This window comes from Berghia stephanieae, chromosome 15 (assembly GCF_034508935.2).
Source record: "Berghia stephanieae isolate SIO BIC M18660-M18661 chromosome 15, UCSD_Bste_1.3, whole genome shotgun sequence".
NCBI lineage: Eukaryota > Metazoa > Mollusca > Gastropoda > Nudibranchia > Aeolidiidae > Berghia > Berghia stephanieae.
Genome location: NC_088374.1, coordinates 20,969,898 through 21,041,986, shown reverse-complemented (window position 1 = coordinate 21,041,986; position 72,089 = coordinate 20,969,898). Strand labels below are relative to the sequence as shown.

General features: G+C 35.4%; 2 protein-coding genes and 2 long non-coding RNA genes across 7 annotated transcripts in view; 1 reads left to right on the top strand and 3 right to left on the bottom strand.

Annotated features, from left to right (window-relative positions):
• LOC144960447 (uncharacterized) overlaps positions 1-12,281 on the bottom strand; it is a 14,598-nt gene extending 2,317 nt beyond the window's left edge. Inside the window, exons 1-2 of one of the 3 annotated variants that reach the window (XM_078893532.1) lie at positions 12,216-12,281; positions 1-1,567 (exon numbers count right to left, since the gene is read on the bottom strand). The exon at positions 1-1,567 is cut by the window's left edge and continues 272 nt beyond it. In XM_078893532.1, the coding sequence (XP_078749658.1) occupies positions 446-1,543 (1,098 nt within the window). In that variant the 5' untranslated portion in view covers positions 1,544-1,567; positions 12,216-12,281 and the 3' untranslated portion in view covers positions 1-445. Of the gene's footprint in view, positions 1,568-11,707; positions 11,841-12,215 lie in introns of those variants that run through there. The other 2 variants (XM_078893533.1, XM_078893531.1) reach the window with 2 other exon arrangements.
• Positions 12,282-31,790: 19,509 nt separating this feature from the next.
• On the bottom strand, positions 31,791-35,325 carry LOC144960581 (uncharacterized). Its single transcript, XR_013642878.1, has 2 exons — positions 35,225-35,325; positions 31,791-33,330 (listed from the first exon to the last, which is right to left on the bottom strand). It is a non-coding gene; the product is annotated as an uncharacterized LOC144960581 (long non-coding RNA).
• Positions 35,326-55,684: 20,359 nt separating this feature from the next.
• On the top strand, positions 55,685-60,824 carry LOC144960298 (uncharacterized). Its single transcript, XR_013642831.1, has 2 exons — positions 55,685-55,930; positions 57,017-60,824. It is a non-coding gene; the product is annotated as an uncharacterized LOC144960298 (long non-coding RNA).
• A 5,417-nt stretch (positions 60,825-66,241) lies between these two features.
• LOC144960294 (uncharacterized) overlaps positions 66,242-72,089 on the bottom strand; it is a 16,701-nt gene continuing 10,853 nt past the window's right edge. For both annotated transcript variants that reach the window (XM_078893336.1, XM_078893338.1), the window contains exons 9-11: positions 69,936-70,241; positions 68,207-68,327; positions 66,242-66,996 (exon numbers count right to left, since the gene is read on the bottom strand). In XM_078893336.1, coding sequence (XP_078749462.1) covers positions 66,903-66,996; positions 68,207-68,327; positions 69,936-70,241 — 521 coding nt within the window. In that variant the 3' untranslated portion in view covers positions 66,242-66,902. The remainder of the gene's footprint in view (positions 66,997-68,206; positions 68,328-69,935; positions 70,242-72,089) is intronic.

Below are 72,089 nucleotides of genomic sequence, written 5' to 3'. Positions count from 1 at the left end.
AATATGTGACCCTCCGTCTCAAAACGGTATTATGTCAGAATGATTCAGAGCCCCAAAAAGTGAATTTAGAGATAGATTGATGAGAAATTGGAGCTTAGAAGTTTTTGCAATGCAAGAAATAGTCTTTATACTCCACCAGAACGTACAGAAATTAAACCCAAGTTGGATATTTGTGGCTATGAATTCATTTCCCTTACCGATGGATCCCGAAATAATACCGCTTCGATACGATGGGTCACATATAGGAAATAAAACTAATTTTATAATTAAGACCATTACAATATATTATATATTAAGACTTAAGACTTATTGTAAATAAACACATTCCGATTTGGCAGAATTTTCTTTCATAATAATAGGAGACCAAGATATCATAACTGAAAATGATTAAGTCGTATCAATCAAAGTCCAATCAAAATTGAAATAGAGAGATTCAATGCCAGGGTTATTCAGAAGAAAAACAATTCCAGAAACGTCGATGGAACTTAAAAACTTCATTGAAAGTTGTTTTAAATTTTGTACTCGTGTTGTAATATATAAAAAGGTTCGTGGTTATGTTTATACCTTGGAATATTAAAGCAGTTTGTACCAAGAATTCGTAAATATACCCAATGATTTGCCTTGAATTTATATAAAGAAACTCTTCATACGTCTGTATGGCCACGTTAAATATCAAAGTTGGCAGATAGCAAATGACAAACAGCACTGAGACAAGCAGGACAACTCTTGTAGCTTTCGTCTCCTTGTTTGTAGAAGAGTCCGTCTTCTCCTTGCTCTGAGAGTTCTTCCCCTTTGATGATGAAGAGGCGCTACTGCGTCTCCATTTTAAACTTTTCATCAGAGTTGTGGCAATTATTATAGAACAAATACAAACAATTGAATATACGGCCACTCTAAGCCACATGTCCAAAGGAAGCAGTATATCAAAGATCCTTTTGACGTCATCTGTATAAGCAATAACGAGCATAGTCGTATTTCCAAAAACATTGCGCCATTCTAAAGAGTACGCGGAATATGACGCAAGTTGATTGCCGGCCCCGCAGAGAACCAAGATACATAAAATAAGTTTAACTCTACCAGGTATTAATAAAAATTTGACTTTAACTGGCAAAGCTACGCAAAGGCATCGTTCTATAGCCATGAAGCCTGTCACAAACATGCTGATTGCCGTGAACATCAAATTTGGGGTAAAAACCACCAGTTCAGTGACGTCATAAAGATTAATAAAAATATCTCTAAACAGTCTCTTTATTGCATTGATTGTCGAAATTCCGTAAAGTAAAAGAGTCACACAGCATCCGAAATCGGAAATAGACAAAACGAAAAACGAAATATTAATAGACTCCTTAAATCCCATTTTAGTAAAAATGATCATATTCATGGAATTCGTCACACATCCAATGGTTCCCGCTATTATTTCAAATATATACGAAAATGTTTTGAAGCAGAGGAAGAATATAACAAGGTGTTTATTCAGTGGTGTGTCGTGATTTTCTTCATTTCTGATGGAAACCGAATAGTTTAAAGTGTTTCTTGCATCCATTTCGACAACTTGAATTTCCTACCCCTAAAACAAAGAAATGGTAAAGGGGGATGATTAAGACATTAGTTGTTTTCCTTCAGAGATATTTGACCCTTGGAGCCAGAGATCATCCCGGTTTCAATGGCGTGAATCGGATAATAACATTTGCTTGCTAGCATTTGGATAATACGCTAGTCTTTCGCAATATACTTTCCGCCAAATCTAACAGAGTTAGCTACCCAATCACTGCTGGGCGGACATGGAGGTTTGACCACATTTAGTAAATTTTGCGCTATATAAAAGCTCAATTGTGACCCATCGTCTCAAAACAGTATTATGTCGGATCGGAACGAACCAGATGCTTAGAAAGCCGGATTTAATTTTAAACTGATCAAAAAATATAAATTGTTAGCATTAGCACCCTAAAATATGGTGTCCATTCTCCTCAATAAAACATACAAATTCAACACAAGTCTGATATGTCTGGCTATAGATTCAACTTTCAACATCTGAATCAACCCGACTTAATACCGTTTTGAAGCGAAAGGTCACAAACTGTAAAGGGGAAAGATTATCTTTCATTCAAAATTTGATCAAATCAGAAAAGAAAAGATCTTCCACAACTTTGGACGATGTTGCATTTTTTACCCTCTCCTTACCAACTGGGGGGAGGGGATGTGGCCGAGTGGTTAAGGCATTGTACTGTGACCCGGAATGACCAGGGTTTAAGCCCCGCTTCAGGCACTTTCGTTTTTTTCCTTGAGCAACTTTATTAACCCCCAATTTGCTCACTTGGACAACATGGGTTGTTGACATCAGACATCTACGGTATCTTATGATGTCGTGGCGGAAAAGGCATAATTATTTTTTACCAACCATAGGAAAATCGTCACATTCGTTACGATCAAACCAGCACTTTTATCATTCAGATTTCTTTTATAACTCATACAATTTAAAGAAAAAAGTTTTATTATAAAAAGCTATAAAAACGTGACAAGATGTTGTAGAGTTCATTTTGCTGATAATCAATATTATGCTTAAAGTGTATTAGTTTCTTTCAGTTTGAGTAAGAAAAACTGTTTTTTTTGTGTTAGGTGGGTGTGAAATGTTGAGAATAATTCTGAAAATGGCTGGTAAGGAAAGGGTTAAGGGAAAGAAAAAAAATCAGAGGCAGCAGGCAAAAACCTGAAAATTAAAAAAATATATATATTGCTGAGAAAACGAAACATAAACTTGCACGTAAATCAATAATTTAGAATCAGTTGTGTTCCTTCAGAACCATTTGGCCCACAGTGACGGAGATTATCCCGGTTCCAATATCGTGAAACGAATAATAACATTTGCTTGCTATCACTTGGATAAGACGCTAGTCTATTGCAAAATACTTTCAGCCAAATCTAACAGAATTAGATACCCATTCACTGCTGGGTGGACAGGGAATTTAGATAAAATATTGAATGCACCCCGGATCGTTCAGTGGTCCTTTGTGTGTGAGGCGATTGCTCGATCGGGACCTTCGTGTAATGATATGAGTCAGTTCATGGCATGATCAGTCGGAAGGTGAAAATTCTGATATGTATTTTTTTTGCATTTCCTGAAAGAATGCTTTTTTTCAGAGCATTTTCATCTTTATTTGAAGTAAATCAGGTGATTTTTCATGAAGTTATGGTCAGATGTATGGGAAAGGTATCCAGCAACTTTTCTCAAATTTTATGCTACTTCAACTTGACCAGCTGTAAAAATATTTAGAAGTGAAATTGAACTTTGGTATTTCCCGAAGATGTACAAAAAAGGTTGATTTAATCAATTATGACAAGAACTCATTATTGATCTTAAAAAAATGACCTTCTAACTAAACTTGGCAACATCTCAGTTCAAACCTTTTCACTAACCGACTGATTATGTCATTCAATATAACATGGTACCATTTTATTCTGGTTTAAACAACGCTGTTAACTGCCATTATAGCATCCTGCTACGGGTTTGGATTTATTAAATAAGTTATTTTTTATCGATAGTGATAATTTTAGAAAATGTTTGGTTCGTCATCAAAACGTATCAGAAAGTTCCTTCTGAGAAATTCTCTATTTTCGTCACACTACTCGGTGTTGAGCATGATCAAAAGACTGTCGAATAAATACATTCATTACCAAACGATATTGAAGTACTTTGAAACAGTCCAAATCCAACGGATTTTAACACTATTTTACCTTTACAAAACCAATGTTTTGATTGAGTTTTCTCTGAGATTCAGTTTGCATAATATAATATTCTCTTTTGTTGATTCGAGAACGCTGACCATAATGTTATTAGTAGTCGTCGGATTCCGTCTGTTCTTTTCTTGATTCTATTTCACATTTTAGCCTATGAAGGTATGAAGAATTTAATTTTGAATTAAAAAATCAGATTCCAAAACATAAAATAAAGACAAAAAGTTCATTTTTATCTACATTTTCTCAGTATCGACATATTTAGATTAAGCGTCGAGATTGCCAATAAGTGCTTGTTAAGCCCTTCAGTAGTGATATCAATTTTCGCCCATCCTTAGCGCCTGGTACCCACAAGTGCCCATATTTTTGTGTTTTCATTTCGTTGAACTATAGAATTTTCACCCTTTTTATGGAATAAACACATAGATAACCACGCCTCTCGGACATTCGTCATAATGTAAACAATGGCAGTGATTGGTAAACATTGCAAACTAACACAGGTTTTACTATCGATGGCACCCGTCTAAATAAAATAACCACTGTTCTGCTGCTTGATCAACAGAACCAACATTGAAAACTACGTGGAAACTTTAACGTTTATAACATGATCGAGAAAATCGTGTGATAACCAGTCACCCATTTGGGGGTGTATAAAAACAATAACAACGATCAAAGGGAGGTCGATTTCATTCACGTCATAGTTTATAAAGAACCAACTGTGTGTGTCCGAACACATGTGAAGGTGTGTCCCAAATTCAACGTTTTGATCTACTGGTCAAATGCGGAGCAACGATGAAAATCAGGATAAATTTAAGGTACAGTTAATAGATGTTGAACGTTGAGATGTTTCTTGTAAATGTGTTGCAGTTGTGATAGACAGTTTGTATTGTTGTCTTTGGGGTCAGTCATTAGCCATCGTTAACTTATAGCATGACACTGACCGTAGCCAAGGTTAACTTATATCCTGACACTAACCGTAGACATCGTTAACTTATAGCCTGACACTGACCATAGCCATCGTTGAATTATAGCATAACTCTGACCGTAGCCATCGTTAGCATATCTGCCGTCGTAAGGAAAAAGACCGTATATGCATCAGACGGCTTTTTGCATGAGAGCCAAAAACATTTCACGTACGTACTGGCTTGGTTCGTAAAGATTTGGCGATATATTTTTCATAAAAATGCACAATAATGAATTATCGATTCATCTATACAATAAAATATTTTAAACATTTGATTACTCTAGCTAAAATGCCCAAAGCAGACTTTTTCGTTTTAATTTGACAGAGATTCCGTGCCGTGGACTGATGGAAAAAGACCGTATAAGACAATTCTGTGTTTTAACTTAAGTATGGGCCGGGACTTTGTTGTTCTCTGGCAAATAAACCCTAAGGTTTTTGGAGCAATAATATAAAATGATTGGCGTGTTCAGTGGAAACGATATTACTACAGATATTAGAAGAAAAGTTGAGTATAGTAGCAGAAGGAATTCAGACATATTCTTTCGCGGCATCTTTTCATTGAAGAATTTACCAATTAATATTAAAATACTGTTAAACAGGGCATAAATTCAGTCTTATCGCGCAAACAGTAAATGACTAATTATTAAAATTGAAAACATGCTTAATTGTTATCAAAATAATAGATATAAATAAGATATGATCAGGAGGCAAGGGGGTTGTTGGTGGGTAAAAAGATACGAATATACAATAAATGTTTACTGTTCTTTAGAGGCAAATCGTAAAACTGAACATATCCTTCAATAATACTGAAATAAATAACAATGTGAATTTGAACGAAAGCTTCGATTTGATAAACGAAAACAGATAATGTGGACGTTTCAGATTTACCTTTTATAAAAAAAAACAGGATAAATGAAACTCTACCGACGAATGAGATAATATAGCTTGTAGTGTTTCATTCCACCATTTTTCTTGATAAAGAAACGATCACATTATCTGTTTTCGGTTAACAAATTGAAGCTTGTATTCAATTTCACGTTGCTATTTATTTCTTTGAGGTTCGAACAGCAACATTTACATTACTCAATAACATGTTAACATTAACACTTCTAGTCCAATCATAATCATCATTGTGGTTTAAAATGCGACAATAAATCATTGCTACGTGAATTCTCAGATTTATCTAGAAAGGTTTTGTTTTCTAAATATCAATTGCAAATTTTTTGAGAAAATCTGTCATATTTCTGTTATATTTTTGATTTATTTATGCAGGTTCTATCAGCTTGCCCCGGCATGATCTAAAACGCTTTTCTTACAGACATTTCACACTTAGATAATGAAATTCGTTGTGAGAGCTTTGTAGTGCAACATCCCAGATCCCCTCAGAAAATCAGTCTCCATCATATCCCCATGTCCTGCTTTATTTATTGTGTAGAAACTGTCGAGAAATTCATTTCTGATATCTTAAATGTCTAACTCCAGAATTATGAACTTCAAATTTTAAATTGTGCATGAGCTTTATATAGCGCAATATTCACTAAATGTGCTCAAAGTGCTTTACAAGGGGTCCCTGTTCAACAACAACATTTAAATGTAGGACGGGACATGCCGCCTGTTAGGCGATATTACAATTTTTCAGACAAAGACAACGCTATAACGGCCAGGTACTCATTTTACACCTGAGTACGGTGAGAGAATGGGAGTAAAGAGCCTTTTCCAAAGACTCAACTATGCGCCGAGCGCGAGGCTCGAACCCAGGACCTTCCAATCCGAAAGCGAGTGTCATACCACAAGATCACATAGCCGCACATGCCTTTTTTTAAATATTCAAAGTCACATAATTGTTCATCCCATTCATTTGTGTTTCAACTGCAGCATGTACAGAGACGGCAGTCTTGAAAGTTTGCCCCGGTTATGAAATCAAACATTGAGAATAGCAAATCTTTCATTAGAGACTACAAGTTGCTGTTTTAATTTGTACCTTTCGTGGTAAAACAAATTACTTTTATTAAATCTACACTGAACATTTCATTTCCACTTTCTACATTAGATTGGAATTTATTATGAGCTATTGTGTATCTCACACTCGTATTTAAAAATAAAGATGCAAAACTCGCATCCTTCATTCCTTAATTTTGTCACAGCCATCTATATTTTCGTTTTTACGTATTGATTTGTTGTAGAGGCTGAAAGACTTCCGATTACTCAGTTGTCTCATAATCCAAACAAACACGGTTTAATGAAAATTTGGAGGGAATTTACGGAAAAAAAAATTCATGCATATACGGCAGGCTATCTCAGAAACTATGATACTTACGACAATTAAACCTAGTATAAAAGAAAGGCCTTTTTTATTGTCAACATTATGTAAAAAAGTGAATTTCGCAAATTTCTGCAAATACGATCTTTTTCGTTAAGAGGGCAGTTATAGCTTGACACTGACCGTAGCCATCGTTAACTTATAGCCTGACACTGACCAAAAAATGGCTTTAAAAGACAAGTCTTTAGCCACAAAAGAAAACAAATCGTGAGTTGTATTCAATAGTTCAACCAATTAAATAACTTGTGTCCTTGAAATCTACTAACGATAACTCATCAGAAGCTACACAAACCTAAAAAAAATAATGACGTCAAACTATAAGTCTTTGGAGGGTTCTAGTTTCTGGCTATAAGTAAACGCTACGATGTGGCGGATGCGTTTTTTTTTGCATTGAAACAAAGTCATGTTCCTCCAAATAAAGCATAACGGCTTAGTGTATTCTGATGGCCGATGTTTAAAAAAAATTATTGTGTTTTTGTAAGAGGGGAAGCAGGTATTAATCAACCATAAAAACTTAGTGTATTCTTATGACCGATGTTTAAAAAAAATAATTATTGTGTTACTGTAAGAGGGAAGGGGAAGCAGGTAACGATACGGCTACAGTCTCTCGCCAAATGAGTGATGGTTTTTATAGCTTTTCTTCGACTGCGATGCAAAAATGACAAGATGACCAAATAAAACCTCCGAAAACGTAAGACATGTATTCATACGCACCAAAAGACTATTTGAGATGGCCAATCAGAAGTCTTTCCAACCTCTATTTACGACAATAAAATGAGTGAAAATTTCTGCTATTATTGAATATACGATTCTTTCATTCTTTGCATTTATTAAATGAGTTATTTTTATCGTGCCCAATAACACAACAAGCTAGCGAGTATGGTTTATTGCAGGAAAAAAATAAAATGAGTTTAATAAATACCAAAAAAAAAAAATGAAGATTATTGGATATTTTGGTATGAATACTTCTATTCACCATAATTTGTATATTTCTCCATCTCTTGAATAACAATTTGATCCAAAACCAAAAACGTTGGATTTGTATTCCTGCACACCAAAAATAATTATGTATATGCGGAAGCGAGGACGAGAGACGCATGCGCACAACCAACATGTTCTCTCTCTAATAACTTTTCCGCCGGTGACGTCACAGACTATGGGTGACGTCCAATCAAGGGACGCTACTCTTCCGCTAATCTTATTCCCTATAATGAAATCTGATTTTGACGGAACTGTTGTATTTTGAGACAAGCAAATTGAATCCGTTTATCAATGTGGCTCAGACGATGGCTGCCCGTCAAGGCAGTTCTATCAGATAGAATGAAGTTGACCTCACTTGGGTCTTTGTTATTGCTTTTTGCCATCAGAGTTTATGAATAATTATCACTAAACTGAATTAACCAGATTATAGAATAGAAATTGACATCACTCAGGTCTTTGTTATTGTTTTTTTTGCCACCCACGTTTATGAGTAATTCTCACTAAACCGTATTAACCTGACTATAAAAGTTCATGGATACACATAGTTTTGTGTGTTGGTCCGTTATACTTCCTGATGACAATGTTGTGATCTTCTTAGCCAAACGCATACTTTTTATATGTAACCTCGAACGAATTTTGATATTGTGGTGAATACGATCTAGTGAGAGATACTCATAAACATGGATGGCAAAAAAAAAAAACAGTAACAAAAACCTGAGTGACTTTGAAGTTCATTCTATCTATAGACGCTGAGCGCTTGACTACGAAACTCACAACATTGCCATCCGGAAGTAAAACGGACCAACGCACAAAAACTATTGTAACCTTGAACTTCTATACTCCGGTTAATACAGTTTAGTGAGAATTACTCAGCTCCTTTTTAAGGATTTTACATAGGGCAATATCCACTAAACGTGCTCAACACCCTTTACAGACACGACGCTGTTAACGCCTAGGTACTCATTTTACACCTGAGTACAGTAAAGAGCCTTTTCCAATGATTCAACTATGCGCCGAGCGAGGCTCGAACTCAGGACCTTCCGATCTGAAAGCGAGTGTCATGCCACATATCCATACAAGATTAGAGAAACATTATGAAAATATGACTTAAGTACTTTTATCACTGGGGCCTTCCATTTATTTGAAGGGTGATTTTCCAAAACTCGTTACGCCAATTTTTCAACTTTTTGAGATTTTCTATTCTTGAGAGAGAAACTGAAACGTAAGTTTAATTTATTTTAAGGGGCAATTTGGGTTTAATTATTAGGAAAATCCTTCAAAAAATTGATTTTGAAAGTTTGGCGGAAAACGATATTTTATTATCTTAAAAATATTATTATTGAAGTCCAACTTCTCAAAATGGACAATGAAGGCACGAAAAACACAATCGAAAGGGGAAGAGGTAGTAAGAAACGTGTGAAAAACGGAAAGTTATTTTGCTATTTTCTCAATATGACATTTTTCTAAGGGTATGGGATACTGTGTGTCAAACGTTTATCAGAATCTATTTAATGAAATTGTCTGAAAATTTCCACAGCATTCACAGTGATGATGTATTATGGCATCGTAGAGAGATTATTTCAATAAGGTATTATAATCCAAATTATAATTTTTTTAACATCAATTTTGTCATAACATTTTGATTTTCAACGTTGTAATTTTCTTATAAAAAATCCATAAGATAAATCTGTAAAATTTCTCTATGGTGCCACACTATGCTACAATGTTAATAAGATGGAAGAATATGGAGGTCATTCCTTCATTAGTTTTTGTGGAACGTTTGCCACAAGAATTGTTATATCATTTTATTCTAGACCCCCAAATGGGTCGCAAACGGTTATCAAGGACAATTTATATATTTCACCAAAAATGTTGTTTAACCTATAATGACGAATGATGAAAAAGCCCAATATAGATAATTAATTATCTTCAGATAAAACCAACCGCCCTTAACCCTCTCCTTACCAACTACAGGAAAATCGTCACATTCGTTACGATGCAACCAACAACTTTCTCATCTGATTATTCTTGTTTCTCATAAACTTTGAAGAAAATTTGTTTATCATAGCCATAAAAACTTGACGCTGTATTGTTGAGTTTATTTTGCTGAACAATATTATGCATAGAATGTACTTGTTAATCTTTCTGTTTGAGTAGGAAAAAAACTATTATTGTGTTGGGTGGGTGTGAAGTTTTGGGGAAAATTCTGAAACTGGCCGGTAAGGAGAGGGTTAAGCATCAACTGTCACAAGGATTTAATTAAATTTATGTGAATTTGAAGTCTAACTATGATAAAATAATAGACCGAATGAGAAATTTAAGGGGAAATAATCATCAATATCTTACAATGGGAAAAAACGCATTTAGGGAGTTTTGGAAAACCATTCTTCATTTGTTTTCAATATGTCGGAATGTTTGTTTAACACATAATTGGATTCAACAGTCTGATGTCACGTCCGCCCAGCAACCAGCAGCTTGGTTCTAACCCTCTACTTACCGACTATAGGAAAATCGTCACATTCGTTACGATACAACCGACATTTTTAAAATTCAAATTTCTTTTGTAAATCATAAAATTTAAAGAAAATGGACAGTGTGTTGTTGAGAAATGTTTGCTAAAGAAATTATGTATCGCAATAATTTTACTGCTATTATGTCTGAGTGATAAAACATCTATTGTGTGTTAGTTGGCTGTGCAGTTTTTTGAGGAAATTCTTGAAATTGGCTGGTAAGGAAAGGGCTAAACAAAGAAAATCGATAATTTTTATTCTTCATGCTGGCGGCGCCGAGCTCTTACGATATTCGATTACGGCAGCGAAAGGCAATGTTCAATGAATAAAATATTGCTCGATGTGCATGGCTAGAACTTTTTCACATGTCATGTGATCAGAATGTATAAAAAGTCAAAACATGATCAGATTTATAATGCTTTTCATTCTCCTCTGGATGCACTTTTATGCTCGTCGGAGAAGTATTTCAAAAGAGGGTCCGGCATTGTTTCGATAGTTTAGAACCAGTTACTAAGTTACTATCCGTAAATACGAGGGAAGTGACGTCACGACTGTTAAGGGGGAGGGGGGGGGGAGCGACACTAAAGGGTCATTTTCTTTTATTTGATGAAATATCCTAAACTTCTATGCACTGTCATATTGTATATGTTTGGGAAGGATGATTGCATATAAAATATTTTTCGAAAAAAGTTGCCCGGTGCTATGGAAACGACGCCATATTGGAAAATAAACAACAAATCTTAAAAGTCAAAGGCGTTTTAGTTTATCAACCGATGGCCATAATATTTTGGCCAGAGGTAGATAACAAAGAAAATAAAGAGGTTTTTGAAGCCAGATTTTTATTTTTTAATTAGAAAATTAAAACATTTAGTTAAAAGTTATTACTCGATTATTCCCCTTGAAAAAAGGTATATAATTTCAAATTACTCATAAATTTATTTTATTTCAAGAATCCGGCTTCTAGAGGACCTGGGTATCTGTATGACACTTATTTGTAGAAAGTTTGAAGAAGATTGGATGGAAACTGAGGGAGGAGCTAGAGTTTTAGTGACGAAAATTGCAGTTTTGAGATAAACGCATTTAAAAGTCAAGGTAAACGAGTTTAGGAAAACTCTACTCTCGCGCTCTGATTGGATTGTGACGCCATGACATAATTAAGAACAAAGTGATTGGTTGTTGAAGAGAGAGGAGAGTTTTTACTTTTCATTGATATGTTTTTGCCTTTACTAAGTTATAAAGACTATTTGATATTCTTTCATGAAATCAACTAAATATGGGCAGGATTTAACCATACTATGGGTCACAAAATACGTTATTTTGAGTCGAAAAAAAATGAAGATGAAGTTTTCATGCAATTTTTATGCAGACAAATGGTCACATGACAACATCCCACCAAAATCTAATTTTAGCAAACCGGGTCAAAATTCATCATTTTTAATGTCGCTTCCCCCCCCCCCCCCTTAAAGCCTATTAGCAGTTACGAATTAAATAGTCTCCATCTCGTCATTAAAATCCTGACAAGATGATAGCAATCAATTTTCTGCTGCATGGATTACAAATTATAAGGTTCAATGACATAATGGCCATGATTGGAGTTCATTTGAACTAATTATAAGTTCGGAAAACGGATTATGGGAAATATAATTGTATCCATTTATTGGGTAAATGGTTGCTGATCTAGAATGACAAGATTGTACGGTTGAGGAACCTTTATTAAAGATGATAATGAACATTGATCTAGTTGGTAGACAAACTCCCTCTAGAAAAGGTCATCACGAAGCTACGGAATTCTACACGTCTAAAATGATCATAAAATTATATATTTAAATGAAATTATAGAGCTTGATATCATTATTACGCTGTTATTACGGTAAACAAGTGATTGCTTAAGGCATGAAATTACAAATTCTAGATATGAATGGAATGATTCTAAGTCTAATTATATAGCCTCGTTAACTTAATTCCAGTTTGGTAATTGTACATTGAATGTAGATAGGCATTTTATCAAGATTACCAGTAATCATGTGTTATGAATTTTGAATTACAAAATTAATTTGTTTTAGAGTAATTTAGAGTTCAAAACGGCTTGAAATTTAACAGGAAATAATGTGGAGTATATTGTATCAGTATCCCTATAATTAAAGTAACAATGTATTTCTATACACGCATAAAAAGATTAGTTTTATATCATCGTTGAGAGTATGAATGAAAAATGATAAACATCACTGGTCATAGCTGTCACCATATTGTAGAAAGAGCTTAAGTCTCAATGTGATATTAGCTTTAGGCGACCATGAGTTGTTTTTTTTTTTTTTTTTTTTTTTCAAACCTGTTACTATCCTATCTTGTGTTGACAACACCTCTCAGTCGTCATATGAATATTACTCACCATGGTTGTAAAAAACCCATGGCAGACCGCAAAATGTCACTTGCTATTATTCGCACAATAGAGGATTGATTGTGTGAAAAACGTTCGGGGCCGGAAAATAGCAAGGCATAGTGCAGGTTACTGTACTGTGTAAGTCCGTAAACGGGTGACCAAAAACATTGCATAAAGAAGGCAAATTTATGCAATATCAGTCTGATCAACAACAAAAAAAAAAAAAAAAAAAAGATCAATAAAATCATAGTACAGAGAAGGCAAATCTGTTACTTTATGTCCCAATAAAAGTATAACACAGAGAAGGCCCAAACCGTGTTATACAGGCCGGATCAGAATAAACCAAATATAACACAGGAGACCAAACACTGTGTTATAAAATATCAAAAGCTGTTAGGTCCGGTGACGAATTAAAAAGCGACGTATGTCGTAATATCACATCGCAATAAAAGAGTGTGATAATAAAAATGTGCCCGTTAACAATTGGATTCAGTAGTCTGATGTCACGCAGCCCAGCAACGGCGGCCATCTTGGTTCTAAACAAAGAAAATCATTACTTTTTATTCTTCATGCTGGCTAGAACTTTTCATTCCCTTTTCATATGCCTTTTGATCAGAATGTGTAAAAGTCAAAACATGATCAAATTTATGTGTTTTTTTTCCTCTGGAAACGTTTTTATGCTCGCTGGAGAAATATTTCATACGGGCGTCCGCCATTGTTCCGATAGTTTAGAGCCAGTGTTACTAAGTTACATGCGTCATTAGGAAGGAAGTGACGTTACGACTATTGAATACAATAGAGTCGGTCACATCTCTATCCAGATCCAAAAGGATAGTGATAAGTCCTGTACGTAAAATAAATTCGATAAGCACGGGTGTTCTCAATATTTGTTGTGTCGTGATCGGTATAGATAGTATGCGCTTGGCTAAGAAGCTCATAACATTGCCATCCGGAAGTATAACGGACCAACACACAAAACTGTGTGTAACCATTAACGTTTATAGTCAGGTTAATACAGTTCAGTGAGCATTACTCATAAACGCGGATGGCAAAAAACAATAACAAAGACCTGAGTGACGTCATCTTCAAACTATCTATAAAGTAAAGTAGTGTCCACACTACACATCTTAACGAAAAATCTGAGCACGCTGTGTCAAGCAAACCCAAGACGACAACAAGACAAGATTTGTTTTTGTGTATTGTAATGTCTTTATATGTAACTGAATAAGTACGTTTTAATTGTCAAAACTTCTTCATTTTATTTTCGACTTTTCCTTATTTTTAAAAATAAAGTTATAATTTAATAATCAAAAGCAATACTTTTGTCGGGACCTTTTGTAAAATCATTCGTCCCATTTATATTCTGTCATAAAATCAGTGACAATATCGATTTCTTACCCCATCGAAACAGTCACGAATTGATCCCCTTTACGCTCCGGTATTAATTAACCAGTAGATTTTTGACCAATCAAAACATGAAGTTTGTGACACACCTTCACACGTGCTCGGACAAATCTAGTCGGTTGTATAGATAGTATGCACTTGGCTAAGGAGTTCACAACATTGCCATCCGGAAGTATAACGGACCAACACACAAAACTCTGTGTAACCATGAACTTTTATAGTAGGGGTTAATACAGTTTAGTGAGCATTACTCATAAACGCGGATGGCAAAAACAATAACAAGGGAACTGAGTGACGTCATCTTCGAACTATCTATATAAAAAGAACAACGTGAATGAAAACTACATCTCTCTCTCTCTCTCTCTCTCTCTCTCTCTCTCTCTCTCTCTCTCTCTCTCTCTCTCTCTGATCATTCTTATTATTGATATAGGGCTGCCGCCAAATAAGCGACGAGATATCACAGGGTTTTCTAGACCAGATTTTCTGTGTTGGTTCTATAGATAGAATAAAGTTGACGTCACACGGGTCTTTGTTATTGTTTTTTACCCTCCGCGTTTATGAGTAATTCTCACTAAAAAGTATTAACCAGACTATAAAAGTTCATGGTTTCACATAGTTGTGTGTGTGTGTTGGCCCGTTATATTTCCGGATGGCAATGTTGTGAGCTTCTTAGCCAAGAGCATGCTATCTATACACCCATAGATAACCACGCCTCTCGGACAGTCGTCATAATGTAAACAATGATAGTGATTGGCAAACATACCAAACTACCCAGGTTTAAGTCTCGATGGTATGCGTCTAAGTAAAATACCCACTGCATTGACTATAAAAATTCGTGGTTACACAGAGTTTTGTGTTTTGGTCAGTTATACTTCCGGATGGCAATGTTGTGAGCTTCTTAGTCAAGCGCATACAATCTATAAAGCAGGACCTCCCATGTGGAACTCGCTTCCTTTGTCAGTAAGGCTCACGGGCAGCGTATAAAACTTAAAGAAAAATCTGAAAATTCATCATTTTCAGGAATTTTTATCGTAGGCATTTAATTTTCTTCTTCTTGAGTAAATTATTCGTTTTAGTTTTTTTATTCCATTTTGTTGAATGTCAATTTCATTTAGAAAAACTTGCATAATTAGTGTGTCCGACAGTTGTGTCTGTCTGTGTGTGTTTGGCTTGGTATGAGTGAGTGTGTTTATGGTTTGATAAGAATATTGGAAAGCGCTTTGAGGCTTCGGCATTTAGCGCTTTAGAAGAACACGTTATTATTATTATTATTATTATTATTATTATTATTATTATTATTATTATTATTATTATTATTATATTATTATTATTATTATTATTATTATTATTATATTGTTATTATTATTATTATTATTATTATTATTATTATTATTATATTATTATTATTATATTATTATTATTATTATTATTATTATTATTATATATTATTATTATTATTATTATTATTATTATTATTATTATTATTATTATTATTATTATTATTATTGTTGTTGTTGTTATTATTATTATTAATATTATTATTATTATTATATTATCATTATTATTATTATTATTATTATTATTATTATTATTATTATTATTATTATTATTATTATTATTATTATTATTATCATTATTATTATTATTATTATTATTATTATTATTATTATTATTATTATTATTATTATTATTATTATTATTACTATTATTATTATTATTATTATTATTATCATTATTATTATTATTATTATTATTATTATTATTATTATTATTATTATTATTATTATTATTATTATTATTATTATTATTATTATTATTATCTTTTTATTTAAGGGGGCGTCCGTATAAAAGGAATAATTTTAACGTGTATGTTATGAGTAATTCTCATTAAATCGTATTTTTATCAGACTTTAGATAGAATGAAGTTGACGTTACTCGGGTATTTGTTATTGTTTTTGGCCACCCGCGTTTATGAGTAATTCTCACTAATCTGTATTAACCAGACTAATACACGTCTAAGGTTACACAATCTTTTTAAGTATTTGTCCGTTATACTTCAGGATGGCAATGTTGTGAGCTTCTTACCCAAGCGCATACTATCTATAGACGGTCAAGATCCATGCAGTTGTGTAGTGATACGTTATGTCTTGATGGCGGCTGTTATGATTTTGACTCAACTAAAAGAAAGGACAGAGGGGAGAACAGGTATCTAGATTGGTAGTAGACATAGGAAATCTGTTTTAGGACTAACCCAAACCCGAGACTGACCGTAGCCATCGTTAACATATAGCCTGACACTGTCCAAAAAACGACGTCAAAATGCCAGTCTTTGGTAACAAAAGAAAACCAATCGTGAGTTGTATTCAATAGTTCAACCAATGGGGCCACTTGTTTCCATGAGCTCTACTAACGACAACTCATTAGGCGGTGCAAAAACCAAATAATGATGTCAAAATGTCAGTCTTTTTGGGTTTCAGTGTCAGTCTATAACATAACAATGCCTACGGTGTCAGTCTATAACATAACGATGGCTGCTATAACTTAACGATGGCTACAGTGTTAGGCTATAACGTAACGATGGCTACAGTGTCAGGCTATAACTGAGCGATGGCTACAGTGTCAGGCTATAACTTAGCGATGACAACAGTGTCAGGCTATAACTTAGCGATGACAACTGTGTCAGGCTATAACATAACGATGGCTACAGTGTCATGCTAGAACTTAACGATGGCTACAGTGTCAGGCTATAACTTAACGATGGCTACAGTGTCAGGCTATAACTTAACGATAGCTACAATGTCAGGCTATAACTTAACGATAGCTACAATGTCAGGCTATAACTTAACGATGGCTACCGTGTCATGCTATAACTTAACGATGGCTACAGTGTCAGGCTATAACTTAACGATGGCTACAGTTTCAGGCTATAACTTAACGATGGCTACAGTGTCAGGCTATAACTTAACGATAGCTACAGTTTCAGGCTATAACTTAACGATGGCTACAGTGTCAGGCTATAACTTAACGATGGCTAAAGTGTCAGGCTATAACATAACAATGGCTACCGTGTCATGCTATAACTTAACGATGGCTACAGTGTCAGGCTATAACTTAACGATGGCTAAAGTGTCAGGCTATAACATAACAATGGCTACAGTGTCAGGCTATAACTTAACGATAGCTACAGTGTCAGGCCATAACTTAACGATGGCTAGAGTGTCAGGCTATAACTTAACGATGGCTACAGTGTCAGGCTATAACTTAACGATAGCTACAGTGTCAGGCCATAACTTAACGATGGCTAGAGTGTCAGGCTATAACTTAACGATGGCTACGGACTGACTCGGACAACCCGGCACTACCGTCCTCCGCCGTCTTCCGGATAAAAACGTCGGGCACCGACAGAATACTAAGAATAACGAGAATAGCCGCTAGACCTACCCATACCAAGCACCCGACGTCCTCTGCCGTTTTTTTTTTGGTTTTGAGCTTCGTATGGGTAGGGATAGCAACACTTCTCTTTATTCTTGGTATTTTTTGACGTCTTTATCCGGAAGACGGCAGAGGACGGCAGTGCCGGGTCGTTTGAGTCAGTCGCCGGTGTGGATAGCCTTTAAGCTTCCCTCCAGACCAGGCCGGTCGAGCCTAGGTAGAAAAAAGGTTAGGGTGTCGGGCTATAGATAGTTCAAAGATGACGTCACTCAGGCCTTTCTTATTGTTTTTTGTCATCCGCGTTTATGAGTAATGCTCACTGAACTGTATTAACCGTTCATGGATACACATAGTTTTGTGTGTTGGTCCGTTATACTTCCGGTTGGCAATGTTATGAGCTTCTTAGCCAAGAGCATACTATCTATATGGTCTAATTGTATGACACTCGCTTTCGGATAGGAAGGTCCTGGGTTCGAGCCTCGCTTGGCGAATATTTGAGTCCTTGGAAAAAATGTTCTAAACTCACATTCTCTCACCGTACTCAGCATCAGGTGTAACATGAACACCTTACCGTTAACAGCATTGTCTCTGTCCGAAAAAAATATAATATTGCCTAACAGGCATCATGTCTCCTACGTGTTAGGGGTTGCTGTTGGCCAGAGACCCCCTGTAAAGCATTTTGAGCTCGTGTTGTGAATATTGCCCTATATAAAAGCTCATTTAAAAAAAAAATGTCGAAATAGCTTCCTTACGAAAAAGACTATGATAGAGATAAAATTAACAAAGGAAAGGGAATTATGTTTAACGATAATGATAAATTTATTCTAGAAATAAACATACAAATATAACACCATTCGTAGGTCACAAATCTACGTATAGTTATCTTGCTTGTATGGATAGTATGAAGTTGACGTCACTCGGCTCTTTGTTATTGTTTTTTGCCATACGCTTTTATGAGTAATTCTCACTAAATTGTATTAAACAGACTATAAAAAACGTTCAAGGTTACACTTAGTTTTGTGTATTGGTCATTTATACTTCCGGATGGCAATGTTGTGAGCTTCTTAGCAAAGCACATACTATCTATAGGTGAAAATTGTCTCAAGGGCCAAATTCAAGGGAAGACTGGAATAACAAAGACGGAGCTAAGGCGACGGGATTTACTCAAGGTCACACAGCCAACGGGAATTCAAACTTGATACATTTTGGGTATAAAGCAAATGCCGCATCGCTTAACCACGCTGCCCTTTATGAGTTCTCACAATATTAACAGAAGTGTGACGTCAAAAAGGTTGGTTCCAATCTTATTGGAAGTGTAAAACCGAACCTATTTTCAGAAGGACTGACTGTACACCTTGCCTATAATTTGTTTTTTTTTTCTTCAAAAAATAAAATGGATCAACTCAAATGTCTTCGTCCTCGTCCGATCGTGTTCAATGCAGGTGTTGTTTGATGCAAGCGTCGTGTTCAATGTATGTGTTGTTTGATGCAAGCGTCGTGTTCAATGTATGTGTTGTTTGATGCAAGCGTCGTGTTCAATGCATGTGTTGTTTGATGCAAGCGTCGTGTTCAATGTATGTGTTGTTTGATGCAAGCGTCGTGTTCAATGCATGTGTTGTTTGATGCAAGCGTCGTGTTCAATGTATGTGTTGTTTGATGCAAGCGTGTGTTCAATGCATGTGTTGTTTGATGCAAGCGTCGTGTTTATTGCATGTGTTGTTTGACGCAAGCGTCGTGTTCAATGTATGTGTTGTTTGATGCAAGCGTGTGTTCAATGCAGGTGTTGTTTGATGCAAGCGTCGTGTTCAATGCATGTGTTGTTTGATGCAAGCGTCGTGTTCAATGCATGTGGTTGTTTGATGCAAGCGTCGTGTTCAATGCATTGTGTTGTTTGATGCAAGTGTCGTGTTCAATGCATGTGTTGTTTGATGCAAGCGTCGTGTTCAACGTATGTGTTGTTTGATGCAAGCGTCGTGTTCAATGCATGTGTTGTTTGATGCAAGCGTGTGTTCAATGTATGTGTTGTTTGATGCAAGCGTGTGTTCAATGTATGTGTTTGTTTGATGCAAGCGTCGTGTTCAATGTATGTGTTTGTTTGATGCAAGCGTCGTGTTCAATGTATGTGTTGTTTGATGCAAGCGTCGTGTTCAATGTATGTGTTGTTTGATGCAAGCGTCGTGTTCAATGCATGTGTTGTTTGATGCAAGCGGGTGTTCAATGTATGTGTTGTTTGATGCAAGCGTCTGTTCAATGTATGTGTTGTTTGATGCAAGCGTCGTGTTCAATGTATGTGTTGTTTGATGCAAGCGTCGTGTTCAATGTATGTGTTGTTTGATGCAAGCGTCGTGTTCAGTGTATGTGTTGTTTGATGCAAGCGTCGTGTTCAATGCATGTGTTGTTTGATGCAAGCGAGGGTTCAATGCATGTGTTGTTTGATGCAAGCGTCGTGTTCAATGTATGTGTTGTTTGATGCAAGCGTCGTGTTCAATGCATGTGTTGTTTGATGCAAGCGTCGTGTTCAATGCATGTGTTGTTTGATGCAAGCGTCGTGTTCAATGTATGTGTTGTTTGATGCAAGTGTCGTGTTCAATGCATGTGTTGTTTGATGCAAGCGAGGGTTCAATGCATATTTTGTTTGATGCAAGCGTCGTGCTCAATGTATGTGTTGCTTGATGCAAGCGTCGTGTTCAATGTATGTGTTGTTTGATGCAAGCGTCGTGTTCAATGCATGTGTTGCTTGATGCAAGCGTCTTGTTCAATGTGTGTTGTTTGATGCAAGCGTCGTGTTCAATGTATGTGTTGTTTGATGCAAGCGTCGTGTTCAATGTATATGTTTTTGACGCAAGCGTCGTGTTCAATGTATGTGTTTTTGACGCAAGCGAGGGTTCACAGCGTAAAACGTGAACTCTTGTGAAGAATATAAAGTATTAAATATTGTCCCAATTATCGGGAGCCTCTGTGGTGTAATGGTAGCACGTTTGATCGGTAATCAGAAGGTCTGAATCGATCATAGTCATGAAATTTGATCTACACCCAATGGCACTCAATAGTATTTGGCATATGAAAGAAATTGTTCTAAAACCGTTGAAAAATTGCCAAAGATTTCCACTTTGTTGTGAGTCGAAAATTGTTCCATTTGCAATGGCGTCGGAATTTTTGGCAATTTTGATCACGTCCATTTGGCAGCTTGAATCTCTCACTTGTAAGTCGTTACATTATAGGAGTATGGGTCTCAGGTTGGCTATGTGGTCTAGTGGTATGACACTCGCTTTCGGATCGGAAGGTCCTGGGTTCGAACCTCGCGCTCGTCGCATAGTTGAGTCCTTGGAAAAGGCTTTTTACTCACATTCTCTCACCGTAATCAAGTGTAAAATTTGTACCTGGCCGTTAACAGCGTTGTCTTTGTCCGAAAAATTGTAATATCGCCTATCAGGCGTTATGTTCAGTCCTACATGTTAAATGTTGCTGTTGACCAGGGACCCCTTGTAAAGCGCTTTGAACACGTTTAGTGGATATTGCGCTGTATAAAAATCTCAATATATATATATATATATATATATATATATATATATATATATATATTCTCGTTCATCTGTCACATTGGTCTCGGGTTTATTCGACGTGCACCTTATTCGCAGGTCATTATGGGCTCAATGTTGGAATTTTTGTTAATTGACCCATACTATTGCACATAATACCAATGTTCCATTGGTCCCATCATTGCATTCGGATCTCAGACCTGCATATATATATATATATATATATATATATATATATATATATATATATATATATATATATGTATATATGTATATATACATATATATATGTATATATATATATATATATATATATATATATATATATATATATATATATATATATATATATATACGTCGGCTTTAAGGTAAGATTTTTAAAAAATTGACAATTTTCTCCATCTGGTTCACTTTACTTACTTACTTACTTACTTACTTACTTACTTACTGACGGACTGACTGACCGATTTACTTACTTACTTACTTCCTTACTTATCAAATCAGCGACTACCACAGCTCTAGCACTTCGGTTTCATGCCATGACGTAGGAGTTAGACGTCTTTGTAGTTGTTCCAGGTGAGTATACAGTGTGTTACTGATGCTTGAATTTGGTGGGAGGAATGTGCATCTCAAGTCTTCAAGAGGTTGACATTCAAGCAAGTGATGTGTTAATGTTTCATTGGGATGTTGTGATAGGGGCAGAAGTGTTGTGTCTTTTGTAATTTTACTTAATCCCGTCTTTATCAACTATAGGAAAATCGTTACATTCGTTACGATACAACTAACCTTTTTCTTATTCAAATTTATTTTGTACATCATAAAACGTAAAGAAAATGAACAGTGTGTTGAAGAGCATGCTTAGGAAATTATGTATCGCAAGTACTTTACTGCTATTGTGTTTGAGTGATAGAAAATATATTTTGGTGTTAGTTGGGTGTGAAGTCGTGGGGGAAATCATGAAAATGTCTGGTAAGGAGAGAGCGAAATGGTTGTTGAGTGGTATGTGGTTGTGTCATTAGTTTGTTGAAAGATGATGCTTTGCTGATGTCATCTCAGATGGTTCATTTTAAATATCGGGTTTAAAGTAATTTTTAAAGAAAATTAGTTGTTGTTGTTGTTGTTATTATTATTATTATTATTATTATTATTATTATTATTATTATTATTATTATTATTATTATTATTATTATTATTATTATTATTATTATTATTATTATTATTATTATTATTATTATTATTATTATTATTATTATAAATTATTATTATTATTATTATTATTATTATTATTATTATTATTATTATTATTATTATTATTATTATAACTATTATTATCATTTGTATTATCATCATCATCATAAAAATGGAACGTATACAATTTGGTTACATTTTCGGTTGCTAGAAAGGGCTTTTAGTCCTGTAAACAATCAAAATGGCGGCAGGTACCTCCTTCCTTAACCAATGCCTGTGTGAATATTAACCACCACCGCCAACGGAGATTCAGAAAAACGAACCAAGGAGTGCCTCCCCCACTCCACCTACTAAGCATGACAGACGTAAAGAAAAAGAAATAATGTTCTTAATTTCATCTAGATCAATTATTAACTTCGGTAGGTAGTCGAACTCTAATTCTCTGAGCATCCGATCAAAAACCTAACGGACTCGTGCGCTAGCGGAAGTGAATTTAAAATTTAACCTTTACACTTTAAACTACTGGGTTTATGGGCCATTTGTTTAGCTCGTTGTAAGATACAGCCCAGTGGTACGGATTATACTAATTATATTCATTTGAACTGCTTCTAACAACTTCGTCTTAATCACTCAATCCTAGAGATTTTTTTTCTACTTTTCAAAATTGGAAAAAAAAATGTATTAAAAATGAGCATGTACATTGATAGTTTTGTTCAACTACCATTAACATGTAAAATCTAATATTAGCTTTGATACTACGCCTATAATTTCTCTCAGAAAAATGTAATAAATAGGCATGGGGTAAAAGTAACCCGGGTAAACTTCGTAGATAGTCGGTGTTCGGGTAGGGAGAGTTAATACAACGTTTGATAACATCTTATGATAATTTTAAAAGACATTTGTTATTTTACGGGCTTTGGTAATAGCTTACGTATCACGTTTACTGTCTGTCGTACTCTAGAAAGACATATTAATGTGATATTATCTAATATTAATATATATGCATTCTGTGTTTACTTGATAATGGCCAAGGGCCGAAACGTCGTTTGTGTTGTGAGGTTAATTCATGAGTCAGATTTACTCCCTTTATCTTTATCTCCATTTTATTGACTCATTTAGGCACCTCTATTTATTAGTTTTATTATTATATTACTTTAAAATATGGCCCAAAAACTCATTCCTCAATTATCAATCGACTTAAATATTTTCCATCTTGGCAAAAAACTGTCGAATCTGGAACCTCACTAAGTCTCTTTTAGAATTCCAGTTTGTTTGTTTTTTGCCAATATGAGAGTTTTTTAACGTCATCGATATTTGAAGGACAAATTTCCTGACCAAACTTTTAAATACACGTTTTATCCAGAGTAAGGCTGTGATCTTGTTCAGACCAAAAGACTCACTAACTCTGCACTTTGGCTCGTAAAAATTTATATTCTATAATTGCGTACAATCGAATCACCGGAGTTTTACAATGTGCATACCATAATAGTACAAATAATCGAATTCACGGTATTGGGGTTTTGTCCAAGAAGAAGAAGAAGAAGAAGATGAAGAAGAAGAAGAAGAAGAAGAAGAAGAAGAAGAAGAAGAAGAAGAAGAAGAAGAAGAAGAAGAAGAAGAAGAAGAAGAAGAAGAAGAAGAAGAAGAAGAAGAAGAAGAAGTAGTAGAAGAAGAAAAAGAAGAAGAAGAAGAAGAAGAAGAAGAAGAAGAAGAAGAAGAAGAAGAAGAAGAAGAAGAAGAAGAAGAAGAAGAAGAAGAAGAAGAAGAAGTTAAAATATGGCAAGTCGAGCTTCAGTTAAACTATAATTGCATTGCCATTGTTTGTCTTTTGATGATAATGCTAATATCTTCTTTTTGGTCCAATTAATATTAAAATTCGCCTTTGAAAGTTTCAGGCCTCGGACAATGGGAGGAACACAAAGACAACGTATAGAATCTATTTAAAATAACCTATATTATTTGGGAATTTTATGACAGTCGATGAATGAGAAATCAAGAAATTGTTTATAATGTTCACTTTCTTTTATTCACTAATTTGTGTTTTTATAAAATGTTTGTTTATTTTAACAGGTCTCCTATAACCTATTCCTTAAAATTGGCTTGAAATTCACTAGTATTACAGCCTTAAAATAAACTTCAATTGAATTAAAAAGTAATCGTCTTAAGATTTGTTTTATCCATTTTATGAATTTCGAATATTGATAATTTTGCAATAGAAAACTTCAAATATGTATTTGTTGTTGATACATACAGTAATCTATATTTAGAGTAGATGAGGAAATCTTTGTTGACAAATCTGGAATAAAATGCTGAGCTCCTGTGCTGACACAAAACACATTGTTAAGTCTACAGTTTGTCCTGAAATTATTGGCCAAGAATATCACTCAATTAAAAAAAAACCCAGACATGTGTAAAACGTCTCCGTGTATCACAGTAAGACAAAGTCCGTTTGATATTGCTTGACATGTTTGTGTCATATTGATTGATTGGAGGCTAGAGAAGAAATGATCAGGCTATTTGTTTTTTTTAAAGGTGTCCTTAATGTAGGTTTAACGACAGCGGGATAAATGTGGAGTCTATAACATAGTGACAAGACTTGCCACTAGTGTACGGCACTGGTGACTGGTGACGTCGAGGGATATTTGGAGACCAGTACGCATCTATCATGAGTGCCTTATTGTTTACCTAGAACTCATATTATAATAGATTAATATGTTACAATTTGAATTGATTGTCTCTAACAAAAAACTGAATGTGTCAATAGTAACATTATATAAATCGTGACAATTTACATATATTAGATGAAAGATGATGGTATTGATAATGTCAGGAGAAAACACAAAATAATCACGGCACAGATTGTAGCCATCATAGCCATGAGTCGTTTGTCCTTGTCGACATTTGTATTCGTCTTGACCCCAGTAACCTTTTCATTCTTCACCATTCCTGGCGTGGTGGAACTAGTTAAGTTTGATGATTTAGCAATGCTCATGGTTGTGGGTTTGGTAGTGCTGGTGGTGTTGACATCATGAAATGTGAAAGGGGTAACGTTCTTTGATGATGTTGATGATGATGATGATGATGATGATGATGATGATGATGATGATGATGATGATGATGATGATGATGATTTTCTGAAGTTTCTTTTGGATAAGTCCTCAGCATTTTAGCATTACATATCACAACTATACCAAACATGATAAATAGGAGAGTTATGTTTATTGATCTGATGAAATCAACAAAGATTATATATTCCTTAATTTCATTATATGGTGGATAGTGGATTTGTAACCCATTGAAAATGTAACATTGTTAATTGGGCAAAACAAACTGAAACAGAAAAGATAAAAGTCACACAAACGACATATACGGTTTTTTTTTTGGCCGTGAAGATATGCTTGACTTTAAACGGGAAGACAATAACAACAAATCTCTTCAACGCAATGTTGGTTGTTAAACAGCAAGTCAGTTGAGTAAAAATCAGATTCAAACCAGTTAATATAGTAACTAAATCATAAGAATCTATCACAATGTTGGGATTGTAAAAGAATGCGTCTTTAAACATCCAAACAAAACTCCACAGTCGAATTATACAAAAAGCCAAATCTGATATCGAGAGTCCAGTCAAGCTGACGATGTGACTGTCCGAGAGAATTCCAATACGAGAAAAAACGATGAGGTTGATGACATTGGCGACAAATCCAAAGACGTTGATTACACACATGCAATTTATTTCTACAATAATTATAATCCATTTGTTGATTTGTGTGTCAAATGGATTTTTTTCACACCAAGGGATGTCCATGTTTCATACGTTAAAATGCGGTTTGTTGTGGAGACAAAGTCTTTAATCATTGGACAGCTGGTTTTTGGAAAAGTCATATTCCCTGATGGGAATGGGTTGAAGAAAATATACATTTTACCATAAATGATACCCGAGGATCTGTTACAGAACTCTGAAGCTTAAAGAAAATAGATCAAATCCATGATGTTTCATAAATGCCACATACACCTGTTCGCATATGCCGTTATGTGGTCTAGTGGTATGACACTCGCTTTCGGATCGGAAGATCCTGGGTTCGAGCCTCGTTCGGCGCATAGTTGAGTCCTTGGAGAAGGCTCTTTACTCACATTATCTAGTTGTACTCAGGTGTAAAATGAGCACCTGGCCGTTAATAGCGTTGTTTATGTCCGAAATATTGTAATTTCGCCTAACATGCTTCATATCTTGTCCCTACATGTTAAATGTTGCTGTTGGGACCCAGGGACCCCTTGTAAAGCGCGTTGAGCACGTTTAGTGGATATTGCGCAATATAAAAGCTCATTTATTTATTAAGCACATTATGGTAGTTGAGGCCACTATGGGCTTATTTCAAAATTATGAAATGTGGAATATTATCTGTTTATTTGTGAGTAATTCCGACATGACAATGAGTCCATAAGAGTTTTGGTGATATGACCTCGAATTAAGTGCACGTTAGCCTGTCGCAATAAACAGCTCTAAACGTCTGGTGAAAAGTAAAAGAGTGTAACGTTAATCAGGCTCATTGTTCCTAATCGGAAGTCGTTTTGAAGTTTTGTCTCATGTCTGTTTACTGAATATGTGTAATGTCGTTTGACTTTGTGAGAAGTTGAGATGTTGTGCAGCTCTTTCCTCGCCACTATCGGAGGAGACCTGTCATATATCTCTTGTGCTAAGCTACGAAATTATTAGAACACAGAGCATAAAGTCGCATCGAATGTAAACCAATGATATCTGGATCTAGTCAATATTGACATCCGCAGACCAGTTCTGGACAGTTATATACTGGATATACTCCAAAAGGTACAGAAATGGACTGCCGGGATGGTTCTGGACAGTTGATAGACTCCAAAAGGTACACAAATACACTCCCAGTATGGTTCTGGACAGTTGATAAACTCCAAAAGGTACAGAAATAGACTGCCGGGATGGTTCCATATATCAGTCGACGTGAGAAAGCAAGTCGGATAAATATGTCAGAAAACTTCACCGTTCACGCTCGAACCAGAACCGTTTACAAAATTGCCATGTTTTTTTCCAACTCCTACTCCCAGGTCGTCAGTTTAGGTCCAGTTTGAGATCCAGCTACTAAAAGTGCCTAAAAATCGCTTACTAAATTCGGAGACAGATCTTTCTATAAAACAGGACCTTCCTTTTCGAACTCGCTTTTGACTGGGTTTGAATGTTTATAGTTTGTTAAGTCATGTTCTAAAGTGCTTGGACCTTTTGGCGTAATGAGCTATAGAAGAGTAAATTATCATTATTAATTGTTATTTTGGTGCCCTGATAATGATAAATTGATATTTATTGATATAGTATAAAGTATATGTTACCTGTCACGTGAACATCAGCTCATAATTCAGTAAACATAATGTATTTTAATTCTCAGTCGGTCCGAAACAAGCCCTTACAAATCAATGATTTAATTTGTGACTCTAATAGTGACCTCGTGTTTATTACTGAAACGTGGCTAGAAGAGATCGGAGATGTAGTAAACTTACGTGAATTAACGCCTCTCAATTTTAATATCCTGTCACATCCAAGGACATCAGGACGTGGAGGCGGTATTTGTATCAATTTATAATCATTCTAATAAAATAACATCGGAAATTATCAACACCTTCAAATCTTTCGAATGCATAAAGATCACAACTTTTAACATTGTGTTTTTATGTTTATACCATTCACCTCCATCAAAAGTTAATAAAATAACACATGCAGGCTTTTTGCGAGATATGGAAGACCTTATAGAATTATATATTTCTTTTACTGATCGTCTTAAAATTTTAGGTTATTTTAATCTACATTTTGATTCAGCTGACCAATATTCAAAGCGAATGAGGAATCTTTTAGCCAACCATAATCTTTTAAAGATCGTTGCAACTCCCACCCATCACAAAGGCCATATTTTAGATTGGGTTGCAACAAACACTACAACTTGCTCAATCTACAATTTAACCGTCCATGACAAAATCATATCCGACCACTTTATCATTATGTTCACCATAAACAAATCGAAACCACCAACAGTAAGGTTGCTTGTTACGTCCCTTAGCATAAATTCCATTAAACCTGAAGGATTCTCCAGCAGTGTAGAATCAGAGCCAGTGATTCATGGATCACAAATTACAGCTTACTCCTTCAATGCCACACTGCGGAAAATTTTAATGCTCGACCATCATGCACCATTGCGCTCAAGAAAGATGATAAGATAACAAACTGCTCCATGGATGACGAAGAAAGTCATGGCAGCAAAAAGACGCCGTAGAGCTGCTGAACGGCGATGGCGAAAGCCACAGACTAACGTAGATCGTCCACGTTATAAAGATCAAGTCATCATAGTCAAGGAGACCATATATAACGAATGGAAAACTTAATTTGTCAATAAAATTTCCACATGTAAATAGACACGTGCTCTTTTTCAAACAGTTAATGAAACGAAGAATACAATTGATAAGTATCCCTGACGAAAACCTCCCAACCGCTTTTTCCAAGTATTTTTCAGACAAAGTGAAAATTAAAAGGAAAAAAAATAGATCTTCATTCAGCTGTTAAAACGATGAGGAAAATTAGGACAATATTAGACCTCCAAAACGTATCCTTAAATTTTGTATTTTTAATCATGTATCATCTGATGAAGTGAAAGAAATTATCCTAACCTTACAACCCAAATCGTGTCCCTTTGACCCGATACCAACTAATCTTTTAATGAAATGTCTTGACTGATTTTTAATAATAATAATAATAATAATAATAATAATAATAATAATAATAATAATAATAATAATAATAATAATAATAATAATAATAATAATAATAATAATAATAATAATAATAGCTCTTATCTGCTTTGGTGTATTTCACTCTTCTGTTCCTCTCTACATTCAACACTTACTCCAACCATACGTACCTCTGAGAAATCTTAGATCCCACGGTTCAAAATTGTTAGAATCTCCGAAAACTAAACTTAAATATTTTGGCGATAGGTCTCTTATGAAATTCGGACCCACGATTTGGAATGGTCTACCTCAATCAGTGATATTTTCGAGCTCAATAGACATTTTCAAAAAAGCCCTGAAAACATAATATCTTTTCAGAAAATATTTACTTAATTAAATTTTTAATGTATTGTATGTGACATTTATATTGATGCTGTATTGATGCCCTTTTATGCTCTTAATTGTTTTGATATTTTGGTTGAATTGTATTTGAATTCTAAAGCGCTTTGATGTTTCGACGAAAGGCGCTATATAAATATGCTTATTAATGTTATTATTATTATAGAATTAAAATACACTATTCATCAATGTAAAATTTAAGGTGATCCAATTCCTTGTGTGTTATGATAGAAATATGTTAGATTTGAGCAAGTATATCGAAATATTATATTGAGAGTGAATAGGACTGAGAATTCCAGACGTTACATTATCTACTCTTCCTGTTCAAAAATCCTTGGAAGTGTGTATGTAAGAGTCCATCGGAGGACAAATGAATAGCTACAAATTAAATCACAATTTGGTACAACTATGATGGTAGCAGGATTTTTAAGCAGTTTCTTAGGAATATGGGATACAAAAGAGCGAGGATGGATGACTTTCATTCACAACCGGCTTTCATCTAAACTAGAAAATGAGATGTGATCACGGTGATACTAGAAGATTAGTTACACAAGGGATGCAACCAGTGTTAGGACCAAGAGAGATAATTGAAACATTATCACCTACTCCAACGTGGCAAACGTAATTTAGAGTTGTCTTCAACTGTGGTCAGGTGCCTAAACCCACGGACTTTGGTGGAGTGATTTTTGTTCAGTCCTTGCGTAATTTTTAGAGCGTAAGGATGAGTAAGTGACATTGGAGATGACCAACTGTTTTTAAGTATGACTTTTTTAGCATAAGTATCGTTCGTAATAAAGGTTTATGTTTTAAACGTTTATCTAATTATTCTTTTTGTGTAATTTCATATCATGTCTATCTATCAACTGTTTAGTCCTTGGTGTACATTTATGGAAGTTGTCCCATCTAGCCGACTCACCTTACCACGCTAGATCTTTCTCTACTTCCCTCCATCTGGCTCATCGTAATCTTAAGATGTGAGCCCAGAGACTTATATCTGTGGGTCCTTCTTTATTATGTTATGGCGCCTTTGTCTGCTGTCTTAGGAACAAGCGGTATCCTTGAACGCTATATAGAATGACCCGTAACATCCAGTAATTCACAAGTGTGGTTTTACGTTTCCAATGAGAGTGGAACCATCTGTTTGATATCACACTATTGCTCTCTGTTATCTTAGTTATCTAGGTGTCTAGGTGTTGTTTGTAGTACTGTTGAAGATAGACCTAGACTCATCACAACACGACCAAACAGCCAGCACCCAGCAAAATCAAGAACCGTCTCTTCCAAGACACCTCCATACCAACAAAGACCTCTCTCAACTAAAACTACTGGCACAGGACAGAGAGAAATGGAGAACCATCTCTATTAAAATCGTTAGACCCACTTGAACAAAAACAGTTCACGGCAAGCGCCATTAGTGCGACGCCTTATTATATATCTTAGTTATCGGGATAGAAACACGTCATCAATGTCGGATAAAACAAACACATACATTTAATTAAATGTCGTGTAAAATTTGGAACTCGTGCTGTAGTATATGAAGAGATTCAATGTGATGTTGATGGCTTCAAACATAAGGACACACTGAACCATGAGTATATTGTATAGAATAGATATTAATGGATCACTGTCTGTACTTCTCATTAAATGTTGTGTAAACTTTGGATCTCGTCCTGTAGTATATGAAGAGATTCAATGTGGTGTTGATGGCATCAAACATAAGGACGTACTGAACCATGAGTATATTGTATAGAATAGATATTAATGGATCACTGTCTGTACTTCTCATTAAATGTTGTGTAAACTTTGGATCTCGTCCTGAAGAGATTCAATGTGGTGTTGATGGCATCAAACATAAGGACGGACTGAACCATGAGTATATTGCATAGAATAGATATTAATGGATCACTGTCTGTACTTCTCATTCCATCGATGGAAAGATTTACAAATATCAGTGTCAAATTTGGGAGATACCAATACAGAAACAACAAAGGAACAAGTAAAACGGTTTTGGTGACTTTTGATTCTTTGCTAGAAGATTTGCTTCTCCTTCTTGGTGCAGCTGAAGTAGTTGACAAAGTTTTATCACATCTCTATATCCTTTTTAAAATGAAAATGGTTTCTTGTTACTCTTTAAAGAGAATAATGCCGTTGTTCATTTAATACAAGAGGCAGGTCTTGTGAATTTTCTATTTTGCAATCATGTTGCTGTTTTTTTTTGCTTGTTATTATGAGTTTTTTGTTGTTCTTTGTATTTTGTTTGTTTGTTTGTTGTTTTTTTGTTTTGTTATTGTGTTTGTTTTAAATCTTTCTGGAGAAGTTTTGCTTAGCTTTGTTTCTTCGATGTTTTGATTTACTTTTGTTTTTTGAATTTATAACGATGATCAAACCTTGAATCGTCATCTTGTTATTATGGTTTAGTTTTTCTCTTCATAAGATTTGTTTCCTTTTATAATTGTTGTTGTTATTTCTGTTTTGCATTCGACTAACGTCTCATCTCAATATTAATAATTATCTATTGTGCATGATCTTGTTCTTGATTTTGGAATAGTATAAAACGTTAAAACCCTGGAATTATTCTATCTGAATATCCTTGAGATAGAACTATCTTATTTCTTGGAACAGAAAAACGTCCTCAATCGCAGATGAAAGGAATAAATCTCATCGAATGTCGTGTAAAATTTGGAACTCGTGCTGTAGTATATGAAGAGATTTAATGTGATGTTACTGGCATCAAACATAAGGACACACTGAACCATGAGTATATATATAGAATATCGATTTATGAATCACTGTCTGTACTTCTCATTTCGTCTACAAATAACATTACAAATATCATTATCAAACTGGGGAGATAACAACACAGAAATAGCAACGAAACAAGTAATACTGTTTTTGTGACTTTTGATTCTTTGCTAGATGAGTTCTTTCCCTTTGTTTGTACTGCAGAAGTTGAGCTAGTTACTTCACGTCTCCATTTTGATTTTTTCATCAACTTTATGGCTGTGGTAAGCGCACAAGTTGTTACTATAAAATACATTCCAATATTTCGAGACGCATCAACAAGTATAACGGACGTCATGATTTTCTCCCAATCCCGGGCATAAATGGATGTAAATATTGATTTATATCGTAATGCATCAAATTGCCATCCCACATTGTAAGCAAAAAAGTAGGAACTTGAGGTCCGGCTCCAAAAATAACAGGCCAAAATAAAATACACTTAACTCGAAATGTTGTTAGAAAGAATTTAACCTTCATTGGAAAAGCCACAAATAAGCATCTCTCGATGGCTAAAAACGCTGTGACTGACATGCTTACTCCGATACACACTAAGCGTGGTGCAAAAAAACCACAAATCTGACACGTAATAAATGTCAATTGAAATTGATTGGAACAACAATATAACGTTTTTATTGCTGCAAATTCCAATAAAACTCAGAGTAACGCAGGACAGGAAATCTGATGTGGACAATACAAAAAATGACATATTTGTTGATTCTTGAAATCCCAGTTTGGTGAATACAGAAATGTTTAGTGCGTTTGTCACACATCCAAATAAGCCCATGACGACATTGTACAGAGAAGAAAAAATCATGAAGATGTTGAAGAACAACAGAAAATGTTCATTTATAATTTTATTGTCAGGTTTTATGAAGTCCCTGGTCAAAATTGAGTTGTTGGCCATCTTGTATGGGCCCATTGTGTCGGCAGATTGGAGAAAATAATTAAGATGGTTTATTCTGAAGAAAAGATAGGAGTTACGACAGATGAATTGAATTAAGCACTATCGTTGCTAGCTAATCAATCTCACAAATACACAAAAATATGTGAAAATCAATAGTAAAAAATTAAGAGAGAATTTCGTGAGAATTAATCACCCAGCTGAAGATCACTCACTCAATCACTCATTCCTATGACTGGATTGTCATCGGGTTGATAGAGAGAGAGAGAGAGAGAGAGAGAGAGAGAGAGAGAGAGAGAGAGAGAGAGAGAGAGAGAGAGAGGGGGGGACTTGCGGGAGGTAACTTTTAGAACTATGTTACCTCACATCTCGGTCATTAGTTTTTCCCTGTCAGCTCATACAGTGTCCATTATGTCCACTCTTCCATGTTTTTCATCCGCATTTTTTAGTTAATCTGAAGATCGAAATCTGCATAAAAACGAGTCAACTTTAATTTATAATATTCCAATTAACTAATACGAACGAGAGGATGTTTACCGACTTGACATCACGTGACGTAGATAGGAATCGCCTCGCTTGCTATCAAAACACGATCGCCACTCCACAAGTTACCTTTCTCCTTCTTTCAAGCTCGATCTACATCGTGTTGACAACTTGACGATAACTATCTAAATTGTTTATTCTAGATAAAAGTTATGAGTTACATAAGAATACTTGATTCGGTGGTTTCACACTGTTGTACTATCGTTTTCATAAAATCACAGCCTGACAAGACCGTAGCTATCGTTAACTAACAGCCTGCCACGACCGTAGCCATCGTTAACTTACAGCCTGACACTGGCCGTAGCCGTCGTTAAATTACAGCCTGACACTGATCAGAAAATGACGTCAAAAGATAAGTCTTTGGCCACAAAATGAAACTAATCGTGAGTTGTATTCAATAGTTCAACCAATTGGAGCAATTGTTTCCTTGAACACGACAAACATCATCTCACTAGATGCTGCACAAACCTAAAAATGACGTCAAACTATAAGTCCTAGGGGGTTCTTGTGTCAGGCTACATGTTATCGATGACTACGCACTGTCCAACTGTTTACGTCATAATAATAGGCGATGACCAACTAAAGAAAGTAAAGAGTGAGTTGTATTTACATGCTCAGCCATTGGAATCATTTGTTTCCTTCAGCACTACTAACGACAACTCAATTCTCTTTTCATTTCAGTTATGACACTCCTTCTCACACGTATTCGGAGAAACAAAGTAGGTCGTTTATAAACAATAAAGTGAATGAATTCGACCTTTCTCTGATCATTGTTTTAGTTTTCATACCGCTAAATTGGTGACTAGTTATCACACTATTTTCTCGATCATTTTATAAAAGTTGAATTTTACACATAGATTTCTGTGTTTGTTTTAATAATCGAGCTGTAGAACAGTGGACATTTTACTTGGACACATACCATGGATAGTAAAATCTGTGTAGTTTGCTATGTTTACGAATCAGTGTCATCGTTTACATTATAACGACTGTCCGAGAGGTGTGATTATCTAAGTGTTTATTAGGAAAAAAAATAACGGTAAGTATGGAATTTTAAACTTCAATTTATTAGATAAAGACAGATACTGTGGACCTTTCGGTTTTCCCCTTTTTCAACAAAACAAGAAAAATGAAACACTACAGACGAATGAGATAATGTGATGTCAAAATATCGCGATATCTCATTCGTCTGTAGTCTTTCATTCATCCTGCTTTGTCGATAATGGACAAACTCGAAACGTCCACAGTATCTGTCTTCGTCTAATAAATTGAAGCTCACAATTCAATACTTATCATTATTATTTCCTTTGAGCTTCAAGCAGCAACATTTTCATTACAACGATTTATTAGGGGAAGTAAAAGTAGAACGAAGGCTACTAGGCGATTATGTGGCCTTATGGTACAACACTCACTTTCGAATTAGAAGACGCTGGGTTTGATCCTCGCTCGGCGCATTGTTCAATCCTTGGAACAGTCTCTTTGCTCAAATTACTTCACCACACTCAGGTGTATAGGAGTACCTGGCCGTTAACAGTGTTGTTTCTGTCGGAAAAAAAATTATAGTATTATCACCTAACAGGCGCCGTGTCTCGCTCTACATTGAATGTGTTTTTGTTGGTCAGGGGCCCATTGTAAAGCACCATTCTCTCACCACACTCAGTTGTAAAGGAGTACCTAGCCTTTAACAGTGTTGTTTATGTCGGAAACACATTGTAATATTATCACCTAACAGGCGCCATTTCTCGTTCTACATGGTACGTGTTGCTGTTGGTCAGGGACTCATTGCAAAACACGTTAACCACGTTTGGGGAATAGTGCTCTATATAACAGCTTAAGGTGTTGTATTTTTTCTTTAATTTGGGAAGGGGCTGTTTTGTTTCATTTTGTCTGTTTTTTGTTGTTTTTTTTTTGTTGCTATAAGGGCGGTGTGGTGTCCGGGGTCCCTCAACTGAGAGGGTCAATAATCGCCCAACGCCAAGCCAGCGTGTCGGAAAAGGCGACTAATGTTGTGTGATTCCCCCATCTTTGAGTCACCTGGTCCTCCAGGTTGGGGGTTGGCAAAGAGTTAACATCCCTTTCCGTTAAACTCAAACCGTTACAGAAACGCAGACAGACAAACCAAATCCTTTTATTTTTAGCTTGGGCGATCGAAGAGTTTCTGTAATGACAGAATTTATGAAGGACAACAGAGAAGCCGAAAGGACTCTGCTGACCCGATGACGTCTTCGCCAAACAAGCAAGGAAGAAGACGATGGAGGTGGATTGGACACACGCTTAGAAAGAACGACTCCACTATAACAAAGAAAGTATTGGACTGGAACCCTCAGGGCAGAAGATCAAGGGGAAGGCCACGAGGAATATGGAGAAGAAATAAAGAAGCTGATATACAGAGAAGGGGTAAGACCTGGAATGAGATTAAAAATTAGCTCGGGATAGAGAAGGATGGAAACTGTTTGTCTGTGGCCTATACCCTGACCCAGGGGGAAAAAGGCAATGATGATGATGATAAAGGCGGGAGATCGTGAGGATTGTGTTACCAAATTCAGTCCCTCAAGACTCAAACATACGGGACTGGTGAGTTGATGTTGAGGCTAACTGGAATAGATAAGAAAAGTCTTGACGTCAAATCTTTTACTTTTCTGGTTCCTAAATAATTGAAAGTGTGTCTGTACCCATCCTCTCGGAGGTCAAATTATAATGAACATGTGTCATTTTTAATCATTAAAAGGTGGCATCACTATTTTAATAGCAGGATCTATAGATAGAAAGAAGTTGCCTTCTCTCAGGTCTTTGTTATTGTTGTTTTGCCATCCGCGTTTATGAGTAATTCTGACTAAACTGTAATAACCAGACTATACACAGTGTTATGTGTTGGTCGTTATATATCAGGATGGTAATATTGTGAGTTTCTTAACCAAGTGCATACAATCTATAACCAGATTTTAAGAATTACGTGATGTAGAAGTGCGAGGATGTATTTTCTTTATTGACGACCAGCATATATTTAGTCTAGAATATATGATATCGTTACTCTGAAACCAGAACACATTTCCACAAGGTATGTATGAGTAGTTTTATATTTTCAATGAGATTTGAACAAGATTTTTGACATCACAATTTTCTTTATTATTAGTATAGGTGTGGTTTTGTGAATAGCGTTTACCTTTTCGAGCATTTAAATAATTGAGCTTTTATATAGAGCAATCTCCACTAAACGTGTTCAAAGCGCTTTACAAGGGGTCGCTGTCCTACATTAACGTTTAACTTTTAGGACAAGATATAACGCCTGTTAGGCGACTTTAATATTTCTTTTTCGGAGAGAGACAACTTTGTTAACGGACAGGTACTCATTTTACACCTGAGTACGTGAGAGAATTTGGGATACAATCCATTTTCAAGGACTTAACTCTTGGCCGAGCGTAGCTCAAACCCAGGACTTTCTGATTCGCAAGCGTGTGGCATACCACAAGATCACATATTTGCATAGAAACATAATTATAGTTAGCCTTCACATGTAAGTTGTTATCAACGATAACCACATTCCCCTGTAAATTCTTAAAGAATGAATTATATTTTTAAAGAATTGAGCTTCTCTACAGCGCAATATCAACTAAAAATGCTCGGTCCATTTGTGCGTGAAGAGAGTGCTCTATCAACTGCGCTACTAGCCCCCCCCCCCCAATCTAATGTCGTGGTTCTCAAACCTTTTCGACAAAAATGTTTATAATCCGTCGTCAATGAAAGTTTAGATCGTCATGTGGTGCCCAACTAAATGTTCTCTTGGATCTCTAGTGTATTGTAAATATTGAGCTTTCTATAGTGCAATATCCACTAAATGTGCTCAAAGCGCTTTACAAGGGGTCCCTGGTCAACACCAACATTTAACATGTAGGACGGGACATGACGCCTGTTACGCGATATTACAATTTTTCGGACAAAGACAACGCTGTTAACGGTACTCATTTTACACCAATGTGCTATGTGGTCTTGTGGTATGACACTCGCTTGCGGATTGGAAGATCCTGGGTTCGACCCTCGGTCGGCGCATAGTTGAGCTCTTGGAAAAGGCTCTTTACTCGCATTAACTCACCGTCTCAGGTTTAACATTAGTACCTGTCTGTAAACAACGTGTTTCTGTCCGAGAAAAAATGTAATACCGCCTATCAGGAGTCATGTCCCGTCCTAAATTTTAAGTATTGCTGTTGACCAGGGAAATATTGTTAATCGCTTTAAGCACGTTTAGTGGGTATTGCTCTATATAAATGCTCAATTTAGAATTAAGACCCGCCTTGTTTCTGTCAAGAAAAATGTAATATGGCTTTTCCTCGCGCTACAAAGTCTCACATAGCTACTAGAAGCTGTGGACTGTAACAAGTCCACTCAAACACACCATTGCTCATATGTCAAAGTCACACATAGCTACTAGAAGCTGTGGACTGTAACAAGTCCACTCAAACACACCATTGCTCCTATGTCAAAGTCACACATAGCTACTAGAAGCTGTGGACTGTAACAAGTCTACTCAAACACACCATAGCTCCTATGTCAAAGTCAAACATAGCTACTAGAAGCTGTGGACTGTAACAAGTCCACTGAAACACACCATCGCTCCTATGTCAAAGTCACACATAGCTACTAGAAGCTGTGGACTGTAACAAGTCCACTCAAACACACCATTGCTCCTATGTCAAAGTCACACATAGCTACTAGAAGCTGTGGACTGTAACAAGTCCACTCAAACACACCATAGCTCCTATGTCAAAGTCACACATAGCTACTAGAAGCTGTGTACTGTAACAAGTCTACTCAAACACACCACAGCTCCTATGTCAAAGTCACACATAGCTACTAGAAGCTGTGGACTGTAACAAGTCAACTCAAACACACCATAGCTCCTATGTCAAAGTCACACATAGCTACTAGAAGCTGTGGACTGTAACAAGTCTACTCAAACACACCATAGCTCCTATGTCAAAGTCAAACATAGCTACTAGAAGCTGTGGACTGTAACAAGTCTACTCAAACACACCATTGCTCCTATGTCAAAGTCACACATAGCTACTAGAAGCTGTGGACTGTAACAAGTCCACTCAAACACACCATAGCTCCTATGTCAAAGTCACACATAGCTACTAGAAGCTGTGGACTGTAACAAGTCTACTCAAACACACCATTGCTCCTATGTCAAAGTCACACATAGCTACTAGAAGCTGTGGACTGTAACAAGTCCACTCAAACACACCATAGCTCCTATGTCAAAGTCACACATAGCTACTAGAAGCTGTGGACTGTAACAAGTCTACTCAAACACACCATAGCTCCTATGTCAAAGTCACACATAGCTACTAGAAGCTGTGGACTGATTCACATCTACACAAACATATCATAGATTTTTGTCAAAGTGATACATAGCTACTAGAAGATGTGGAATGTAAAAAAAATATGATAAACAGAAATGAAGATTTCCACAGCTTCAAAACAGAACGAAACGTAATAAGAAAACGGAATATACTCTCAACAGCCTTAAAGAAAATACATTTAGAAATCATATAAACAGAAAATAACAACAAAACAACCAGACAAAACAAAACAAAAATTAAAAAAAAAATCATGAGCAAGACAAAACAAAACACAAAAACAAAGACTAAACAAGGAATGTTTTGGTCTCAAAACCCTTCTTCAACCAACGACAAAAACGATAAAACCAGACAAACAACATAGGAATATTTGATACGGCCTTACTTAAACCAATGGGCGTGCAAGGTTCTTCTCTCTCGTCTATCTGATCACATAACTTAAAAACCAAATAGACAGCATAGGAATATTTAGGGACTCGCAAGATTCTTCTCTCTTGTCTATCTGGTCACATAACTTAAAAACTAAATAAACAGCATAGGAATGTTTGATGAGTCCTCACTTTACCAATGGACGTGCAAGATACCCCCCCCCCACTCTCTCTCTCTCTCTCTCACACACACGCACACACACTCACACACAAACACACACTCTCTAACTCTCCTCTATCTGATCTTAATGTAATATATTAATGTTGTTATTGCTTTTATCTTGTTGGCTGAAGAAAGGATTTGAACCCAATATCTTAGTGTTTAATATTTTTAAAAATTGTTTTTGTTTATTTATTTTATTTTTATTTTTATTTTGTTTTGTTTTTGTTTTGTTGTTTTGGATTTTTGTTGTTGATTTTTTGTTTTGTTTTAGCCTGTTTCTTTGTTGTTGTTTTTTGTTTGTTTCTTTGTTTGTTTACGTATTTTTGGTTCCTTTTTATGCTTTTTGTAAGCTGTTTTATTCACTTTTGTTTATTACTTAAGAAAAAGCCATCCTCAATGCAACAAAAGAACTATCCAGAGATAAAAAAATATACGGGAAAAATGTGGTTTACTTGACAGACTTTGATGATGCTCTCCGGTCTATTGAAAATTACCAGGACTCTGAAGCCGCACACACCGTGGAGGCCCTTGAGGGCTTATCTGATAAAACAGGAAAAATTGTGCTGCAGTGGATTCCAAGTCATGTAGGTATATATGGCAATGAAATTGCCGATCAACTGGCCAAAGAAGGAGCCCAAAAGGAACAACCGAAGTCGTCAATCACTTACCATCAGCAAAAGAAAATAATAAAGCTAAAAATAGACAAAGTAAGGAATGACACACACCTGGAACACAACAAGCAGGATCCAATCCATGCCATTCAGCGAAGTAGCCAAGTCACTCTATTCCGCCTCAGAACAGGACACAATAGACTAAAAGGACATATGTTTACAAAGCTAGGTATTGGAACAACCCCGTATTGCCCATGTGGAACCGACCATGAAACCACTTTACATGTGCTTATGGATTGCCCATTATACAACGTGCAACGTTCGAACCACTGGGTCACCCCTACAACACTCAACACAAAGCTCTATGGTGGGGCTGAGGACCTAAAGCGGACCACAGACTTCATAGCAGATATCGGACTGCAGCCATAGATGTCCATCAGAGGAACGAAGAAGAAGAAGAAGAAGAAGAAGTTTATTACTTTCCGTACGAGTGCGTAATGTCTTATTGAATAACTCAGTCTTATCTAGGCATTTGAATAAAACAGAACGATCACTCCGAGATCAATTCTAATTTGTAAAATACTACAAATGCCCTTAAATTTAAATTGCTTTTCAATGTGTCAAGAGATAAAAACAAATAATATTGTAGTTACATAAGTTTGGCTTTTAACAGAGATAAAAGTATAATTAAAACTGCTGACAAAGCCAATGAAAAATTATTATTATTTTTCTTTTTTTTTCTTTTTTTTTTGGGGGGGGGGGGGGTGGTTGGCTGGGGGTTCCCTCAATACTAGTAATTTACATAGCGATAAATATTAATTTGGAGATTTTCCATTACAAACCGTAATGTTGATTCTTCTTCTTCTTTCTTTCTTCTTCTTCTTCTTCTTCTTCTTCTTCTTCTTCTTCTTCTTCTTCTTCTTCTTCTTCTTCTTCTTCTTCTTTCTTCTTCTTCTCTATTACAACTACTTACTACACCTACTACTAATCTACTAATCTACTACTACACCAACTATATACTACTACTACTACACTACTACTACTACTACTACTACTACTACTACTACTACTACTACTACTACTACTACTACTAACTACTACACTACTAACTACTACTACTACTACTACTACTACACTACTACTACTAACTACTACTACTACTACTACTACTACTACTACTACTACTACTACTACTACTACTACTACTACTACTTACTACTACAACTATACTACTACAAACTACTACTACTACTACTACTACTACTAACTACTATACTACTATACTATACTACTACTACTACTATACTACTACTACTACTACTATACTACACTATACTACTACTACTACTACTACTACTATATACTACTACTACTAACTACTACTACATACTACTACTATACTCTACTACTACTACTACATATACTACTACTACTACTACTACTACACTACTCTACTACTACTACTTACTACTACTACTACTACTACTACTACTACTACTACTACTACTACTACTACTACTACTACTACTACTACTACTACTACTTCTACTACTACTACTATCACTCTGGTGTATAATCGAAGCGAGAACATTATTAAGTAAGCATTAAACGTGTGTTTAGTCAACCTTTCATCAAAGTCTTTTAGACTTCCGGCAAAGTTAATAATTACATCAACCAGCATTGTATTCTACAGACAAATTGTCTATTGAAATACGAGTAGTATCATTATTATCATATTATAAAATATTATAACAATCCTATATTATTCAGGATCTATGTTATTAATCATTTAAAGACCATCATTTAATGATACAAAATGACTGACAATTGCCTCTTGGAAAATTTTCGATAATCTTACAGTCAATTCGAACGTGCACTTATTTGCAGGTCTGACAACCTAATTCATTATGGGCTCATTGTCTATAACAATAATATCAAACTAGGCCAACAAATGGATTCGGGTGTCAGACCTTCATATATGTACACGTCGATCAATACCCACCAGCCAATTCAGGTCAAAAGTAAATATCACTTAGGCATGCACTCTATAATAATTGTATATGGTTATAGTGTGTAGTAGTAGGGTTATATCTAGACCTAAAACTATAAATTATCACATAGATAGGTCTCTAATTATTGTGGTTAGAGGGGATTTTAACACTCAGCTCCAGATTAGTGTTGATGATATGCGTTTAGGTAAAATACTCACAACATCCACTGGCCGGATAAAACCTACCAACACACAAAGCTGTTTGAACGTTTATAGTTTAATATAATTGATATAATTTAGCGAGTATGAGTCATCAAAATACCTTTTTAAACCCAATGAGAAAGAACTGACTGACGTTAATTTTGTTCCTTCTATAATATTTGTAAAATCATAAAGCTTCATCGGGCGAAATTAAAAAAAAAAATTGAGCTTTTATATCGTGCATTATCCACTAAAAATGCCCAAAGCACTTTACAAGGGGTCCTGACCAACATCATCGCGTACCATGTAGAACGAGACATGACGCCTGTAAGCAATATTGACATTTTTCCGACTGAGTCAACACTGTTACCACCAGGTGCTCATTTTACACATGAGTACGGTGAGAAAATGTGAGTTGAGAGCCTTTTCCAAGGTCTCAACTATGCCCCGAGCGAGGCTCGAACCCAGGACCTTCCGATCCGAAAGCGAGTGTCATACCAAAATACCACATTGCCGCGCAAATGTTGTAGGCTCGCTTGTGTATGATAAACACAGGGTACTCGAAGCATTCGTACACCCACGACCCATTCATACAATGCAATCACAATGGCTCTTGTACGATAAAATGAGTACAGACATTATGTGAATATATTGAGAAGTAATAATTATTGTAATAATAATGAGGTCATGCACGACAAAGCACCAACGCCGTGAATTTGAGTCTTCCTATAATTATGGTGTGCAAAAGAAAAACCGATACTTTAGTTGTACGCAATTATAGAGTTAACGCTTCCGAGCGTCAAGGTAAAGAATGGGTAATTTCTTTAATCTCAACGATTAAACTGTGCCGTGCTCCGTGAAAACGCGTATCTTCAAATTTTGCCAGGAAATTCGTCCTTCAACTATCGATGGATTTAAATGAACCTCTTCTTGGTAATCTAGAGACTCTCAAACTGGGATTCGTAGTAAGATTTCCGTGTTGAGAGTTTTTGCCACGGTGAGGTTCATTTAAATCGATAGATAATTTCAGGACGAGTGTTCTGGCCAATTTTTTTTAATTACGCGTTTTTTTTCCCAAAGTACGACGATGAACTGTTTCAGTAAATCACAACCAACGCCCATAAAATGACAGCAATCCTTTGATGTCATTATAAGATATTATTATTGATACGTCATTAAATTCTAAGCATCAGGGATTACATCTGATCATAACCATTAGTATCAATAATATAATACGTTCTATGTTTGTTTTTGTGGTCCGATTATGTTCATAGTCCTTTATTAGAAGCCAAATAACAAAAGTTCTTGATCTATTTTAATAAATTACATGCTTAGATTTGTAAAAAGATGATTATGATATTGTAACCTTTTGCTTCAAATATTAATAGCTAGATTTAATTTAATAATAGCAGAATTGAGAAATATCTAGGTGTACCCAGCCTATAGGTGACAGCTTAACGTGTAATTAATACTGACAAGAGTTATGTATGTGTAAAGTTCCATTGATTGAAAATGTATCTAAAAGTAGATGTTGTTTATTTTTGTCTTTATTCAGGCATCGTGCTAGTGATATTTGCTTCTTTTATTTTTACTCTCAGCTTTGTACACTTATGATTTATTCAATCATGAACAATGTTAATTTACTTTATTATTACTTGAAAATGTTACTGCTTGAAGCTCGTAGAAAAAAATAACGACAAGTATTCAATTGTAAGGTTCAATTTATTATACAAAACAGACACTGTGGAAGTTTCGGATTTCCTTTTTATCAACGAATCAATATGAAAAAAAATCACCCTAACAACGCCAATATCACATCATCTCATAATCGTTATGGAATAGCATATTTACATACTTTCATAAAGCCATTGGTCCTATAGTTTTAAAAAGTATATCTATATCTAGTATAGGGTGTATTATTTATTATCTATATATTCGCTTAGAGCCTGTGACAACGGGGTAAAGCGCTATATAAATGCCATTTATTATTATTCACCACAAATCCATGTGTTTTTTTTCGGTACAAGATATTCTAACAGATTTAACTGCGGATTGGTTCATCTGAACTCTCGATTGTTTGAGAAACTCAATTATTTAACGTCTCTGAATGGTTTGGCGTTGAACACATGTGAGATAATATCGGTTAACCTAGAAATTAATAATGCCCATACCATATTCCCCAACCTGTAGAGGGCTTGTTTAAATCATTTGAGGGTTTGCTTCAATTTTGTAGAGGGTTTGCTTCAAATGTGAAGAGGATTTGTCTCACTAGTTCAGGTTTGTCTCAATCTATCTCAGGGTTTTCTCAAATTAGTACAGGGCTTGTCACAAACTAGTTCAGAGGTTCTCTCAAACTAGTACAGGGCTTATTTCAACCCGTATACAGTGCTTGTTTCAGACCTTACAGGGTTTGCCTCAAACCGTACAAGGTTTGTCTCAAACCGCACAGGATTTGTCTCAGACCTTACAGGGTTTGTCTCAAAACAATATTTGTCTCAAACCGTACATGGCTTGTCTCAGACTATGTGTATCCTTGAACGTTCAGAGTCAGATTAGTACAGTTTAGTGAGAACTACTCATAATATTGACTGGCTAAAACAATAACAAAGACTTGAGTGGCGTCAATTTAGTTCAATTGCAATTTACATTTTTAAACCACAATATAAAATTGATTATATTTGTGTCTTTTATAACTTAGTTCGGTATTTGATTTGTATTATTTTAATTGTGTTCATAAATCTCAGTTACGTAATAATGTCTGCTTGAAGATAGAAAAGTGGAGAAAGGAGGTGGGGGAAGAATAACGACGTGGTAGAATTACAGAACCATTTTATTTTCTCAAGATGAATGTTGTCGACGTTTCTGGTTTTCTTGTTATAAAACGACATGAAGGTTAAATTTGGGACAGCGATATGGCTTTGCTTCGTACCCTAAAGGCAACGAGTTTGACTTTTGTAAAACGCTTTGAGCACGTCCAGTGGATATTGCGCTAAATAAAAAGCCCATTTTACTCCCCGTGATGTTTGACCTTGAAAAGTCATTTCGCCTTAGCTCACTTTGCGGCCCTGCACTGCGGCTGGCTGATACCTAGGTTATTCCATTCCTCCCTTAGAATTGACCTTAAAGACAAAATTCCCCTTAAGTTTTTGGAAGCGGCTGTTCACTTATAATTTTTATTCAGCACTTCACCTGAATTCATAATAATATGTTGACTCATGTCGGTTGTAAAGAAGACAAGAGTGAAGCTTCGATAGATAGTATTCTGAAAAGTCAAATTAGATTCATAATGGACGGTGTTCTTTAGTACGAGCTGAAACAAGTCTCACAGCTCGTGTACTTAGCTTTCCTGACTCCAGACTGGGTTGTACATACGAGCTGGAAGGGGACTAGGAACTAATCGTTCCCACACGGGGGCGTGGACGTAAACGTCTCGAAATGTGGCAGAATTTACCAATAACAGCTAAAAAATCTGACTTGAACTTATCTAAAAGTTGTAAAAAAGTGTCAATACAACAGCGATAGCAATAACAAACAAGTACAACACACCAATCATTAAAAGACAACAGTGCGTAACATCTTGGCAAAAAATGTGCGGATGCTTTATCGTTGCTAGGCAATGCAAGCCAAGAACTATCTTTAAAAAGAAAAGAAAACGTGAAACCTTGTCTGATCAAGACATTGCATAGGATTTGTGATGAGCTTCAGACAAGTTCAAACAACCTGTTTGGTAAAGACTTATCACATACCTTGAAAGAAATGAAGGATGTGGATAAATTACAGAAGGACCTACATCCAGGTCATTTTTTACAGAGAGGAAGAGGCAGATACAGCAGAGACCAGCTGTCAAAACTGTTGTGGAACCAGAAGCCACAATAATAACGATAATATATTATAGCACGTGTATAGTGCATAACCATGATTAGGTCATGCTCTATGCGCTTCACAGTTACAAGAATGACAATCTAAAAGATTACTAACGTGCACACACACGCGCACACACAGACACACACACACACACACACAGACACATACAAACAGACAAACTTTCAGTTATTACTCAAAAGAAGAAAAATAAAATCTCAATCAAATAAATGTGAAAAATTGTCAGAGACTTAAAAATATGTTTTTGTAAAAAAGTAATGTGAAAGTTTTGGTTTAAAAACATTGACACTTGTTGTGTCACGAATTGCCCAGGGAAGCTCAAACTTTTAAAGACCAAGGGTTGAAAACGATGGAACAAAAAGCACCAAAATCCATACGCGGGCACCATTCCCATGTGCTTTCTCTCTTATAATTGAGTTCTGAATAAGATAAACCTCTTCAATTATGGGGGGGGGGGGGGGGGGGGGGGGGTGGGGGGTGTTGAGCGACACTAAAGTGTCATTTTATTTATTTGATGAAATATCCTAAACTTCTATGCACAATCATAATGTATATTTTTGGGAAGGATGATTGCATATAATATTTTTCGAAAAATGTTGCCCGTTGCTATGGAAACTACACCATATTGGAAAATAAACAACAAATCTTAAAAAGACAAAGGCTTCTTTGTTTATCAACCGATTACCATAATATTTTGGTCAACGGTAGAAAAAAGAAAAATAAAGAGGCTCTAGAAGCCTGATTTTTAATTTTTTATTTAGAAACATTAAAAATTAAGTTCAAAGTTATTACTCGATTATTCCCCTTGAAAAAAGTTACATAATTTCAAATTACTCATAATTTTTTTTTCAAAAATCCGGCTCCTAGAGGACCTGCGTATTTGTATGACACTCATTTGTAGAAAGTTTGAAGAAGATTGGTTGAAAACTGAAGGATGAATTTTGAGAAAAACGCATTTAAAAGTCAAAGTAAACGAGTTTAGGGAAAAACTCTCCTCTGCCTCTCTGATTGGATTGTGACCAAATGACATAATTAAGAACAAAGTGATTGGTTGTTGAAGATAGAGGAGAGTTCTTACTTTTCCTTGATATGGTTTTGCATTTACTTAGTTATAACGTTTATTTGATATTCTTTCATGAAATCAGTCCACTGAAACTAAAGTTGGTCAGGATTTAACCATACTATGTGTCACAAAATATGTTATTTTGAGTAGAAAAAGACTGAAGATGAAGTTCTCATGCAATTTTTTAATGCAGACAAATGGTCCCATGACAACATCCCACCAAAATCTAATTTTAGCAAACTTGGTCAAAATTAATCATTTTTAGTGTCGCCCCCCGCCCCTTTAAACTGTTTGTCTGGTCCTCAAGGACTTTATCATAAGTGGACTGCAGTGTAGACACTCTGCCTTCCAGTTCAATTTTAACAGGAAAAACTTGATTTCAATTGCCGAGCGCTTTTCCAATACCAACAATAATTTCCTTTGAGAATTGAGATGTGCCTTAACGTTCCTGGATTTACTTTCTTTATAATATCATTATATTGATTAATTACTAGGGCTCAGTTGATAGAACATCCACCTTGTAATTCGTAAGTTGTAGGTTCTGGCTCTGCTAAGACAATTAAAGTCTTTATATCTGCTTTTTACTTCAGACGCTTGGTATTTAGGGAACAACGCTGAGACTAGTTTGCCAAATGTCAGTATGGGTGAGATGTTCGGGTTTGACAATATCAGTATGGGTGAGATGTTGGGTTTGACAATGTCAATATGGGTAAGATGTTCGGGTTTGACAATGTTAATATGGGTGAGATGTTCGGGTTTGACAATGTCAGTATGGTTGAAATGTTTGGGTTTGCCAAATGTCAGTATGGGTGAAATGTTCGGGTTTGACAATGTCAGTATAGGTGAGATGTTCGGGTTTGACAATGTCAGTATGGGTGAGATGTTCGGGTTTGACAATGCCAGGATGGGTGAGATGTTCGGGTTTGACAATGTCAGTATAGGTGAAATGTCCGGGTTTGATAATGTCAGTATGGGTGAGATGTTCAGGTTTGCAATGTCAGTATGGGTGAGATTTTCGGGTTTGCAATGCCAGTATGGTTGAAATGTTCGGGTTTGACAATGCCAGGATGGGTAAGATGTTCGGGTTTGACAATGTCAGTATGGGTGAGATGTTCCGGTTTGCAATGTCAGTATGGGTGAGATGTTCGGTTTTGACAATGCCAGGATGGATGAGATGTTCGGGTTTGCAATGTCAGTATAGGTGAGATGTTTGGGTTTGACAATGTCAGAGTGTGTGAGACGTTCTGGTTTGACAATATCAGAATGGATGAAATGTTCGGGTTTGTTTCTGACTATTTATCTATTGTGGCACTATGTCCAACTTTTCTTAATTTTGCTGGAGTGACGTCAAAACTATTCAAGACAAGTTGTTGGCTCGATATTCTTAAAAAGAACTTGTAGGTTTGAATTCAATCAGTGACTAGACACAGTATGGGATAGAACGACATGTACTTATTCGCAGATCTCCTAACCCAAATTGTTATGGTCTCATTGTTTTAATGGAAATACTCTGAAATCACGCAAAGTATTGTCAATTACAACAATGTTAATTCAAGCCCCATAAATGCGTTTGGCTAAACACCTGCTAATTAGTGCAACCAGGGATATAGCAATGAAAATCTGATGCCTTGAGAAACGTTACAATATCTCAAGGCAAAAAAAATTAGCTGAAGCGACATCTCAATGAATAAACCACTCTGCCATGGCACAACCCTTCTCCCAAACAACTTGTGATAAAGGCTCTCGAGACCTCACAAAAAGTTTATTTGAAGAGGGTTATCTTATCCAGAACTCAGTTATAAGAGAGAAAATGCATGGAAATGTGGACGGTGTGTGTCTAAAGCAATAAAAAATTGAGCTTTATAAAGCGCAATATCCAGTAAATGTACTCAAAGCGCTATAAAAGGGGTCCCTGGTCAACAACAACATTTAACATGTAGGACGGGACATGACGCTTGTTAGGCGATATTACAATTATTCGGACAAAGACAACGCTTTTAACGGCTAGGTACTCATTTTACACTTGAGTACGGTGAAAGAATGTGAGTAAAGAGCCTTTTTCATGGACTCAACTATGCGCCGAGCGCGATGCTCGAACCCAGGACTTTCCGATCCGAAAGCGAGTGTCATACGACTAGACCACATAGCCGCACATAGCACATAGCAGCAAGATTATATTTTAAACGGACTGAACTGTATTTGCAAGAAAACAGAAAAAAGAAGCTCAAAGCTCTGTGGATTTGTTCTATTTGAAAAAGGTCAAATGCCGAATCGTTGTTTATTTTGTGTTGTTTGTTTTTTAAATGAGTCACACTTACTTTTTTTACCTTTCTCGCCATCCTCAAACTGGACCATTTTGAATATAACCATTCTGCCATTTATGACAAACCGTCATATCAGATCCTTGAAAGTAAATTTTACAAAAAAAATAATAATAATTTACCGGAGTTTACATTAAAATGAAGGTATGTTGTAAATGCATAAAGCGCTAAAAAATGTCAATGTTCAAAATTCAAAGTCACAGGTGCGTCTTGGTTGTCAATATTAAATAACATAAATAACAAGAGAAAGTTATTTTATTTTAAATTGGAACGTTTATTGGTTTTCTCTCTCTCTCTCTCTCTCTCTCTCTCTCTCTCTCTCTCTCTCTCTCTCTCTGTGTTTGTCTTTCTCTGACACAAATCAATAACGGTGAAAAACAACAAGAGACAAAACAGTTAAATTATTAGTTAATTAATTATTACAACTGTGTGAAAATCAATTCTTATAACTTGATAAAATGGTTATATTATGTCTAGACTAATAATGTTCCCATTTGCTCGTTCACATCCACTACAAAAACTAATATATGTATATATACATATATATATATATATATATATATATATATATATATATATATATATATATATATATATCTTGGTTTCCCTACCGGTTTAATAAACACACTACATTCATATGATGCTCTGGTAGAAATATGATTAAAATTTCAATTACTATCTCTAGTAAGCAATCCAAACGCATTGAAAATTTGCCAACAGCAGTGAAATATACCCAACTTTAAGCCAAAACATTTAACGGAACCCACCACACATATTAATGAACCTAATATAAAAACAAATCTCGTTTTAAGTCTTTATTATGAATGTAATTTCATGTTTTTGGTTTTTTATTTTGTTTTATGAGACATTGAGTGAAGAAGAGGGATTGAAATAAAAATAAAGATTCGAAAATCTATGGATATTGAGGGTGATCGTTTTCAAAGTCTGATATCTTGATGACAGTTTACTGCAATGATTAGTGCTCAAGCTACAAATATATCATACGACACCTGAGATCATCTAAAAATCAAGTTATATTTATTTATTCGAAAGAATGGTCAAAAAATGTCCCGAAATAAGAATCGGACCAAACAACAAAGAATTCGATGTTTCCATTATAAAATGGCAAAATATCATAAAAATTAGAACCAACGGCAGCTAGATTGGGCTCTCATTAATTGGAGGGTTTTTTTGTTGTTTTTTTAATAATCGCATTTTCTTCTATTTCTCTCACGACATTAGGCAATCACAATCTAGCTGTGGTAACATTTGCCAACACATTATGTAGTCACCAGAGGCATCCTGTTATATCGTTAAATAGTATTGCCTGCTTGTCAAGTTTCCTTCAAATATTTTATGACCGATTGTTTAATTTCAGAATAAACACTACCTAATCAATGGCCTGCTCTTCTTGTTTGTTTCTTTATCTAAAGTCTTGCTATTGGGTTAATTGGTTTTATTTTCCCATTAATTTGTCCAAATTCTGTAACATTTACTCTAATCGTCAGTAACTTACTCTAAAACAGCAAAGAGAGTTGACACTCGGTGGCTAAATGTATCAACAATTGAAGAAATGTTTTCTCTAATCTGCCACTGATCATACTGACAATCTTATTATTACAGGTCATTCAATCAGATGGTTAATGGAACCATCAGTTAAAAAAAAAGAAAAAAAGAAATGGAGTCGATTCTTATCAAACACAAAAACTAAATCGAAAAGATTCTTACTGACGCTGAAGTGACGATGAAATGTGTCGTAAGTAGCGTACTAAATAACAAAGTAAAATTGAATGTAAAACTTCAGTTTAATAAACGAAAACAGATAAGGTGGACGTTTCGGACGTTTCCCCTTTACCAACAAAACAAGATGAATATAACACTGCAGACATCAAATCAATGCCAACCAGAAGACCCATCGTTTCGGTCATTTCCTGACCCACATACAAAAATATCCCTCTCTTCCTTGACAATATCTTCAAATAAATCGTCATCAATCTTCCCACATGATTTAAGGATACTAACCACACCTTGATCTGTTCCGCAACCTCACCTTCACACAACCCGACAACCGGCTCATATTTACCATGGATGTCCATAGCCTCTAAACTCCATTCCCCATCAAAACGGATTACAATCCATCCGATACTTCTTCTACAGACACCTTGTACCCGAATTTAAAGCTGGTGCTTTAATTCGCCTTTATGAGTAAGTCTTGACTCTCAAATGTTTTGAATTCAACGGCCAATTTGCTCATCAGGTCACGGGAGTGGCCACGAACACCCAAATGGGTCCATCATACGTCAATTTTTTCATAGACCATCTCGAGATTAATTTTTTTTATCCCAATACCTCGACTTAGAGAAGGATGAAATACTTGACTTCTTCCGTAACCACCAATATCCTGAATATAAATTAAAACAAGCGGCCGACAAATTCCAAAACATCTTTTGGGAAGCTGCCATGAAATTATTTGACAACAGTTCGAGCAAAACAGACAAACCTACCCTAGTTATTAATAATCATACACACAAGAAGAAAGTCATCAAAAATTAAAATACGTATTACCTTCAGATTCTTTGGGAGCAAATATAAACGAGGGGGATATTCAACAAACAGCCTTTAATCACCTACACATGGGATTGCAATTTGAGGGACATATTAGCTAGGAGCCGCTTGAGGATGGATATGGCCGGTAACCAGCGTAAGACGGAGCCTTGTGGACGTTGCAGGTGCAGGACATACCCACACTTATTCGTTGAAAATTCCATCAAATTCAAGACAAAGTGTGGGACATTCGACACGCCATCACATGCACGGATCATAATCTGATTTACGCAATCATCTGCAAACGTTACCACAAGACATACGTGGGAGAAACTGGCAAGAGATTAAGCGAAAGGTTTTGACAACATCAGCGGTCTATTGAAAACGACGAGGACAAACCCACCAATTCAATGGTTCCAGTAATCAAGGATTTCACGACATCCAAGTTGCCGTCCTTTAGTTCTGTCACACAACTAAAAAAAATAGGATATACAGGGCGGCAGAACAGATACTTAAACTGAACACCTTTCACCTCACGCCATGAACTCGAGACTGGACCTCATTTAAATATTATACAACCTTTAACCCTTGCCCCTCTAGCTCCCCCTCAATTCTTTGTCTATTCTTTAATTCATACTTTTATCATTACTACTATGACCATTAGTACTACTACTAATACTACTACTACTACTACTACTACTACTACTACTACTACTACTACTACTACTACTACTACTACTACTACTACTACTACTACTACTACTACTACAACAACTACTACAACTACTACTACTACCACTACTACTACTATTTCTACTACTACTAACTACTACTACTACTACTACTACTACTACTACTACTACTACTACTACTACTACTACTACTACTACTACTACTACTACTACTACTACTACTACACACTCTCATTCTTCTTCTCTTCTACTACTACGGCTACTACTACTACTACTACTACTACTACTACTACTACTACTTCTACTACTACTACTACTACTACTACTACTACTACTACTACTACTACTACTACTACTACTCCTACTACTACTACTACTACTACTACTACTACTACTACTACTACTACTACTACTACTACTACTACTACTACTACTACTACTACTACTACTACCACAGTCCTACTAATTCTGCTAAAACAAATAATGTTGCTGCTACTGCGGCTTATGGTTATTGGAATAACCATAACCCTTACATGTTGTATTTATAACCAATTCCATTAAATTTACTTTCTAACTATAGTCTACACTTTATTTAATTTTATTTCATTTTACTGTATTATAAATATTTCCTCCATGCTTCCCCTTTGAGTCAATCATTTGCGCACCTTTTACAAATATCTATTGTTCTATTTTTACTCGTGCTTCCTGACAAATGAGTATACTTTCTCCAACCCCATCAATGTTTTTGTTTATTCACCCAACAAACGCCCTATCATATTATCTCATTTGACTTCAGTGTTTCATTCATCCTGTTTTGTTGATAAACGGGAAACCAGAAGAGTCCACATTAATTGTTTTTGTCTATCAAATTGAAGCTTACATTTAATTTCACATTGATACTATTTCTTCGAGCTTCGAGCAGCAATGTTCACATTACCGAATAAATATTCTGCAAGCACCGTAGGACTCTTTAAAAAAGCAAAGAGGAGAAAACCAAACGAAAAACTGCAAAATTAAAATTAAAATCAAAACAAAACACGAGAACAAAAAACAAACAAAACAACAGCAACAAACGTTAATTTATCGGATTATTGAAACGCCGAAAACCTAATTCATGACCTAAAATTAATTGTCTTATTTTTTTTCTATCAGGCAAATATGTTTGTCAAAGGATTCCGTATCCTAGTTGTATAAGTTGAGAGATCTTGTATGACACTCACGATCCCGACAGGTATGTTCCTGGTTCGAGCCTCGGTCTGGTCGCCGCAAAGTTGATTCCTTCAAAAAAAGGCTCTGATCTAAATTTACATTTTTCACTGCACTGTCTGAAATAAGTTCCTGGCCGGAGAAAGTTATTTCTCTGTCGAAAACTTTTTAAAAAAAGAAATATCGCCTTATAGACGTCATGTTTTGTCTTACATTTTAATTGTTGTTGTTTGTATAGGACGCCTTGTGAAGCGATTTGTTCACGCTAAGAGAGATAATGCACTATTAAATGCCTAATTTTTTAGATTTCATAAATTCTATTCCTGGTAACTTCTTATTTACTCCCTAAATCCACCCACAACGAGTTATCAAAATCGATTTATGATCAAATTGTTCTTGTAACAGTAGAATAACAGAGGACTGATTATAAACCATAATAATTATAATAAAACACGTTATGACATTAGACTGTAAGAAATAGCTGGTTGGTTTAATTCTAGAGTTAACAACGTTATATATATATTGACTTATTTTAAATGTCAATTCACTGTTAACTATGTATGATTAAATTTGCAATAGTAAACTTGAATAATTCTAGATGTGAAACAGGCATTTAGCTAGACGATAATTACATTGATGGCTATTCTTCTATATTTCAAGAACCGAATAAATCACACATATAATCAAAATGATTTCAAACTCTGATAATTGTTGTTGATTTTTTGGTAGTTTTTGGTGTTTGTAATAATCACGTCATATGTATGGGATGGGAATTTGTTGAATTAATAGCACATGTTTTCCTCGTTTAACTATAATTTTTCTCGTTTACAACAATGATTTTTGTTTTGTTATTTTTATTTGTCTTATAATTATGACAGAAATCAATGCGTTATATACTGTGTCATGTATGTATAACTCCGATGAATTTAGTTTTAAGATAATAATAAGACCACGGTTACAATACTTAAGATTTTATTTTCAGTTCTAGAGATGAAATATAATAATCAATATATAAACCATGTTACATGAATCAAAATCTATAATTATTCATCCAATCGATAGTTTGGGTTATCCCAACCTTGCGTTGGATAAACACAGCATGGAAAAAAACCCTCATCAAAATACATTGATAGGCTATGAATATCATGTAGAATCGGTACAGACAAATTATTATCAGTAAGATAATTAAGGATAATTGTATAATGATAGAAATGTCATAATGTAAAAAGGTTTAATGAATATTTTTATCTCTTCTATAGATAATGGTGCCACGATTGGGTCCACTAAATAGATTTAATCCACAGTTCTTACACAGTTACTAAAAGCAATGAAGAAATAATAATAAATTGAATAATGATAGAAAATGCGTAATAATAAAGTGAATAGTTTAGTCACTTCTTAATATAAAAATGGAGCCCCAATTAGACCAACAGAATACTTAGTTCTTAGCTCACGTCTGAATATGACTAATGTCAATAGAAAAATGTTGAAAAATATAGACTTTCACACGGACAAATATTAAAGTCCTGTATTTTGTCTTATAAAAACTAGGGACTCAAGCTGGAGTTTGATTAAAGTAGAAAAACTCTTAATCTGTCACGTTTGTTTTCTTTTGTTGTAACGCACGGTCTGTTCGTGATATCAATCAAATATTTCAAAAGTTAAAACCAATAATCAATTTAACTTGAGTTTTTATGCAGTGAATTGTCTGCTAAACGTGCTCAAAAACAACATGTACATCTATGCAAATCGGACATACGAACGCAAATAACTATTATCCAAGTTTATCAATGTTGTAATGGACAATGTTTTGCGTCGAATTTTTGAAGATTTCCATTACAACAATGAAAATGGTGATCAAACCTGCAAATAAGGGGGTGTCGGCTTGGATTTATCCAGTCCTTTGACATTGTCGTCAAATTAAGCAATTGATATTTATTTCTTATCTTTAAAACTGGAAGTTTCAGGATTGATCATTTAATCCTTTACATGCCTTGGAGAACACCGGGCTTCAACAGTACATCTCCACCGTATTCTTTTCTTTGTCTTCTTCTTCAGTCCTCCACATGGCATTTCAACAGCTTCACCTCTTCTTCAGAAGACCTTCGTGTTTACTCTGCCTAGAACACTTACAAAGTGCCATTGCAGGTCCCTAGACCAAAAAACGGAGGGGAGTTGGGCGTATTGTTAACAGCCACACTCAGTTGAAAAATGCAAAGCTAGGGAAGCTTAAACAGAACATAATATTGTTGATGTTTGAACTATTAAGAAATACAAATAACTCAATTCTGATATTCGGTGCAAAATTGATGAATTGCCACCGCATGACCCCTGAATATTTACGATTATATTTTAACTACAAATTCGGACTCACAAGAAAAAGATAAGTGACCGTTATATTTTCAAATTTTGGATAGATAACTCGTCCTTTAGATATCTTTGAAATAAAATGCCCCTAATCTTGGAAAGAATGTCTCAAATTTGGACCTTGCACAGTCCCAGTTTGACAGTTTGTTATTTTTTTCGTCTGTTGTTGCCAAAATGAGGAGTATATAAACCGATCAACATTGGAAGAGGGAGTTTTCTGACAAAAAAATTAAAGACATAGATTTTTAGAGTTAGGTGTGTCGCAACCAATTGCCATATTAAGAGGACTTGATATTTTATTCAGACTAATCTTATTCTACAATGTCTGTATCTTATTTTCAAACGATGTTTTACCTTATGTATCTGACTATAACTACAGATCTGACTGTTTCTACGAAGTTACCATTGATACCGATGCAACCAGGACGTCATTGAAGAATTAAGAACAGACAATTCCAGTTGCAAAAATGGACGTGAGTAAAACAGTCAACAATTCTATCTCCTTAAAAAATGATACAAATTACGGTTCTGCGATCAGTGATCATCTTATGCTTTTTTCCTCCGTATTAAAAACATTTTCTTTCATATGCCATATAATATTGGGCGCCGTTGGATGTGTGACAAATTGCTTGAATATGATCGTTTTTAAAAAAATGGGATTTAAGGAGTCCATTAATATTTCGTTTTTCGTTTTGTCGCTATCTGATTTTGGATGCTGCGTGACTCTTCTCTTACACGGAATTTCGGCAATTCAAGAATTCAAGGAAGCATTTCATAAAATGTCAATAGAAATTTATAGCGTTGTCGATATGGTGGTTTTTGTCCCAAATATCATGTTTACCTCAATCAGCACCATGGTAACAGGATTCATGGCTATAGAACGATGTCTTTGTGTTGCTTTTCCAGTTAAAGTAAAACTTTTATTCCAAACTGGTAGGGTAAAAGCTGTTCTATTTATTTTGTTTCTCTTGGGCATTGGTATTCAAATTCCGTGCTATTTAGCTTACAAATTTCAATGGGTATTCAATCCTCAAACAAATAAATCTACATTTTCAGTTATTTACACTGTTGAGGGCAAAACCATCATTGGTTATGCTCTTTCAATGGACATGTGGCGTTCCATAAGCATGTATTCAATTGTCATTATTTGTTCTATAATAATTGCCACAACACTGAACAAAAAATCGAAATGGAGACGTAGTGTAACGAGTTCTGCCCCGTCATCAAAGGGGAATAACTCTAGAATTGAAGAAAAAAAGAACTCTTCTACGAGTAAGGAGACAAAAGCTACAAGAACTGTCCTATTTGTTTCGTTGCTGTTTATAATATGCTATCTGCCAAATATGATTATAATTATTGTGTTGCAAACTAATACAGAACTTTTGGGTTTTGATATTTCTGTAGTCGTTGAAAAAACATATGAAATGTTAGTTCAGATTACTTTAGTTTTCCAAGGTATCAATATAACCTTAAACCTCTTTATATATTACAACACGAGCACAAAATTCAACAAAATATACAATGAAAGTTTCAAATTTCATCGACGATTTACATTTTTTTTCGGCCTGAAGCAACCTGACATTGAACATACATAATTTGTTTCATCGAATGCTGATTTTACTGTCAGACATATTTACAAACAGCACGAGACTCTAATTGTTATGGGTTTTACTTACTTACTTACTTACTTACTTATCCAATCCAGCGATAAACTGTGGCCTAGCTATTCGATCTAGTACTATGACATTAATGTTTAACGACTTTTTAGTTGTTCCAGGTGACTATACAGTGCATCACTGATGCTTGGATTTGGTGAGAGAAATGAGGATCTGAGATCTTCAAGAGGTTGCCAATCAAGCAAGTGGTCGTGTTACTGTGTCATTTGGGTGTTGAAATAAGGGGCAGGAATGAGACGTGTCTTTTGTATTTTACTTAGATTGCTGTTGATGTGTTTTTAGTTGAAAGACCGTGATTTGCTGTGTCTTCTGAGCTCATTTAGGCTATCAGGCCTTACAAAAATAGTTATATGGGTAAATATACATCTACCATTGGTGCTTATTGCCCAATTGTTCATCCATTCCTCTCTCATATATGGTTTGATATGTTTTTTTTTCGATGTTTCTAAGGATGCTGGATATGAATCTACGTTTAATGATAGAAATACTCCAAAACCAATGTGTATCGAATCACTAACTAGTTTGTATTGTTTTTCTCATTATTGCGAGGAGGGTATGGAAAGTTTTGCAATTCACTCATAATTGTAAAGATCTTTGATCTAGAACCTTAAAATTTTACAGAAATACTTTCTAACCAATCGGCTTTAAAGGAGGAGACCCGGTCTAAACAAACCTTCAAGAAAAAATCGATATTGCAACACGATTACGCTCAAACCGTAATGATAACAATGGACTTCTCGAACTCTCCACATCCATCCTAAAATCCCACCGAGTACCTCCCCAAATTTTCAAGGAACATCTCAAAGAAAACCACAATAAAAGCGACAAGAAAGAATGAGACATGTTAATAAAGATACAATGATTTGAGAGTATTTCCAGTAATACGAGGGTGGGCTGGGAAGTTTAGTTGTTTTTTTAAATTTCTTTAATAATTACCTAATTTTTATGAAATAATTTGTAAAACAAAACATCAACGGAAAGTCAAAAATCTCAGCTATAGATTTGATTTCTTAGATTTGACATAGTCATCGTCACAACCAGCAAAGAGCTGCCAACGCCACAGCGTTTGACGCATCTTCTCTGCAAAAGTTGGACGTCTTTTTTCTACACACCAAGATCGGATAGCAGTTGAATGCCAATTAGCATAGCACTTAATTGTATGTGTATCATGGCACATCTTATGTCCTCTACTATCATTGTAGATTGTAATATAATAAACTGCCCTATTGTGTGTGTGGCATCGCACATGGTATGTTCTCTACTATCATTGTAGATTGTAATATAATATACTGCCCTGTTGTGTGTGTAGCAATCAACGTCCTGTTACACATGACCTGTATATAATTCAAATAGAATATCCAATACGGTAAGGCTGTAAATTGGGTGCATTCAACGTCCTCTCCTGTTCGTGAATCTATGTTAAATTATAGAAATACTAGAAAACCCATGGATATCAAATCAATAAGCTAGTTTCTATTGTCTCATTATTACGAGGAGTGTCTGGAACGTTTTACAATTTCGCTCATAATTTCAAAGATCTTTGATCTTTGTCATAGACGTTATACATTTCTGTAACTTACTAACAACAGACACACATGATACATCAACGTCTATTAGAAAACAAAACTACGTGTAACATAAAACGTTTTTAAATTACTTTTCAAACATTTATTTAGTCAGAACTGATAATCCAAAGGTGTTCTAACAACAATAATAAAGAAACTCCGTGTGTTTTTTTGCTTGGTAGGTACTGAAAGACATTTTAATTCCGACATAAAACGTTCGTGCTCGATTTCCTTTCGGTTCGGCTACTAAAACAAGTTTGTTGCACTCACTTTGCTATGATAAAACAAGAGACCGACTGAGAGGAAATGTTAATTGAGGGCAAGGCGGACCGGAGTGGAAATTTATTGCACTCAGTTTACAGCCTAAGAAGACTTGAAAATGGTTAGTCGGTCTCCAAAAACAGTCGGTCTCCAAAAACAAACACAACAGTGAAAACACAAGTTGTGAATCTGAGTTTTTACTTACGATCGTGTATTTATATACTCATTGTTTTGTTTTTATTGTTATTGGCTGAAGAAGGATTTTGACCCCGAAAGATTCCGTTTTGGCATTTTGTTTTTTTCTTTTTACACTCCACAAATTCTAACAGTTTAGTATTGTTTAGGTATGTGGTCTTGTGGTATGACACACGCTTTCGGATAAGAAGATCCTGGTTTGAGCTTCGCTGGGGATATAATTGAGTCCTTGGAAGAGGCTCTTTACTCACATTCTATCACCGTACTCAGGTGTAAAATGAGTACATGAGTAAATGAGTATAGCGTTGTCTTTGTGGGGGAAAAATGTAATATCGGCTGTTGGTCAGGGACTCTCTGTAAAGCGCATCAAGCACGTTTAATCGATTTTACGCTTTACAAAATGTCAAGATTTTTTTGTTGGTATTATTATCACTCTAATATTTGTAGACATGCTATACTCATAATGTTCAATAAATTATTGTAAAGTGCATTGGGTCGTTGAAATAATTCGCTACATCGCCTTGCCACTGTTGCCATTACTATGATTATTACATATCGAGGGAACCAATAAAATAGTGCTTAAAGACCATTTGCCTCTAAAGCATATTAGTAACCCATAGTCTCCAAACGGTGTTATGTCGATATCAGCTGTTTTCAATTGAATTTATTTCCTTAAATATGAAACTCGGGATTCTCTCCATGATTTTGGAGAATAAATACAGTCTTTTGCATAACAAAAAGCTAATATTGCATTCAAATTTTATACATACAATTTGAAAAATTGAGCTTTTACATAGAGCAATATTCCCTAAATGTGCTCATAGCGCTTTACAAGGGATCTCTGGCCAACAGCAACACTTAACATGTAGGACGGGACATGACACCTGTTCGGTGGAATGACAATTTTTTTTCGGTCAGAGACAACGCTGTCATCATCTTATATCTGAATACGATGAGAGAATGTGAGTAAAGAGCCTTTTAATATGACTCAACAATGTGTTTAGTGAGGCTTGAACCCAAGACTTTCCGATCCAAAAGCGAGTTTCACACTACCATTATTACAATGTTAATTTTACATCATGGGGTTTTGTTCATCCCGATACCCTGGGTCATATTAATTTGTCGGACCCTGTAATCTAGTGGTTGGAAACTCCGCTAGTGGCCTCTGCTGTGAATAGTACAAAGTTGAGTATTCAAAAGGATCTTTACTCAAATGGTCTCATCATAATCAGAAACAAAATGGGCATTTGGCCTGTAATTTCCTCGAGTCTGTCATTGTGATAAAGTATTACTTGGCTTGTAATTTCCTCAAGTCTGTCATAATAACAAAATATTAATTGGCCTGTAATTTCTTAGAATCTGTCATAATAACTAAATATTACTTGGCGTGTAATTTCCTCGAGTCTGTCATAATAACAAAGTATTAAAAAGGCAGCGCCCATAAGATGTTGCCTCGATATACTATTTATTTGATCTATTTTCTCTCGGTCACTTATACAGCACTTTATTAATATATTGTGGATATTTCGCTAGATAACAGAATACACGTTGGAAACGGGTCCAGTTTGAAATATCTTTAAATGTGCACTGAAAGAGTGTGTATATTTAAAAGGTTTTTTAGTAATGATTTGGGACCGGATTTGTGATAAATAATTAAAGCGCAGGTACCTGAGCGACTGTTTCTCCATCATAATGAAACTTTGCTTCATGGAAACTTCTTGTTCATCTTTACATAATCGAGAAAAAGAAGAGGTTTCTTAGACGCAATGTCATGTGACACCTTTGATGGATTTATTTTTAAACCAGAAGACATACAATAATCAGTCGAGTGCCAGCGTATTCTTCTTTTTCCTTTAAGTCTGCAAGTTCATATTTTGAAGATTCCACAGACCACAGTATTTTTCTTTCATTGAAGACTATTTTATTATCTCAATGTCGATGATATGAACAAGTACAGGTCAGTGGACACCCAGTCTTGATTGGGGAAACATAAACTTGATTGGGGAACCATAGACTTGATTGGGGAACCATAGACTTGATTGGGGAACCATAGACTTGATTGGGGAACAATATACTTGATTGGGGAACCATAGACGATTGGGAAATCATAGACTTGATTGGGGAACTATAGACTTGAATCGGGAACCATGCACTTGATTGGGGAACCACAGACTTGATTGGGAAACCATAGACTTGATTGGGGAATCACAGACTTGATTGGGGAACCCTAGACTTGATTGGGGAACCATAGACTTGCGTGGCTTCTACTTATTCTGTTGAATATCATCGAGGGGTATTTTATAAAGTGACAATCCAGTGTATACCCAAACATTACCACACAATTCACGTTGAAGAAGACAAAAAGAAAGTGAACTTCGTGAAGCCCCTTCCTTGGTCTGAAAGTTTATTTTTGCCAAGATGAGATACATTTTAATCTATCAATATCCGAAAGACGGGTTTTTGAGACTAAATGTTAAATATTTTCTTTTTTTTCAGAATACAAAATTATATTATATTTCAATGCTGAGAAACTTGGATTGTCATGTATACTAAATGAGCATTATTTTACATATTGAATTATACATTTAGTATTTGATTGACCAGCTCTACCACGAACAACACACATGATTGTCCACACATGTCACAAATCTTTTACTTCATACTTTTAGCGATAACCAACAACTTGTCGAATAGTCTTAAACCTGAGATATATTTTCAGTCTTAGGTTTTATCTTTTTGAAAAATTGGTATGTTTCAATTGACAGATATTTAAAGAAAACTTTTTGAAGTAAAAGTGTTAACTTTACCATCTCGTGGACAAGACTCAAAGAAAAGACATCTTAGGACCTCCTCTGAACTTGTTCGCTAAGGACCTCATTTTTCGGCCGCAAGTTGTCATTATAAATGGAGCTTACAGATCTCCAGAGCTGCTTCAATTTGGCGTTACTGAAGGATCAGTCATATCGCCAATACTCTTTACAGTAAACACGTTTCCACTAAAAGCTATGTGCGGCTATCTGGTCTCGTGGTATGACACTCCCTTTTGGATTGTAAAGTCCTGGGTTCGAACCTCGCTCTGCACATAGTTGAGTCCTTGTAAAAGGTACTTTACTCACATTGTCTCACCGTACTTAGTTGTAAAATGATTACCTGGCCTTTGACTCTGTAGGAAAAATATTTTAATATCGCCTAACATACTTCATTTTTCGTCTTACCTGTTAAGTGTTGCTGTTGGCCAGGGACCCCTTGTAAAGCGCTTTAAGGACATTTAGTGGATTTTGCGCTATATCAAAGTTCAGTTTTGTATTGTTTTTTTTAAAGAGATTCTCTCAGTATATGACGTTGCTTATCACTTTGACGCCAACAATAAAAAAAATTACGTTTCATTGCCAGGAATTTCTAACGAGACGGTTTAGACACAATTTGACAATAAACTCAAATGGTTAAATAGTGGACGAACACAAACAAGTTCAAATCTAATGGAGAGGAAAAGTTAACAATGATATTTGAGAACGTCTGGGTCCACAACTCACCATCCGTCAGAAACATCGGCTTCAACCTAGACAAAAACTTTTGACATGACATCACACATCACTAATATTTGCTTATCAGGCCATGGGACGCATAAGCCATCTACCTACGTGTACTTATTCGCAGGTATGATAATCCAATTTCTTATGGGCTCATTTTTGTAATGGAAATCTTATTTTGTAAATGACGGAAAATATTGTCAATTACAACTATGTTAAACTAGGTCCATAAGCGGGTTTGGATGTCAGACCTGCATAAATGTACACGTCGGCATCAATCAATGACTCCCATTTCTGTCTGTCCGCTGCATGAATAAAAATGATATTCCAAGTTAGACCAGCCACTTGAAGCTCTTTATCCGTGAATATGGAATTTCTCCATAATTTTCTAGCCTACCTATTTGTCTTTTGCAATCAGCCGGCTAATTGAGTGCAATTCTTGACAAAGAATTCTGTCCATTCTCGCTATATGTCCTAGCCATGTCCATCGTTATAGTTGTAGTTATAACGAGGAATGAAGTGAGTAGGAAAATGCCAGAAGACAACAGAGAAAAAAACTTCGTGGCGGCGATGGGGGCCCGAACCCACGACCTTTCTGGTACAACTAGCCTGGCCGAGGAGATCATGACTCTACCGTATGAGCTATCCATGACCCCCCCCCCCCACACAAAAAAAAATAATTTCAAACTACAGCCTTATATCCCCGACTACTTGAGGTCACGGGTTCAACACACACAAATGCCACGAAGTTAATTGACCAGCATTAAAGCTTAATGGCCAATGTTCTCATCACAAACATGTAACATAGAAACGATTGATACATTGATTATGCTCCGTAGTTGTTTGTTTTTTAAATTCAGAAAAGTGAGTGGATCAGACACTTATGTTGATATTCATAATAAATGAAGTGAGAAGGAAAGTGTAGAAGACAACAGTTAACCAATGAGTTATGATTACTGTATTGGTCTCTTCTCTAAGATTTTCATTTCTAATTTTGTTATGCAAAATATTACAAACATTCTTTGGAGGCATTTGTTTTGAATCGATTTAAATTTTCTTGATGTTAAATTTGCCGTTTCTTTCAAACATTTACTGCCATACAAAAGGTCTGAAAAGATTCTTGAGCAGCTTTAATGTTAATTTGGTCTCAAGTATTTTTATCTCCAACTTTCTACATCGTTGATTAATTTACCTTGATTATTCTGTATTTTCTATCCTTCCAAGATTTTTCACCATTTGTTAATTTTTATCTTAAATACATGAAGTCGTCTACCTTCTCAATTCTTTCAATTCCAATTTGACGTTCTCGTTTTCATCTTATTCTTTGTTTTCTTCCTCTTCAAGCTGAAACTTCCTCGTGGAAAACTCATCCGCTCAGCATTCGCAAATGTTTTACTGGAGCTATCCAAGTTGTTTCGCAGTCTTATAGTTGAGGACAGAAAAGAGTGAAGCTGGCAGTTCACTCTAGATTGTGGCTGCAAAAATTTTCCAGGTCTCATCTTGTTCGGTTGGAGACCCTGTAATGGCAATCTGACCTGTTTTTTTCTGGCCTTTGTAAAATACAAATAATTTATTCTTCTCTCGACGCTCATTCAATGGTTTCAAATGTTGTCTACTTACGGCCCGGGCGAAAACACTATATTAATTACTACTCACTACACATACTAGTTTTAAATGGCATTAATAAATCATAACACAATGTATGTCTACAGCTATAAGATTGATATAAGTATTTCGTACCCTTGTCCAAACAGCATTTTCCGCTAATTCGGATGTCAAGTTGATCGGTATAGCCTTCTGGTTTTAAATCCGTTGAATGAGAGAAAGGCCGAATTACGCTGATTACCTGCTTTTATATAAATATGACCGGAGTTGAGTCAATCTCAGACACCAATGACGTTCCTGGATTCGTTGTGCAAGAATTTTACTGGTCATTTAGTCAAATCCAATCATACTTCGCGTTTGCTAGCCCTGGCTGGTAAGTTATGTAAAATATACACGCGTCATTGCGGAATCTTAGGATAGTTTTACTGCCGCTTTGATCAGCCGATGTATTAATTATGCAGGCATATGGCATCTCCTGTCCCTCATCTGGCCGTTAATTTATTCCGTGTCATACTTGGGCGTCCTATTAATTGTAAAGTATGTAGGGGTAATAAATTTATCAGACGACGTCAGAAAATGTATATTGAGTTAGTTAAAATCCTGACAAAGTTAGGAGGGATTTGATATAGATCACTACACGTATATAAAACAGTAAAATTGTTTAAAAGTGATAGGGGACTTAGATTGGGGTGATAATGAAGAATAGTGGTGAGTGAACCGAGGTGATTAATCTGTAAGTTTTAAAAATCATGAAAGAGCGACAAATTGGGTCTTTTCAATGAATTTATTTAAAGTACAGAATAACAGTTAATAAAAAATAACAATAACAAGCCAACACCATATTTTGTAAAAATAAATCGATAAGAAAATGTAACCTCTATTCTTTGTTTGTTATGGAGTTTGTACGATCTTGGCGATAAGTTGTGATCCATCACCTCATAACGTTATGATAAAGTGGTGGACACGATGATTCAAGTTGAATTTTGGAGTGTTATTCTCTATTGGAATAATGTAGTCTTGTGGTATATCATATCAGTGTTAAAAGGTCCTTGTTTCGAGCCTCGCTCGACGCATAGTTGAGGCATTGGAAAGTAGCTTTTTACCCTTACCGTTCTCAGGTGTAAATTTAATATCTGCCGTTAACAGCAATGTCTCTATCGGGAAAAAAATTGTAACATGTTGTTGGTCATTTTAGCAATAGATTAATTTCTTTATAGCTTTGGTAGAATCTGATATCACATTCGTTTGTAGTGTTTCATTCATCCTGTTTTGTCGATAAAGACGAAACACGATACGTCCATTTCATCTGTTTTCGTAAATTAAATTGAAGCTTACATTCAATTGCACATTGTTATTTATCTCCCCGAGCTTCTAGCAGCACCTTTTACATAATCCGATGTAATACAATTGAGTGAGACGATAAATCACATTTATTATTTAGTAGTGGTGGTGGTCGAGGTGGTAGTTTTCTTCATCAGGCGTCTGTAGGTCCTGTATTTGCTCACTCCCTCATTTTCAGCGACTGGCCTGGAAAAGAGAGAGAGAGAAAGAGAGAGAGAGAGAGAGAGAGAGAGAGAGAGAGAGAGAGAGAGAGAGAGAGAGAGTGTGTGTGTGTGTTTGAAAATTAATATAAATGTCAGGCATATAAACCTAAAAACAGTATTTGTCTAGTCGGAACGATACAAGTTGAAATAAATATATACCTAAAAATAGTATTTGTCTAAGTGGGAGTGGTACAAGTTGAAATAAATAAAAACCTAAAACAGTATTTTGTTTGGATGATACAAGTCAAAAAATGCAAATCTAAAACACGGTGTGTCCATGATACAAGTTGAAATAAAAACCCCTAAAGATTTTTTGCGCTTGGTTGAGAAATATAACGGACCAACACACAAAATTATGTGTATCTATGAACGATTATAGTCTGAATAATACGGTTTTGTGAGAATTATTCTAAAAACGTGGATGGCAAAAAAAAAAAAAACAATAACAAAAATCTTAGTTTAAAAAAAAAAAAACAAATCTAAAAACTCTATTTATTGGAATGATACAAGTTTAAAATTTTAAAAATCTAAATACGTTATTATGTTTGGATGATACATGTTTAAAAGCAAAAACCTAAAAACGGTATTATGTTTGGATGATACAAGTTAAAAAGCACAAACAAAAAACAGTATTTTGTCGGGATGATACAAATTTGAAAAAAATCCTAAAAAAGGCAAGATATTTGGATGATACAAGTTAACCCTCTCCTTACCACCTATTGGAAAATCGTCACATTTGTTACGGTGCAACCGTCACATTTCTCATTCAGATTTAATTTCTTTTTGCTGTAGCTATAAAAACTTGACATTCTGTAATAGAGCCAATTTTGTCGGCAATATTATGGATAGAATGTACTTGTTGCTTTTCTGTTAGAGTTAGAAATGTCTGTTTTGTGTAGGGTGGGTGTGAAGTTTTGGGAAAAAATCTGAAACTGGCTGGTAAGGATAGGGTTAAATGAAATCTAAAAACAGAAAACTCGTCAATCAAATATCGATCGATTTAAATTACCCTCATCTCGGCAAAGCTCTAACCTGGGATTAAAGGAGACTTTGTAAAGTCCCAGGTTTTACAGCTTTTGCCAAGATGAGGGTCATTTAAATCAATCGATATTTGAAGGACGACTTTTCTGGCCAAATCTTGAAATATCAGTTGTTTTTTTTTTCCATAGTAACAACTGGTTAAAGATACTTACCTGCTTGGAGTGTGAACAAGATTTATCGATCTTGCGTCAGTTTCAATTGAAGGAACAATCTGATTGGTCGTTTCCGAATAAGGTATCGGTGACGTCACTGATGGGAATTCCCCTGATTTACCTTGCAGACATGAAACATAATATTGTGTCTTGTGACCATCAGCGTATATCTGATGTATTATGGCAGAGTGAATCACATTTAAAAAATGATTTTTAACGTTGAAAAATAGTAATAAAAGTAGGGATTTTATATAGATTCATAGAACAACATGGAGCAAATGTGTGATGTCAAAAAAAACAACAAATAGAATCACAAAACAAACCCGGTTCCAATCTCATTAGAAATGTAAATTCATTCTTCCTGAAGAACTGAATGCATATGATAATAATAATAATAATAATAATAATAATAATAATAATAATAATAATAATAATAATAATAATAATAATAATAATAATAATAATAATAATAATAATAATAATAATAATAATAATAATAATAATAATAATAATAATAATAATAATAATAATAATAATAATAATAATAATAATAATAATAATAATAATAATAATAATAATAATAATAATAATAATAATAATAATAATAATATGCGCCTTATCCTGTATTTCAACAATTTTAAAGCGCTTTTAACAGTAACGTGACAACTTTCACTCAAATATGCAGCCACTCAAACATGCAGTATGAAACAAAGCAAAATAATTTTACAGTTTTACCTATTAGAAAGAAACGCTTTAAGATGGTTTTAAAAAGACTTCTGCATAATTACTGTCTCTGATATATCTTGGAAGGGAGTTCCAGATAAGGGGTGCCGAATATTCAAGCGTATGCTGGCCAATTTTGAGTCGTGTCGGAGGTGGGATGACGCATGCAAAGCCATTATTCAGGAATAACGCTGGTAAGGACCCGGTACTCATTTACGCCTGAATGGGGTGCGAGAATCGCTCAACTACAAACTGCTCATAGCGGACCTAAAACCTGGAACCTGGTAGTCCGAAGGCCGGTTTCCTACCACTATACTGTATAACCACAAATTTTAAGGCCCTTATTAGGAGGTGGTGATAACAGGACAATGGCAATCTAACCAATGGCTAGCTAACCTTTGAATAGGACGCCAGTCTCTATCTATCAAAAAAAATTTTTCCCCAGATCTAGCAGACCCAGCTTTTTATTCATTCACTCATGTGTGGACAGGGGGGAAATCAGAAAACAAATCTCTGTCCCTTTGTATCTGAAGCAAGTGCTCTACCAACTGATCTATCACGGCACCCCCGTTTAGAGACGGTGGTTACGACATATATGTTACAGTGATTGACATAATCAGTCGAATGGTGAAAAGGTTTGAACTGAGATATGGACAAGTTTAGTTAGAAGGTCAATTTTTATAAACATGAATTCTTGTCATAAATGATTAAATCAACCCGTTTTGTACATCTTCGTGAAATATCAAAGTTTAATTAATTTCACTTCTATAATTTTTTTACAGCTAGTCAAGTTGAAGAAGAATAAAATTGGAGAAAAGTTGCAGGATACCTTTCCCATACATCTCACCATAATTTCATGAATAATCACCCGATTTACTTCAAATAAAGTTTAAAACGATCCTTGGAGCGAATTCTTTCAGAAAATGTAAAAACAAAAATATGCAAATCCAACATTTTCCCTATTCGACTGATTATTTCATGAACTGACACTTTTTCTGTTTCTTACTTGAAGTCGTCCCAGTTGTCGGCAAGTTCAGGGTTCTTGTCAACTTCAACTCTTCCACGATCGACCCTCCTTCGGCACTTCCGGAAACGCTGCCGTCGGCATGGAAACGCGTGATGTTTCTTGCGACGTCATCGTTATTGGAAGACCGATTAAGAGAGTGGGAGTATACGAGAGCCCCTCCAGCAGCCGATGTATCGCTTCCATAAACCATTTGGTTCTGTGAGTAGGTCATCAGAGAATCGAGGTTGTCTACACTTCGACTCAGGTTTTGATTGGTTCGGTATTGCCCTCTGCTAACACTTCCCGCTGAAATGTTGAAGATGTTTTTATAATTATTTATAAAAAAAAAATTCCCTTTTTTCATCCCATAGGGGAAATTTGTCTCTGGTGTCTATCCCAAGGAAAGACTGGAATGACCCAGGCATCAGCCGCAGTGGAGTACCGCAAATTGAGCTAGGGCGAGGTGACTTGCTCAAGGCCGCACAGCTCAGCGGCGGGCGATCAAACTCGGTACCTTTCATGTACGAAGCAAAGACCGTACCATTGAGCCACGTTATATTTAATTGAAAATTGCGTATATCTAAAAATGTCACAACATTGTCAGTCGGATATAACGTTTCAACACACAAAAACTATGTCTTTAAAAGCGCCATTGAACACGTTAGTTAGAGATTGGCGCTCCATTTTTTTATTATGTGCGGCTATGTGGTCTAGTGGTTTGACACTTGCTTTCGGATCGGAACGTCCTGAGATCGAGCCTCACCTAGCGCATGGGTGAGTCCTTGGAAAAGTCTCATATTCTCGCACCGTACTCAGGTGTAAAATGAATACCTGACCGTCAACAGCGTTGTCTCTGCCCGAAAAATGTAATATCGCCTAACAGGCGTCATGTCCCTTCCTAAATGTTGAATGTCTGCTGTTTGGCCGGTACCATTTGTAAAGTGATTAGAGCAGGTTTAATGAATACTGCGCAATATAAAAGCACAAGTTTTTGTTTCTTTGTTTGCTTTTTTCTTTCATATTATCATTATTATATGTTATTATCAACTCACATCTCATAGCATTTTGACACGCTGGCTAACATATATGGTCGATTTGACTTTAATCCTTTCTTTAAAAAATTGAGCATTGTGGAGAACATTGTGCTTATTTGAGTCAATAAAAAAATTGATACGGCGCACAACTCTTCTGAAAGATTTGAAAATTAGAAATGTATTTTTTACAGATAGATAAACAGATAACTTGATCTCCTTTTTTAATCTAAAGTCAGTTTGAAAGTTCGTTGAGTCAAACAGATAATATCATAAAATATGTACCGACGACACTTGGCTCCCAAAATCAACTAATTTTGACACTGTAAAAAGTTGTCAATTTGCGTCATCTATTTATGACATCAAGTATTATTATTACTTCCGTTGTGTTGTTGATTTAGCGGTGTTCAGTTTTGTTATGTAGTATTATGTTTTGTTTGTGTGTGTGTGTGTGTGTGTGTGTATGTATGTTTGTGTGTGTGTTGTGTGTGGTGTATACATGTGTGTGTGTGTGTGTGTGTGTTGGCATTTTTCAGTAAATCGTGGCATTCATAGTGATATGATTCACTTGATCACATGAAGGTATTTCGTTCAGTCGCCATTTTGATTATTTTTTTTACTATTAGGGTTAGCTCGAGAGGTTAGTCATATAAGTGTTATTAAAGGTGCAAGGGTGTTTGTTTTTCCATAAGTTAAGTAAAGGGGAGACATTCCGAAAGCTGCTACATCCCCAGTATTCTTGAAAATTTGTATTTTCACCGTTGATATTTTGTCAGGCATTTATTTATTCAGTTTGTCATTATATCTAGAAGTATTTTAAAAACTCTAGAACAAACCTTGATAGATTTGTGAAAGTTTAACATTTCCTTATTTGACCATTGTTTTCATTTTCGGCCGCCATTGTGATTTGTTAAGTATTGAAAGGTAGTGCAAAGCAGTCCGAGAGTTGTTTTTTTTTCTATTAGGGTTAGCTCGAGAGGTTAGTCATAAGTGTTATTAAAGGTGCTAGGGTGTTTGTTTTTCCATAAGTTAAGTAAAGGGGAGACATTCCGAAAGCTCCTACATCCCCAGTATTCTTTAAATTTGTATTATCACCGTTGATATTTTGTCAGGCATTTATTTA